The sequence below is a fragment of the Apium graveolens genome, chromosome 8 (genome assembly GCF_009905375.1).
Source record: "Apium graveolens cultivar Ventura chromosome 8, ASM990537v1, whole genome shotgun sequence".
Lineage (NCBI taxonomy): Eukaryota > Viridiplantae > Streptophyta > Magnoliopsida > Apiales > Apiaceae > Apium > Apium graveolens.
The window spans coordinates 195,734,948-195,807,036 of NC_133654.1; the positions used below are offsets into that span (position 1 = coordinate 195,734,948).

The window sequence follows — 72,089 nt, forward strand, 5'->3', positions numbered from 1 at the left end:
CTTCTAACTGATGGCTATTATCTTCGTCTAACACTTGACTGCACTCCTTGCTACTTGATTCTATAAACAAAAGGACTATCTTAATTGACAGAACTAAACTCAATCGACGTAACTATACGTCTTGACATCTACCCGACCGTTTATAACTAAGCATGGCATATTAAACTGTAACAGATAGCATGTATATCACGTAACACGTAATCATGGCATTTATATAACACGTACTCACATATTTCATGTAATACATAAGTCAAATCATTAAAAGATACGTCTCAGTGCGTTCAGAATGAAAATCAGTTCAATATTAGTATTTACCGATCAAATACCGACTTAAACTGATACACAAATCAAATGACATTGTAATACAAAGGAAATTAGGTCTCAAAAGTATTTTTATTAAAAGCGCAATATTTTTCTGAATCTGTACGCGTTCGTTTCGTATTAAACGGACAAACGGTTGATTTATTATGAATTTTTGAACATTTTTCGGAATAAAACGGGTCTCCGAATCATTTAATAATTAAATAATAAGGCTCGAACACTCGAAAATAATTTAAAATAATATTTTAAAGCTCGAAGCTATTTTTCGGAATTTTTAAATCAAAAATAAATAATTAAATCTATTTATTAAATCAATTTAAAATCAATTAATAATTAATTAAGTTAATTAATCAATTAATATTAAATTAATTGATTAATTAAAATAATTAAAAACTAACTAAAATTAATTAATAAAATAAATCAGATTTATTTTTGAATTAAAAATGAATTTTGGAATTAAAATAATAATTTTAGGAATTAAAAATGAATTTAGAGATTAAATAATGGATTTTTGAATTATTAATAAAAAGTAAAACCCAAAAACATGTTACAGGTTTTGTTTTAGGGAAGAATAGGATCAAACCCGGGTTTTTTAAACCGGGTTACGAAGAACACGGCCGGGTCCGGGTTGAACACCGGCCGGTTTCTGGAATAATCCCAGATTCCGGCGGCGTTTGGCCGGACTCCGGCGAGCTTTATTTGAGCCGCAAACACCACGGCTTCTATCAGGATCAATTCCTTATCGTTCTGGCAGCCCAGATATCAACCTAATAGCAGCAGTCAACACCAGATTCAAGAACTCCGATCAAACACCATTAAAACCGATGAGACCTTGAAGTTTTCCGACGAATAATTCGATCCTACTCAATTCTCAACAAAACTCAACGTTTTATGGCTCAAATTAAACCTCTAAACATCTACAATCCATCCATGTCATCACAAACAATCAAAAACCACTAAATCATAAACCCCCAAAATTCGAATATTACCCTTAAAAATCGATTTTACAAATTATTAATCCTCTGATAATTTTGTTGAGCAATTAGGAAAGAGGATGTTGAGAGCTTCAAAACGGATATTCATACTTGTGATTTGGTGTTCAATAACACCTTCAAAATTGGCTTTGATTTTCAGAATTCTCCAAGAACACCAAGAACACATATTCAAGAAATTTTCAAAAATTAAAACCTTAATTTCTATATGATATCGAACTCTATTTTTGAAGTATAATATACCAAATTGACCAGAAAAACATGCTCTACAACATGGAAGCATCAAATCACATCAACAACATCAAGAACAAAAATTCATAATTTAATTATCAAATAATTCGAATATAAATAATTAAATAAGAAAATTACTGTGATTTCTGGGTAGAAACTGATGATTGATTCAGAAAGAAGATTTCGAGAGCTTCGTTTTAATATGCTGCACGCCCGAATCGGAGTTCGATAACGCCTTCGTTCGTGTGTTTGATTCTCGGGAACGTTTCGGTTTTCTCGGGTTTTTCTCTGTATTTACGGTGTTTTAACTGGTTGCAAATGAAAAACGGAATAAACGAAATAAGAAATAGGCTATTTATATTTATGGAATATTGGATCGTTCTGGATCGTTTTGGATCATTTTGGATCATTAAATTAGTTGCTTAGCCGCTAAGTAACTGCAATAACGATCCGATTCAATACCAAAATTGGATAATTATCAAAACCGGGCTTTTTATAAAACACCATATACGAACATAACGTAAAAATATCCCGTCTTTCGAGATTACGGGTTTTATTGATTACCGAAATAACTATCGTATCGAAAATATTGCGCCGGGCCGCGCACGGGTCAAACCGTAATCCGGATCGAAAAAGTCAAAACACGGAAAATGTCCGGAATTACCAGATTAGGTTAGGAAGGAGTTTTCGGAAGAGTTTCGGGTTGTAAAAACGCAAAACGGTTGAAGTTTGGAAGATTCCCGGCTTTATAAAATAATTTTATAATTATTCTGAAAATAATTAATAATTCATAAATCATTATAAAATCATATAACACTCCAAAAATTACCAGAAAAATACCACAATTATCTATATTTTATTCTGGACATATAAAAATTCAAATATTCAAATAATGTCACATATAACATTCAGATATCTTTTCTACTTTTCAGATAATTCACCAAAAATTTACATAAAATCACATAAACAATTCCAAATAATAATAATAATATTTGAAAATATATGGGATATTACAATCTACCCCCCTTAACAGGATTCTGTCCTCAGAATCAGCCTAGGAAAACAAATGAGGATACTTGGATTGCATTTCGCTTTCCAACTCCCAAGTCGACTCTTCAACCTTGGGATTCCTCCACAAGACTCGCACTAAAGATACAGACTTATTCCTAAGTACTCTTTCTTTCTTATCTAAAATCTGCACTGGTTGCTTAACAAAAGATAAATCTGGTTGGATCTCGATTGGCTCGTATTCTATTACATGGTTCGAATCAGGCAAATAATGCTTCAACATTGACACGTGGAACACGTTGTGAATATGTTGCATGTGAGGGGGTAACGCTAATTCGTAAGCAACCTTTCCCACACGCTTCAAAATCTCAAAAGGGCCAACATAACGCGGACTCAGCTTTCCTTTCTTTCCAAATCTTGATAAACTTTTCCAAGGTGAAACTTTTAATAACACTGCCTCTCCAACTTCAAATTCCATATCTTTTCTGGTAGGATCAGCATATTTGCGTTGACGATCTTGAGCTGCTGTTAATCTTTTCCGAATGAGTTCTATTTTCTCCTTCGTCTGTTGGATCAATTCTGGACCCAAAATCTTTCTTTCACCAACTTCTTCCCAACATATTGGAGATCTGCATCTTCTACCGTACAAAGCTTCGTAAGGTGGCATTCCAATACTGGCATGATAGCTGTTATTGTAGGAGAATTCAATTAATGGCAAATGCTCGTCCCAACTACCTTCAAAATCTAGTGCACATACCCTTAGCATATCTTCAATAGTCTGAATCGTTCTTTCACTTTGACCGTCTGTCTGCGGATGATACGCGGTACTCATGTTCAGCTTCGTTCCGAGACAATCTTGAAAACTTCTCCAAAATCTTGAGTTAAATCGAGGATCTCGGTCTGAAACTATGGATACTGGAACTCCGTGTCTTGTCACAATTTCTTTAAGATATAACCGTACCAATTTATCCATTGAGAATCTCTCGTTGATAGGAAGAAAATGCGCCGACTTCGTCAATCTGTCGATAATAACCCAAATAGCATCATGATTCGCCCTGGTCCTTGGTAATCCAACTACGAAATCCATCGCTATATGCTCCCATTTCCATTCTGGAATGTCCAATGGTTGTATCAGTCCACTGGGCCTTTGATGTTCCGCTTTGACTCGCTGGCAAGTATAACACTTACTTACCCATTCTGCAATTTCCTTCTTCATGCTTGGCCACCAAAAGTTTTCTCTTAAGTCTCTATACATCTTCGTACTCCCGGGATGAATTGAGTATCTGGAGTTGTGAGCGTCTCGAAGAATTTCATCTTTCAACTCGGCTACATTGGGTATCCATATTCTGGAAGAAAATCTTAATATCCCTTTATCATCCTTTTGACTCCCTATTTCTTCTCCTGTCAAACTGTCTCGTTCATGGCTCATTACTTCTTCCTGACCTCTTCTTATTTTCTCTAATAATTCTGGTTGAAAAGACATTGCACACAATACCTCTGTAGATATACTTGGAATACTAACCTCTATTTCCAGCTTCTCAAATTCCCTGATTAATTCCTCGGATGAAGTTATCATGTTCAATCTTTCTTTTCTGCTTAGCGCGTCGGCCACCACATTTGCTTTGCCTGGATGATAGTTAATAGTACAGTCGTAATCCTTGATTAGTTCTAGCCATCTCCTCTGTCTCATGTTCAATTCCTTCTGGGTAAAGATATACTTCAAACTCTTGTGGTCCGTGTAGATCTCGCACTTTTCCCCATAAAGATAATGCCTCCAAATCTTCAATGCAAATACTATAGCTGCCAATTCCAGATCATGCGTTGGATACTTCTCTTCATGTGGTTTCAACTGTCTTGAAGCGTAGGCTATCACCTTGTCATGCTGCATCAAAACACATCCCAATCCTTTGTACGACGCATCACTGTAAATCACAAAATTTCCTTGTTCATCTGGCAAGACTAGCACTGGAGAAGATACTAATCTATTCTTTAATTCCTGGAAACTTTCTTCGCATTTCTCATCCCATTCAAATTTCTGATTCTTCCTGGTGAGCTTTGTCAATGGCGTAGCTATCTTCGCAAAATCTTGCACGAATCTTCTATAGTAACCTGCCAGTCCCATGAAACTTCTTACTTCCGTTGGTGTTTTTGGCCTCTCCCAGTTGATTACGGCTTCAATCTTTGTTGGATCCACTTCCACTCCTTTATTGCTAATCACGTGCCCAAGAAATCGTACTTCTTTTAACCAAAATTCACACTTGGAAAACTTTGCGTATAACTTCTCATGTCGCAGTATCTCCAGAACTATCCTCAAATGCTCTACATGCTCCTCTTCTGTTTTAGAATAGATCAAGATGTCGTCTATAAACACGATCACGAATTTATCCAAATACTTCTTAAATACTCGATTCATTAGATCCATGAAAGCTGCTGGTGCGTTGGTTAATCCAAATGCCATCACTAGAAACTCATAATGCCCATATATGGTTCTAAATGCAGTCTTCGGAATGTCTTCAGGCTTGATCTTTAGTTGATGATATCCGGATCTTAAATCAATCTTAGAAAACCATACAGCACCTCTCAATTGGTCAAACAAATCATCGATCCTTGGTAACGGATACTTGTTCTTAATGGTTAGCTTATTCAGTTCTCGATAGTCGATACACAGTCGCATACTCCCATCCTTCTTTTTGACAAACAGTACTGGTGCGCCCCATGGGGATACACTGGGTCTTATAACTCCTTTCTCCAAAAGATCTTGCAGCTGAGATGCCAATTCTTTCATTTCCACTGGTGCCATCCGGTACGGGGCTTTAGAAACTGGTTCTGTTCCGGGTGCTAGATCAATCGCAAATTCAATTTCTCTGTCGGGAGGTAATCCTGGTAGATCATCTGGAAAGACATCTGAAAATTCGTTGACAATTGGAATCGCTTCTAATGTTGGAACTTCCTTGCTGGTGTCTATCACATGGGCCAAATATGCTTCGCAATTCTGACGCAATAACTTCTTCACTTGAGCGATCGTTAAGAACTTCTTCTCTTGCTTATTTCCTCGGAATATCACCTTCTTCTTATTATCCAAGGTCTGAAGTCTCACTTCCCTATTCTTACAATCAATTTGGGCGTTATTTTCTGACAACCAATCCATTCCTAAAATAACATCAAATTCTCCCAACTTAAAAGGTATTAAGTCAGCATAGAAATGATGTCCTCCTATCTCAACATCGCACCTCGGGCACACTCGATCGACAAAAACTTGGTCCTTATTAGCTAACTCTATCGTTAACGCTGGTTCTAACAATTTAACTTCACAATGCAGTTTATCGACAAAACTTTGAGAAATAAATGACCTCGTAGCTCCAGAATCAAATAGAACTTTAACATCGACGGAGTTTACTGGAAGCGTACCTGCAACCACGTCTGAACTCTGAACAGCATCCTTCATAGTCATGTTAAATGTCCTGGCTTTTGGTTGGTCCTTTGCTGGTGGTCCTTCAATTCTTGGCATATTCTGAGATGGAGCACCTGTAAGCCTTGGGGTGTTGCTCGTCATACCTTGTGTTGGGCAATTCCTGGAAATATGCCCTGGCTTTCCACACTTATAACATCCAGTTCCCACATTCAGACCTTGAGTCGGATTCTGACACACATTAGCAAAGTGTCCCTTCCTGCCGCACTTGAAACACGTCACATTAGCATTACAATTCCCAAAGTGCTTCCTACCACAAAACTGACAATCTGGTATTGGTGGACGATTGGGCCTCTGCTGATTGGAATTCTGAAAACGGTTACCTTGTCCTCCATTTCCTGATTGTGGTCTTCTGAATCCCATATTCCTATTACCCTGAAAATCTGGCCTTTTGTTGAAACGGCCCTGAACATTACTTGACTGCTGACCTCCCTCTGAGGTTTCCATTTTCCTTTTCTTCCCATCCTTTCCTTTCTGAGACATATCACTCCTACTCTCAATCACCATTGCCTTCTGAACCACTGCCACATATGAAGTCAACTCAAACATGGCCACTCTGTTCTGAATCCAAAATTTCAATCCCTGTTCAAACCTTCTGGCTTTCTTTTCATCCGTATCAACCTGGTCTGGCACGAACCTTGCTAACTCAGTAAACTTAGCCTCGTACTCAGCCACGGTAAGATCACCCTGGGTCAGATTCAAGAATTTAATCTCCATTTGATTCTTCATATACCTCGGGAAATACTTCTCCAGGAACAACTCTGTGAATCTCTCCCAAGTTATAAACTCACCTCCTTCCAATGCTCGCGTGGATTCCCACCAATAGTTCGCCTCGCCCTTCAAAAAGTAGCTTGCAAACTTGGTCTTCTGCTCAGTTCCTGCTCCGACTAATTCAAAAGCCTTTTCCATTTCCTTGAGCCATGCATTGGCTTCTACAGGATCAACACTTCCCTTGAACTCAGGTGGCTTCACAGCTTGAAACTGCTTAAAAGTCACTGCTGGTGGTGCTACTGCTTGCTGCTGCTGTTGCTGTTGTAGTTGCTGCTGCGTAAGATGTAACATCTGTTGCTGCATCAGTCCCAGCATCTGGATAATCGCTGGATCTGTACGGCTCTCGGTACTACCCTCTCCTGAATTATTCCTTCTCTTTGGAGCCATTATTCTGGTAAGAAACAAGCAATATATATAATAATCTGTCAAGCATTGTGTCAAATATGTAGCAATTCCTTAGCATATTAAAATTCGCAAACACTATCTCTTCTCAAAATATCATAAACTTGCTACCATATTAACACAAGCGACATGATTATCACATAATCCTGCTTATTATCTCGAGAATAATAACATAAAGAAAATTTACTCCGAATTATCCAAACCTTTTAAATCCTTGCTCGAAATCTTAACTAACCCAACAAAATAGAAGGGCAATGACACAAGGCCTAAAACTAAACGCAAAACAGGAAACCTAAACAACTTAACTATAACCCAGCCCAATATCCTAAATTTAATCCTATAAATGCTAAACTACACGCGCCTATCTTATGTGATCTTCCTATGACTCATCTATGACAATCCTACGCCTGTTTCAGTGACCATAACCTGTAGCTCTGATACCAACCTGTGACGCCCTCCAAACCCGGGGTCTAGATTTGGGGGTCACTCGCCAATAAACTAAAATAAAATAATCACAGCGGAATAATAAAATAAATACGACCCCTTTTACCTGCACTGGATCGATCACAGGTTATAGTATGGAACAGGCACTACTACAAATCAAGTGTTATTACAACCCATAAGTCTAATTAGTTTTACAGATTATTCAAATTTTATTACAAACCTCTAGACTATCCAAGCGTCCCAAAACAGTCTACCTGGAGTACACACCACTATTTACAAACATTCGACTTCTGACCAAACCTGGATCTCAAGCTTGCTCTGGCTTAGCTGAAAGATTAGATTGATAAACAAGTATGAGCGAAAGAAATGCTCAGCAAGCAATATAAAATGCACTTGTAATGATAAACCACATTCCAATAATAACTGAACAAAAGAATAAAAGCAGTAATATTTGATCATTAATAAAAGCTTCACAAACTATCAACAATAAACGATAACTTTTAGATTGGAATCTAACTCCGACGGACGTACTATCACATGCTGATCAGCCCGTGTGATAGCACAAGGTCATGATTCATAGAAACATATCCCCAAAATACGAGTACTCAATTAAAAAGGCAATATACCTGCCTGTGGCAAAAATGGTGTCATAGTATTTCATACAACACATAGAAATAGCCCTCCGCTGGACCGTCCGTCCCGGTCACTTACGCATTCATCCAATCCATAAAACATTTTGATCAAAGGAGCCGAATCAAAGGACATCCTTAACCATATAACTCCCCATTTCTCATGGTCCAGAGTTATCTCAACAATCGATGGCGAAATAACTAGAACAATTAGTTATTCGCTAATCTCAATTCAATGTTCCACTGTATAGAGTGATTTATAGCGAAATATATAAAACGTTTAACTATTCTGAACTTAGAATAGTATGGAAATCGAAAGAATAAAGTTCAGAGTCAATATCAATTGAATGATAAACGAAGATAGAGGTACTTGCATAATATAATTCAAAATAAACGTCACTTGAACAATAAGTGAAGTTAGGGGTACTTGCCTGGTATGCTCAATAATCTCTTACTTTAACTCTGCTTCTAACTGATGGCTATTATCTTCGTCTAACACTTGACTGCACTCCTTGCTACTTGATTCTATAAACAAAAGGACTATCTTAATTGACAGAACTAAACTCAATCGACGTAACTATACGTCTTGACATCTACCCGACCGTTTATAACTAAGCATGGCATATTAAACTGTAACAGATAGCATGTATATCACGTAACACGTAATCATGGCATTTATATAACACGTACTCACATATTTCATGTAATACATAAGTCAAATCATTAAAAGATACGTCTCAGTGCGTTCAGAATGAAAATCAGTTCAATATTAGTATTTACCGATCAAATACCGACTTAAACTGATACACAAATCAAATGACATTGTAATACAAAGGAAATTAGGTCTCAAAAGTATTTTTATTAAAAGCGCAATATTTTTCTGAATCTGTACGCGTTCGTTTCGTATTAAACGGACAAACGGTTGATTTATTATGAATTTTTGAACATTTTTCGGAATAAAACGGGTCTCCGAATCATTTAATAATTAAATAATAAGGCTCGAACACTCGAAAATAATTTAAAATAATATTTTAAAGCTCGAAGCTATTTTTCGGAATTTTTAAATCAAAAATAAATAATTAAATCTATTTATTAAATCAATTTAAAATCAATTAATAATTAATTAAGTTAATTAATCAATTAATATTAAATTAATTGATTAATTAAAATAATTAAAAACTAACTAAAATTAATTAATAAAATAAATCAGATTTATTTTTGAATTAAAAATGAATTTTGGAATTAAAATAATAATTTTAGGAATTAAAAATGAATTTAGAGATTAAATAATGGATTTTTGAATTATTAATAAAAAGTAAAACCCAAAAACATGTTACAGGTTTTGTTTTAGGGAAGAATAGGATCAAACCCGGGTTTTTTAAACCGGGTTACGAAGAACACGGCCGGGTCCGGGTTGAACACCGGCCGGTTTCTGGAATAATCCCAGATTCCGGCGGCGTTTGGCCGGACTCCGGCGAGCTTTATTTGAGCCGCAAACACCACGGCTTCTATCAGGATCAATTCCTTATCGTTCTGGCAGCCCAGATATCAACCTAATAGCAGCAGTCAACACCAGATTCAAGAACTCCGATCAAACACCATTAAAACCGATGAGACCTTGAAGTTTTCCGGCGAATAATTCGATCCTACTCAATTCTCAACAAAACTCAACGTTTTATGGCTCAAATTAAACCTCTAAACATCTACAATCCATCCATGTCATCACAAACAATCAAAAACCACTAAATCATAAACCCCCAAAATTCGAATATTACCCTTAAAAATCGATTTTACAAATTATTAATCCTCTGATAATTTTGTTGAGCAATTAGGAAAGAGGATGTTGAGAGCTTCAAAACGGATATTCATACTTGTGATTTGGTGTTCAATAACACCTTCAAAATTGGCTTTGATTTTCAGAATTCTCCAAGAACACCAAGAACACATATTCAAGAAATTTTCAGAAATTAAAACCTTAATTTCTATATGATATCGAACTCTATTTTTGAAGTATAATATACCAAATTGACCAGAAAAACATGCTCTACAACATGGAAGCATCAAATCACATCAACAACATCAAGAACAAAAATTCATAATTTAATTATCAAATAATTCGAATATAAATAATTAAATAAGAAAATTACTGTGATTTCTGGGCAGAAACTGATGATTGATTCAGAAAGAAGATTTCGAGAGCTTCGTTTTGATATGCTGCACGCCCGAATCGGAGTTCGATAACGCCTTCGTTCGTGTGTTTGATTCTCGGGAACGTTTCGGTTTTCTCGGGTTTTTCTCTGTATTTACGGTGTTTTAACTGGTTGCAAATGAAAAACGGAATAAACGAAATAAGAAATAGGCTATTTATATTTATGGAATATTGGATCGTTCTGGATCGTTTTGGATCATTTTGGATCATTAAATTAGTTGCTTAGCCGCTAAGTAACTGCAATAACGATCCGATTCAATACCAAAATTGGATAATTATCAAAACCGGGCTTTTTATAAAACACCATATACGAACATAACGTAAAAATATCCCGTCTTTCGAGATTACGGGTTTTATTGATTACCGAAATAACTATCGTATCGAAAATATTGCGCCGGGCCGCGCACGGGTCAAACCGTAATCCGGATCGAAAAAGTCAAAACACGGAAAATGTCCGGAATTACCAGATTAGGTTAGGAAGGAGTTTTCGGAAGAGTTTCGGGTTGTAAAAACGCAAAACGGTTGAAGTTTGGAAGATTCCCGGCTTTATAAAATAATTTTATAATTATTCTGAAAATAATTAATAATTCATAAATCATTATAAAATCATATAACACTCCAAAAATTACCAGAAAAATACCACAATTATCTATATTTTATTCTGGACATATAAAAATTCAAATATTCAAATAATGTCACATATAACATTCAGATATCTTTTCTACTTTTCAGATAATTCACCAAAAATTTACATAAAATCACATAAACAATTCCAAATAATAATAATAATATTTGAAAATATATGGGATATTACAATGTACGTGAGCTACCGGGTGTTCAACTGAGATTCTTACTGATATACAATAATCATTAAAAGCTACAGATGTAAATTCAACAGCATTATCTAGTCAGATTGATTTAATGGGATGGTCAGGAAATTGAGCTCGGAGTTTAATTATTTGGGCAAGTAATTTGGCAAAGGATGTATTTCGGGTTGTAAGTAGACATACATAAGACCATCGAGTTGACGCATCAATTAAAACCATAAAGTACCTAAATGGGCTAGAAGATGGATGAATAGAACCACAAATGTCACCTTGAATTCTTTCTAAGAATTTCGGGGACTCAGTTTGAAGCTTAACTGGGGATGGTCGAACAATCAGTTTTCCTAAGGAACATGCTGAACAATGAAGTTCATCTTGGGATATTATCTTTTGAGTTTTAAGAGGATGTCCCACAGAATTTTCAACGATACAACGCATCATAGATACTCCTGGATGACCGAGTCTTTTGTACCAAAGGGAAAGTAGTTTTGGGTCTATGACTTTAGGGATGTTGACACTATGAGATTCATGAACCCGTATACTCGTAACATATAATTCTGAAGAAACCGATTGGAATTTTTCTAAGACCCTTTTATTGTCAATGGTGTTTGAGGTGATGAGAAGGTATTCTTTTTCATTCTCATTAGTAGTTTCAACGTGAAACCCATTAAGACGAATATCTTTAAAACTCAGTAGGTTTCTAGTTTACTTGCTAGAGTATAGAGCCTCTTGTATGTGTATGTGTCTTATTTGGTAGAAGAAAACTAGATTTTCCAAAACCTTCTATTATATTTGATGTACCTGATACCGTCCAGACATGTGAGTTGGTTTTAGTCAACTGTGAGAACTAATTCTGACTCTGTAAAATAGTGTGTGTGATAGCGCAGTCAACAATGCATATATTTTCCATCTCTATAGATATATAAACGAAAAACATCTTTATTAAAAACACACCGAATACATTGAAACAACAAAATGAAACAAGTACATAAAATGAGTATATAATGGAAATAAGTAAAACACAAAAGAAATAAGTAAAGCAAGACAATAAATATGAAGTCTAGTCGTCTAAACCATAATAAAGATTAGCACCAGTGTCTATTTCATTTGAGGCCTTATTGACTGGTTCATTAACTAGATTATAATTAGCGCAGTTGGTTTCTACTCTCTTTCCATTATTACTTTTGGATGACTCGTAGAGATCAACAAGATGTTTGGGTGTGCGACAAGTACATTGCCAGTGCCCCTCAGATCCGCACCTATGACAGATGCCTCGGTTCTCTCCTTCTTGGGGTGCCTTTCTTTTATTTGGCACTTCACGTTGCCATTTCTGGTGGCCAGAGTTATAACCATCACGTTGCCACTTCAGGTGGCCAGAATGATATTGATTGCGAAACCGACCACGGAAATTTCCACGTCCACGGTTTCGTCCATAACCCCGTCCTCCTCTATACCCTTTCCCACGTTCATTTTTCAGGAATGACGTGTTATATACTTTAGCTAACTGTGCAGAGCCTGTGGGACGTATCTGATGATGTTTCAGTAGCAACTCATTATTCTTTTCAGCCACAAGAAGGAGAGATATCAGCTCGCCATATTTCTGAAAACTCTGCTCCCTATATTGTTGAGCCAGGATCATACTGTTGGGGTGAAAGGTTGAGAGGGTCTTTTCAATCATTTCAGCATCAGTAATATTTTCACCACTTAAAATTAATTTTGAGCTTATCTTAAAAATATCAGAATTATATTCAGCTACAGATTTGAAATCCTGTAACCTCAAATTAATCCAGTCATATCGGACAGATGGCAAATGAACAAGTTCCTAGTGATCAAATCTATTCTTAAGATTATTCCAAAGGGTGAGTGGGTTTTTGATAGTGAGTTATTCAGATTTTAGATCTTCGTGGATGTGATGCCTAAGAAAGATAATTGATTCTGCATTTTGTTCAACAGTTGAGATTTTTTCCGGGTCAATAGTATCTTTTAGGCCATTAGCATTAAGGTGTAATTCCGCATCAAGTACCCATGATAAATAATAAGATATAATATGTCACATAATATTTAAACAGGAAAATTGAAATAATAACTTTATACAAAAGTTACGACGGCATAGCCGACCGGAAAACTTTTGATTATTACTTGACGGCAGCGCCATCTTTATAATAGTATTACTTGACGGCAGAGCCATCTTTATAGTATTATTTGACGGCATAGCCATCTTTATAGATTTCAATCAGTAATATAAATAAATATGTAAAAATAATTGGAATAAAATGAGTAAAAGAAATCGTACCTCTTTTTTGAAATAATTTTACTTGATAGAGACTCGTGGGTCAGAATAAGTCGTAGCTTTTTCGAGAATAAAGTTTCAGTTGGCAGAGACTCGTGGGTCAGAATAAGTCGTAGCTCTTTCAAGAATAAAGTTTCAGTTGGCAGAGACTCTTGCTGATAACGTGTTATAAACCTTGACTGAAAATATTATGTTTAATGTAGAGGAAATATAAGAGAATAGAAGATATGGAGAGAAAGTTGTATCTCATTTCATTAGCTAAATGAGCTATTTATATTAGTTGGTTTACAAGTCTTACTAAATAAGTTATTCAAATCTTCTTTATTAAGGATTACAAAACTTCCTCGATAAGTTTTACAAGTCTTCCCGATTAAGTTTCTTTCTTAAGAAGCTGTGCAAATCTTTCTCAGCAAGATTTGAGAGACTTCCTCGATACGCTTTGACAATTACTTTATATTTATTCTAATATTTTAACAAAAAAAGTTGACTTATAATGATTAGTAATAGCGTGTTCATGACTAATTGATTAATTGATCAAATCATTTGAATGAAACTTTAAACATTTCAGATTTTCGGGAATATAAAACTATAGACTTAAATATTAAGAAATTTTAATCCCTTAATGCTAAATGTGTCAAATTGAAATTTTTAATTACAAATAGAATATAATGAAATATTTTAAGTAGTGGGACTAAGTTGGTAAATTAAATGGCATTTATCAAGATCAACATTTTTTGAATTGGTATCAGCCGGTGATAGGCATTTCCCCGTCCGACCCCGATTCGAACGGGGCGGGGAATTTTATTGAAAAGTAATTGTATATTAATATTTTAATATTTAAATAGTTGTATTTTTCATTTCGTCCCCTCAAATATATATAAATTTTATGAAAATAGTTATAATATTTTATGATGTTTCCAATACTTTTAAATTTAAACATTTGAATCAAGAACTTTTTTTAAATTAAATAAGTTATAATACAAAATGTAAATGCGTCATGCAATATACGTACGGTGCTGGTTTGTGGGATTTGATTTAAAATATGATGATTCAAAATATTTTTTAAACGTCAAGTTCTTGAAATACAGGGAACTGGGCGGAAGGCTAAACTAAAACTTTTAGTGAAAAACTTTTATTAAGTCACGATTTTTAGTTAAATATTTATAGAAATTTTACTTTAATTTTCGATTATTCTCAAAAAAATAGCAATAAATAATTTTAATCCAGGATATTTTATGATTTTAATTTCGCCAATCACATGTAAATAGGGAAAAATTATATTTGCAGATGGGGCACTTTCTCGAAATGACAGAACTTCCTTATAAAAGGACAGAGCTAAGAGTTGGGCTAAAGCAGGGAACGAAGCGCATGACAATAAAGAAAGTATATGGGCTATAATGAAGCTTTAACGTCTCTGTAAACTTGGGCCTAAAAAGAACTTAAGTTCTGATTAGACTTATCCATTTTGGACAAGTTTAATCAGAACTTGGGCCTAAGATCAATGAAACAATAGTGTATTTTGGGGATATTTGGGCCTTTTTTCTCTAATTTTACCCTCTACTATATTTTTTAACATACTTCCAAAGCTTGTACTTTGTATCAGCGATGTCTTTTCTTTTTCTTTGACACAGGCACTACACCAAAAATATGAGGCCAACTCAACAAAATGTTAATGAACATAAAGATATATATAGTTCAAAGTTACCACTGGAACTGTATGTAAGGAATTTCAAAAGAGCTTACACTATATTTTAATAATTTGTACCATTTGCAACTGCTTACAATAGAACAATGAGCTAATTAACACAAGAAACTAAGGGACTAGAGGCTAAACTTTATCTCTGCCTTGCTAGTTGCTATATGTCATTCAAGCATTGCTTTTTTCCTTCCAACTATCTATAACCGAAAACTATGATTACAATCAGGGCACCCTGCATTCCCGATGAGGAGGTACAAATCTAGATAGCTAATGTGGGGATGAATTTACACATACTACTGGTAACACGTTGATATATTTATCGTTGCCAATGCCATTCTCAGGCCATAAATAAAAGAATGTGAAACCTTACTCCTTTAAAAACTGGAAAGCTTCTTTTTCTAGTAGTTCTGAAGGAGGTTTCACGTTATTAATATTCTTCACCTTCATCAGATCACTGATTTCATCAATCGAGACAGGAATGCTGGATTCATAATACATGTTAGTGAAAAGAAGATGGTATTTGAAAATTTAGATACAGTTCTTTTTTCATTAATATTACCTAGACAGATCATCCAACAAATAGGAGTTAAGATCAGTGGTATCAGCTTCCTCCGAGTCCTTCATTGTCATCACTTCATTCATACTAGCAATAACCTGTACAAAACAGTGGATCACACAACTAAAATTTAATTTACAAAATGTACAGATGCAAGTCCATTAAATATAGCTTATTCTTACTTCTGGGGATACACATGCAGTACCATCTTCTTTACCACTGTAGATAAATGTACATATTCTATGTAGTTGTTGAACACTCAAAGCCTGGAAGCAGAAGCACCGGTAAGGAAGATAAATGGTAAGATATGCATATTTCCAAGTGTTACAATATATATATATATATATATAGAGAGAGAGAGAGAGAGTTACAGGGCATATAGTATTTGTCAGTTCGTCATAAGTGATATTAGATTTCTCATGTATAGCCTGCACGGAAAAAAATTTGGATGAATGGACGTGCTTAGGTAGGCTGATACAGAACCAACTACATATTTCAATAGTTAATATGCACATAGAACTTTATAAAATAATAAGTCTAATAAGACCAAGTGCAGGAATATTCCAAGGTTTAAAAACCATAATAGTAAGTCATAGTGAAATTGTGCCTGCAATTATTTAGCGAAAAATAGTTGTGCCTGCAACCTGTTAACTTTTTCACGTATGTACTTTATTAGAGTTATCTTCTTTGTACTCTTTACTACAGAGAAAAGCTTAGCAATCCTGAAAAACTACAAATATTTCCAGGTCTCTCATAGCAGGTCCACTGGTATTCAAAAAGTTGACCATGCGATTTAAATTACAACGAAAATTTAAAGATCAAAGACCACTTAATATAATAACAAAATAAATGCATACCCCTCGGCGATGTTTTTAACCCTCAATTGTGAGGATGAAAATGTCACTGGGAATCCAAGTCAAAGACTACATGAGATAATATCACATGACATATCAACCGTCTGCAAGGGAAAAGCCAGTAGGACAACAGCCTCTATGTGTTATTATTATGCAAATTTATCTTTCATTACTGATCAAGGGCCTAATATGGAAGTTTAGATTTCAGGGCCCCATATTCGTTGAGACAGACCGAGATATTAATAAGTAAAACAGCAAAGAGCATCCTTATAATACTGCCTAACAAATAGCATCATGAAGATTATTTATATCACTGATTCAACTTCTAAATTCAAACAAGCACGTTGAGCCCACTACGTTGGGCAAGATCCTACTTTACCAGACTTGGATGGAAGAGTGCAACGTAGATGAGAGTTCAAGTATTTGACTTGGCAATATTATAACTATTATTTCATAATTTGGCCAAAAAGTAAATGCCATGTGTCTATACCCATGTCCAAGTGTCTGATGTAGATACTCAAGGTGAAATAAGTTGGGATAATTTAGGCAAGATCTGAAGTCATAAGCTTATTTCCTAGGTTTAATCTACCAGAACTATCTACTCTCAGAGCGACAAATGCGTACCAAAAATTCAACGGCCTGCCTTAAGTGCTTTAGTTCATCCCATGACGAGCCCGCATACTGTATCAAGAAAGATAAATTTTTATTTTTTATCATCTGGAGACTAGTACCATACGAAAATGAAATAAGGAGTTATCTATCAACACTAGTACCGCTTCTGTTGCGTGGCTACACCAAATCTCCAGTTCAGCTATACCAACCGTCACCAATTCCCCGTTGCTGAATGTGCAACTTTTATCATCGACAAGAAGACTGGAATGCATACAATGCAATAGAAATCATTAAACAGAACCTTTACCTGAATAGTGGACATATAGAAATATATAGGAGCTGTGAATATTGACTAACTACCTGTTAAAAAGCTGTACATTAATGTGAGTAAATGTCTGAGTGCACATTTTCTGTACAAGAACGGGATGCACCTGAAAAATGAAGAAAATTTGAGAAGTTTAAACATGTAAATTTTTAATTAAAACATTTGCCACAGCTGCATAGGCCATAGCACAGAGTTACTTACACAATTGTGCTGCAATGTACGGAGAAAACGGTTTAGGCAGTCAACTATCTCTTTCCAGGGATTAGGCTCAGTATCTATTTGCGTTTTTGGTTCCTGAATGATAAAGTAATAAAATTTACAATTTACACTACAAGGAAAAATATATAGCTGAATATAATAAGACAATATGACTTTAGCCATATTTATCAAAATCATTGATGTAGTCCCACAAATATTATTATATAGGTGGTACTCAATGTACAAATCTGTAATTAGAAATTTAAATTGCCGACCAAGAGATTAATTTAGGAAAAAGAAGAAAGTGGCAACGAATAAGTGAGAAGCCCCAGCAATACTTCATCCTCAAGACTGCTCTTATCATGGAAAATGTCATAATTTGTCAAGCAAATGTCTTTCCTTTTAAAATTTTCAATAATATTTGCTAATCCACTAAATTTTAGTTTAATATCACCTTAGATTTTTTCCATTTTGATGCAGAAATTGGAAACAGAAGCATCCTGAAGTAGAGATATCTTGAGCTTTACCCGTGATTTTAGATAATAACGGTGACAAATAGAATAAAATTTGAGGTATGAAGTGCAGAATCAATGTGTGCTTTGTAATCTGTTCTAAGTATTAGCTAACTATGATACTCGAGAAATTACTTTGTTGTCTTGAATACAAGCTGTACCTGAATACAACGAGAAAGAGGCGACGCCAATTCCTTCTTTAAATTGTCCCGAACTATTCCATATATCTTTTCAACATAAGCTGTCAGTTGCTGCTTAAAAAGCAAAGCTGGATACTTGGCGTCGATCGGTTGCATTACCTCTAAGTTGGCAGAAGAAGATCGAAAAGTCTGAAATATTGTTTTTGTTTAATAGTGAATACTACATGTTTGGGCATTATGCTGACATATGACAGTTCCAGGCAACTAGATGACAATTCAGTAACAATATTTACATATAATTTGAAATAGGTTTAAAAGACTTTAGGCTCTAGCAGTATAAAAGTAGGGTTAATTGCATTTCGCATAAAAGTAGGGTTAATTGCATTTCGCATCCCTGTGGTTGTTTCCATTGTCACTTCGGTACTACTAGTTTTACTAATTGCACTTTGCACCTAATAGAAGTTTTGGCACTGCAAAAAGCACCCTTTCCGTCAATTTCTCCATTACCATTAAATAAAGCAGGGGTAATAGAGTAATTTTCACATTGTTTTATTGCATTTTGACGCTTAAACTATAACACATTTTTCATCTAAACCATTGAACAAAAAATTCATATAATTATGACCATCAACTTTAAAAATCGTATAGTTTAACCCATTTATTAAAATTTTTTATGTTTTTTCAAAATCTCAAAATTTCAAAATATTTTAAATATATTTGAATCAAAATTATTACATAATATTTTATTATAATTTGAGTATGATGTAATCTCTCAAATTATAAAAAAAATTAAGAGATTCAAAAATTGCGAAAAGAGTTCGAATAATTTTCAAAAAGTTAGTATTCTTTAATAATCATGATAAATTAAACTCAATCATATTTCTGTTATTTTTAAATTTTTTCGATAAAAATTTAAAACATCTATAAAACACACATTTATATGTTTGATAAATAAAAATTCACTTAAAAAAATTTAAGTAAAATTGTACATTTATTATATGTTTTGATTTATTCTAAAAAATTAATATATATATATATCATTTCGGAAAGTTTGTTACATTATTTTCAACTTTATTTTTGGCAATTTTGCAAAAAATATCATTTAGAGGGTTAAAAAATTAAATAACGTATAATTATAAAAAAAAGGTTCAAGTGTACAATTTTATAGTTGAGAGAAAAAGTGTAAGAAAAAATTGTTCAAGGATTTTGATGAAAGATGTGTGAAACCTAAAGGGTCAAATTACACTTTAACATTGTCAATTTACTATATTACCCCTGACCTATTTAATGGTAACGGCAAAAATAGGCGGAAGGGGAAGGGGTGCAAAGTGCAGCGCCTAAATATATCCGGGAGGCAAAGTGCAATTATCCAAACTAGTGATACCGAAGTGACAATGGAAACAACCACGGGGATGCGAAATGCAATTAACCCTAGAAAAGTATAATCTCGTACCTGTGTCATCCTACCGAAGAAACTTGTAGGCTGGGGAGGCTTAGATGACTTTAAGCTCCGTTGAAGTAGAATCAATAATGTAGACGTGTTAGAAAGCCAATAAACCATATGGTCATTGTCAGCCTCATTCTGGGGAGTCAAAAAATATACCAACGTTCAGGTCTGATGATATAAATACTTAGAACCCAATTTGGACTGTCACAAACTATAGTAAAGATGTGTAGATACATATACGTGCGTGGGTGTGTGAGTAAGCATATAATTTTAACACATACTAATTATTAGTATTTCTTATCATGTATATAATGTTACAACAACTACGATTCGACAAAAAGAGATTTAAAAAAACCAAGATGTTTGGTTTATATCAAGCTAAATACCATCTTTGTTAGCTATAAGATCCATGATGGTAAACTGGAGATATGTGGTCTGGAATGAGGAAAGGGCAATCGAGGTACATCTAAACTTTCTACTTTAGAAAAAATAAAGACCAACTAAAAGGAGGCAAACCTAATGCATAAAGAAATGAAGCAGTAATTAATGGGGAGAGGTAAAGCTTATCCGACTTTTACTTTGACTCAATGAAATATTTCCTACCAACTATTTTTACAATTGTAGCTGCTGTGGTGAAGAACCTAATGCAAAGAAGACGGAAGACTTGAATTGGTGCAAAAATACTTCAAATAAATCTGGTCCTGGATTCACTCAAAATAACAAAGAGCAATATTTATTTGACAATATATAATAACTATAAATTACCTCTATTGCAGAACCAATCATCTGAATAAGTCGATCAAATACACTAGTTCTTTCTGATTCAAAAGATTTCCACTGCAAAAGGCATCTGAATATGATAACTGCTGCAATTGGTTTATCTTCACTAAACCCGATATTGTTCGCAACACATCTGATAAGAGTATCTGTGTTCTCCTGCAGGACAATTAATATAATTATACAAAAAGTTTTTTAGGTATCAGGCACAAGAAACCTGCATTACTCCGAAACAGACAGCAAATGAAGAGGAAAACAATTTGTGCTGATTTACTACGAAAAGTTGTTTATTCAACTCTACTGAGGAAAAAATACCAAACTAAAAATCAAGTGTATCTGTACCAAGCGCGATGCTCATGAAACGTGTTTAAAGATAAACACGCTTTAAACCTTCTATGAAGATTCATAAATTTCGCATATATCATACAGAATCATAAATGAACTAAGATTCTATAACAATATTTTTAATATGCCCAGAAGAAAGAAGTACACCATAAAAAATAGGGTTAAATCTCAAAGTAGTCACTAAACTGAAAACCATATATCAAAAAATTCACTCTAGTTATCGAGGTCTCACTTGTACCACTCTAGTTGAGAGTAATGACAATACCGTTAGTCAAGCTAGTTGACTGTTAGTCATAATTAGTTGACTTGACGGAAATTGTTTTATCATTGACACCATTTACAGCTGGATAGACGGGTAACACTTGGCTATCACGTGGAGTCAAAATAAACTAACCCAATATCTAGTTACTGCCCGAACTAATACATACATATATTTATAAATTGAGTTTTGAATGTATGTCTACATACAAACAACTCGAATATAAATACTAGCTTCTCATTGTGAGCCATGAGTACTTTTTTCTTTATCATCCATCACAGGGAACCTGCTTGTATCAAGGAACTTTTAGTTATCTAAACATTTCCAACTAGTTAAGTTTTATGCATGTGGAACAAATTACCAGCCAATCACAAACTTATCTTTTGAGTTTTGAGTTTCAATTTTGTATTTAATTTTCATTTTTAGATTGAAAAATGTACTTCTCATTTTTCTTAAATATTAATTTTATAAATATAAAGGAGCACAAAGATTTTCTAAATTAAATTTCAAATTTGAAATTTATGTCTCTAATATTCTTTTAATCATTTTGTTGTATCTTTGCAAGAAAATATAATTTTCACTTTAACTTAAAAAACTGACTACTTTTAAAATAAAATGTATACTTTTCTATAAATTTTAAAAGAAAGAAATATGTATTTAAAGGAAAGCTTTTAATTGAATATAAAATTTGAATATTTTTTTATATAAAAAAGTATATTTATTTTATAATGATTATGTATAACAAAATTTATGACTAAGAACGAAAGCTTTTGATTTGAAGATAAAGAAACTTATTTAAATATTGAAAACTGTTTTGTAGTACCAGACAACATAAAACCACCATCCACGTATTCTAGATTTTCCATCAAGTCAACCAAACTGATTAACGGGGCTGTCATTATTCTCAACTAAAGTGATGCATATGAGTCCCCGATAACTAGAGTGAGTTTTTTGATATATGACATTCACTTTGATGACCACTTTGAGATTTAACCCATAAAAAATGCACACTATGCCATGCAGTAGTAAACAACAGGTTTGAAATATCATATGATGTGCCAATATCATATGGTTTGAAATATCTTATGATGTGCCAGTTGGTGAACTGAATTCTAATATCAACCAAAGATTTTCCTATCACATCTTAAACAAGCAACTGGAAGAGGAAAAATAGGCAGAATTTTTAATGTGTATATATCTGTTTCAGTGGAGGGAACATACACGTTGTTTGTCCATAATTGATTTCCTCATCTCATCAGAGTCGGTGCCAAACTTCTTTATAGGTGGTGTACCTTGCTCCCTCTGTAAGTAAAGAGCAAGTACTTCAATAACAATTATAGAAACAAAAAAAAACACAAACACAGATAAGAAAAAAATGTGACTAGATAACTGGAAAAGATATCTAAAGTATTATGCCGGCTATACTTCAACCCTTGCAAGATGACCATTTTGGGAAAGATGCAAGCAATATGAAAATAGCAAGGGAAAATTTATGTAGTTCAGAGAAATAAGCTACTGACAGAATGTTAACCTGACTTGGCTGTTTCCGAAGCGATTGCTGTCGTAGAATTTGGTCCTCCGCCTCAATGTCAGACAGTTTTTCTACAAGTCTAACAATTGAAGTACATATTCAAGTAACCATAGAATAAGTCAACTATAAGTTATTCAGGATACAAAGTAATATGTGGAACAAAGGAGCCTGCTTTTACTCTAACCATATCTGTCAAATTAGATATCTTAAAATAGCATCCAGAATTTAATCGTAGATTCATAATAAATTTCTTCAGTACGACATGTATAACCATTAAGTAATTGAAAGGATAGGATTTTTGATGTAACAACCTTTGCTTGTCAGTCTTCAGCTGTATAATCATCGTTTCTGCTTCCATACATTGCTTTTCTAGTGAATTAACTCGAGACTGCAATATGCGGCAAGAGAAAACCCAACATAAATGGATGTGAATTATCCAGTAAATTACACACTTATATGTCAATAGCAGACAAAGCAATTTCACACAAAGCGTTATCAAGAACATTTGCACAAAGTTGTTCAGTTGGAAATTTAACCTTGAGTTCTGTGTTCTGACCCTTCAGCTTTTTGATTAATTCACAATTACTAAGTTCACTATCACTAAGTTCCTTATCATCGCCCGCGACATCTTCTGCACTATCACTAAGTGTCTTATCATCGCCAGCTACATCTTCTGATTTCACTTCCTCCTATAAAGATAGATTGGAGAAAATTAGAGAGACTGCTAATTTTCCATTAGTAAATATGTACTTTAATTTTTGGTATAATTAAAAATTGTAGAACAAACAACATCATGAAAATAATAAGAATATATTTGTCCCATATTTTACCAGATTGTAAACTGCATTTATAGGCTCATTTTTAATACAGTTAAACCTCGATGAAGTAATAATCGATAAAGTAATAACTTCGCTAAAATAATATTTTTCTCCGGTCCCAACATAATGGACACAGTGTATTTTTACTCCCGGTAAAGTAATAAACTCTCTAAAATAATATTTTTTCTTGGTCCCGACCCTATTACTTTAAAGAGGTTTAACTTATATAACTATAATAGGTTTGAAGTCAGCCAGAAAGCTCTATGTGGACTACACCAAGCTAAATGACATCAGAGGTACTTGAATTGATTAAATTACGGGAAGAATGATTAACTCAAATAAAACTTAATTTCTTGATGCCTCAAATCCTAAGTATAGAGTTTTCAAGTAGAGAAATATTCATGCTCAAAACTAACACTATATTACAAGAAAAACAAATAGTAAGAACAACCAGTTTATACAATTGGTATAGCTACACATGATGAAGTTAAACTGGCCATCAGATGATACATGTGATTAAAAAGAACAGATCAATGTATAATCGAGCTCATTTAAAGACATTTTGCCACTGCAAAAGTCGTGATTAACTTAATAACTACATCAAATATCTATTTTCTTGTTACATCCCTTGGAACATTGTATGACAAAAATAAAAATTAAAACTATAATATTCAGTGTAGAATCTGGAAACAGAGTAAAGCCTTCAATTAAAAAATTATCGGAAACCTTGTGATCATGATTCTTATTCGTCTTCTAAACAGAAAAATTTATCATGCAAAATCAACTAGTAGAAACTGCAGGCGTAAACAGATAAAAGATTTTTCCGTAACAAAATATGTCATGGATGATACATATCTAAAACATAAGTGTTTCAAGAAAGACTGTTCTAGTTAAAGTTGACCAAAGGAGTAGGTCTCCTTCATATTCAGAATTTAGGCTCTGTGTAAGCTCTCACATTTTATTCCTGCCCTGTGTAAGTTTTTTAAGACCTCCACTCCTCCATATATAGTTCATGTGAGCTCGCTTTTGAATGATTTTTAGGCACAAAACTGAGGAGGTATCTATTCAAATTAGGTCTAATCACATGCAATCATTTACAATTCAGTTGTGACTAAATATAATGATATAAAATAATTTTAGATTTAGAGTATAGAAATAAATTATAAAGAAATTCAAAAATTAAATTGAATTGTGAATAGATGTTATACTCCAATTTAATCATAAATAGATGTAACTATTCACAAGAGCAAAAGTAAAATAGAGAAGCGTATTTGGCAATCAAAGGAAAAGAAAACATTGCAGGTGGAGGGGACAGAGAAACAAAAAATTGATCTGGCTAAATAAGAAGTGGAGGGGATGCATTGATCCTTGCAGGTTCCTTCCTCCTTTCCTCATAGACAATGGTCAGGGGTTTAGATACTCACTTCTCCTCATCTCAATGTACTTAAAAATCTTAATACATTGGAACAAATGTAATTCGGCTCAAATTAAAAAAAAACATTAGTAGACAATTTGTTCATATCCTAGTTGCACGGCTTCTTACACTATTTCTCAAAGCCAAAGGTCAGAGGAAAATCTACCGCACTGAAATATATGTAATGACTTACCCTCGTGCGTTCCGCTTGCTGCATTCGCAACTTTGCTTCTTGAACTTCCTTTTCCAAATTATCTTTAGCAGCTTTAGCATTACCAGCTTCTTCAGCAGCCTGAAATCAGAAAACGCACCATTGTTCCCATTTACTGTATCCTATATATTGGAGCATAGGGCTCATAATTTGGATATATAACTCAAATTGAATAAAACCCAAAGCTTAAGTACTAGATGTTCTTTCATTACTGTGTGTAGAATAATCAGGAAGTCTCATGTCAATAACTGGTAATAGCAATGAGGTCAGTGAATTATGTTCGTTTAGAAGCCCAATTTTTTTCAAATCGTTCCAAAAGGGGTTAAATATCAAAGTGATCATCAACTGAAGACCATATATCATTTTTAGCATCAAACTTAACGGAGTATAATTTAAATCATTAAAGTCATAATAAATATTAAACATATACCTCAAAATACGTGCTCGAGAAGTAAACATTATGTTTATGGAGTTCTACATATTTTTATTGAATCCTACTACAACCAAATTAAAAGTTATGAATTCTAGTATTTTAGATAATATAGTGAGATTTTTACAAATTTATCTACTATTTATTTTAAAATTTTTAGTTAAGATTTTTGATTTAAATTAAAATATTTAGTAGATAAATTTATAAAATAATTCAATGAAAATGTATAGAGCTTCATAAAAATAATTTTTAGTTCTGAAGAACATATTTAGAGGTATCTGTTTAATATTTATTATGACTTTAGTGATTAAAATGATATCCCGTTAAGTTTGATGATTAAATTGAAATATATAACCTTTAGTTACATGACCACTTTGATATTTAACCCGTTCCAAAAGTAACAACTTTGTATAAGTCATCCATTAAATTGTGGCTTAATTATAATTTAGCCCTTAAAGTATAACACAATGTACACATAAACCCCTGAACAAAAAAATTGTATATTTTAACCCTTCAACTATGAGATTCGTACATTTTAACCCTTTTCTTAAATTTTTTACCCAAATCACCCTTGAGGGGTATAATGTTCACAATTGTATACTTCAAGGGTAATATTGTTAGTAAATCATTATTTTGTCCCTTTTTATTTAACCAAAAACATTTTTTTAAAAAAAATGAATTGTGTATTAAAAATTGATAAATGTCCACATATTAATTGTTATTATAAGGGTTTATTTAGTAATAAATTTTTATTTGATATACTACCTTCATTAACTTTATTTACAATTTTTCGATACTTTGAAAATTATTTCAATCTACACAATCTTTACTTAAATTATATATTACATACTATTATTTATTTATTAAATATTTATATTTTTGATTGTTAAGATATAAAGAGTTTCAAATCCAATCAACTATTTATTATTATATTATGATACAATTATTAAAGGGTTAAAGTGTACAAAACTAATAGTTAAGGGGCAACAATATACAAAACTCGTAGTTAAGGGGCAAAAATATACAATTGTGAGGGTAATATTGGAAAATATTTTAACAAAAGGGTTGAAGTGTACAAAACTTATAATTAAGGGGTTAAAATATAAAAAAAATTTCTTTAAGGGTTCATGTGTACAATGTGTTATACTTTAAGGGCAAGATTATAATTAAGCCTTAAATTTTCCAGCACGATGGCTTTCCCCAAACTTAGATATAAGTTATGCTGTTTTTTCCACATTTACAAAAAAGTACGACTCAAATAAAGTTGAGGGTTAGCATGAATTTAAGTTTGAATGAGAGCTGGCCACTTCTATAATAATTGTACCGTTTTGAGCTTTTTTAGTTCATTGCGTGCCATTCTTACTTTCCACGCACATTGAGTAGCTATCGCAGCTTTCTTCAGCATCATAAACTGTTTTCGGGCCTGGTGTTTCCGATGATGACTCTACAAATGACAGTGAAATTGATCAAAACGGCATGCAAAGTAGCAATAATGTAAATTTTAAGCACCCTTGGTTACAGAATTATCACTGTTTCACTATCAGATATTTCCGGCTTTCAATCCAGGGGAGACAGTCAGATTGATGACAGGGACATTTTAATAATAATAAAGTTAATTTTTAGAGTTTCACACTAAGTTTAACACCATATATTATTAGTTCATTACATTCTTGTATATAAAAATAAATATTAGTGAGAGAGAGAGAGAGAGACCGAAACAAGAAGGAAGTGGTAGTTACTCGTAGTAGCAGGTCCTTCTCCACAATATAAGAAGAGACCTCGTAAGGAGTAATGTCAGTGTGAAAGGTAGTCTCAAATTCGGGTTCTCCTCTTCAGCCTAATGGTTAAGCCAGCCTGACTCAGAGACCAACTGGTCAAACAGGGACGAAAGTCCGCCATAGTGATCCAGGAGGAGGAAGCCTTTAAAAGTGAAGGCCAATTTTCCTGCTTGAGTTCCCTCCCTCACACATGGCTGCTCTGTTTCTGAGGTGCCGCACCAGTTTCATGGACGGAACCAGAAAATGAGGTTTGAGAGGGAGAAAAATTTTCAACTATAAATTTACCAATGAGGTGAAATTATTTCAAGTTATATTTTTTATTAAAAAAATATTTTTTTAAAATATATATATATATATTTGTATTTTAGTCCATAATTTTTTCAAAGGGACCATCAATTTTATCAAAAAGTTAAATTTTTGTACATATATTAAATTTAAGGTTGGGGTAATTTCAGAATGATCAAGCTGGTTTTAAGATCATTATCGGATTTGAAAATATTAAATTGTTTTCGGCTCAGATCGGATTGTTTCGGATTCTGTTAAATTTCGGGAAATCTAATTTGGATATAAACTCGGATATCGGTTCCATGTATCTCGGTTCAGTTTTTTGTATCTGGACCCATTTTGCCATGTCAAAGCACTCTCTACTAAAGAAAATCCTTCCAAAGAATTTTACCAGGAATATTGCCATTGCTTTGAAATCATTTAAATTTCATAATTTCCACAATTCAGAATACATTATATCCCAGTGACTTAAATAGCCTCAATATTATCAATACTTGTAATATAGGTAACAACTAAAAAGTAAGGATTCAGCTTGAGATATTAAAAGAAAATTTATACAACCTACTATTCAAGCTGATTGCATGCTTCTTAATCACTGGGTGGTTAAAATGTGAGGCATGCATGTAATCTAGGAACCCATATCTACCAATAATTTTATACATGCAGTTACCTGTATACGTGTTGCTGCATTATGTTTCCTCTTGACATAAAAATCATGCCGAGCACACATCCCCCGCATTCCAGCTTGGATATGCATAGCTGATAGCTGCTTCTTTTTGTAAGATCTCCTAGAGAGGTTTGCTCGGATTTCTTTCTGTATCGTCACACATGCAACTTCTCTTTTCCTTCTCTCATACATCTGCTGTGCAAGTTGGACTGCAATCATCCCAGTAAAATAGTAAGTACATGATTACGTCATTTAAATTGTCAAAAAATTTGCACATTGCTTTATATAATGTACCTCTGCAATATGCTTGGATTTGTATTCCAGAAAAACGCAAGGTCAAATAAGTTTTACGAGCACAGTATGACCGATATTTGCTCTGGATAACAGTTGCAGATTTTCCTAAGAATTCTGTACGAAGAGCATCTAGTTCTGCCATCTGACCAGCTTTCAGAAACAGTTTTGTCTTGCCAATCTGAAAAATTGATTAGACCTAATGTGGTTAAATAATTATTAAGACAATACATCATATTTTGTAGCTAAGCTGATCTATCCTGGATAGATTTCTGCATATGCACAACTAGCCAGTTCATGCAAACAATATTTAATAGGGGAGCATGCTTCAAATATATTGAAAATGGAAATATTTTTGAGATGCTATGTATTGATTAGAACCTCAAACAAGATATTTTAAAAGGATTTGGTCAATTTAATATAATACAACCTTAAACAAGATATTTAAATGGATTAGGTCATATATTATAGATTATCTCCGATTATCTCATTACCACTTCTGTCAATTATACCCCCATTAGCAATTTTCAGAACATTGCATATAAGAATGAAATTGATCATCTAAAATGCATATAATAGCAATCCTTCTAACAAGAAACAAAATTTTTTGTCTACTAGACACTCGTAATAAGACATCCATAATTACTCTTAACATAAAATTTCAGATAAAAAATTGTAGAAACAATATGGACAGAAAAAAAATATCTATTTGCATGTGTTCTTTCTGAGTCAATGTTGTCCATCAACAAGCATAAATGTATTGAATTGCAACCAAATTAAAATTAATACCTGGTAACCTTTGAGGCCCATTTTCTGCAAGAGCTTCTCGGAAGCAGCAGCTTCATCATTGCTTCAGAATAAAAAACCACATCTAAAAATTTATTACTCTTTTTTAAAAAAGAATAAAATAGACCAAAACCACAAAAAGTACTCATTAATCAAGCTAGCAAAGTTCACAATGTAACCTTCCACTCAAAAGATTTGGTTCAAGTATTTTAAATCGTTCTACGAATTCATCGAATGGTTTCCGTGTGGGAAATCCAGCACAACTGATCCTGATTGCCTCCATAACTCCCTGAAAATTATTAAAATGGTGTTCACAGGGTTGCCTATGTAACAAGTAGTTAATAACACATTACAGGGACATTAAAAGGTGAACTAACCCCACATCGAAGCTGATTTAGTACATTATGATTCTCAAAGATACCGGGCTTCAGAAGATTGTTTGGCTTTACACAACGAACATAATGTGGCTCTGTAGCATTAAGTATCTCAAGCAAAGTTTGAAGTTGTTGCTAGTAGGACACATTCCACAAAAGAAAATGTAAAAAATAATTACAAAGCCATCCAAAATAAAATTAAAAATGTAGTTAGAAACAAACAAATATACTTTGAATCGAGTAGCTATTGACGAGAACTTTGATTTATTGGAAGATTCTTCAGGTAAAGGTGGGAACAGTCCTGACACAAAGGGGCACTTAGAATCACTCAAGAGTGATTGGTGCTCTCCTATAACATAGTCTTTATTTTTATCCAGAAAATAATCGGTTTGATAAGTGACCTGAAATCAAAATTAACATTAACTAAATTTAAGGAACAAAGCATTCAAATGTAGTTTCTATATTACTAATGGAGTTGCTATGAACAGAAGTACATACATCACCAGCATAATGGTATATCGTAAAATCCGTTTGTGATAACTTGGGCTTGCCGAAACGTTTATGGTTGCTGAATGTTTGGTACAGCTTTTGTGCAAAAGTTTCATTCGTTGATTTTGGGAACATGCTATAGTTAAAAATCAAGTTAGCTGAAATCAGTGTCTAGTTAATTAGTCCAATCATCTTGAAGAAACACTTGACAAGCTTAGCAAAACTGCAGCTCATAGCTAAATGCAAACATACCAAGCCTCATCCAGAAGTGCAATCACCCCTCCGGGTTTCTGAGATATTAACACACAACACATCATAAAAATAAATTCAACAGGAAAAATATATGTTTCCAGGAAGAGGATATTTAGCCAAACTTTTGAAATGCTGGACATATACAACATAGGTTTGTTGTATTATTTTAAAATCTACATTACATACTGTTTATATAGTTATAAGCATCATTTAATACTCATAAGTTGTGGACTGGAAATACATTCTAAGGATGGCTGCAAATTTGGTCCCTGTCTTGTGTTACAAAGCTACAACTTAGGCCCCCACCATGGTCAAAATTGATCACAGATAGTTTGGACAATTACGCTCAACAGTTATAATACCAAGTCATATGAAACCATTTTTTTGCTCGACATATTAGGTTTTGGCTGGGTTTGAATTGGAAAATATACTTCGGTTTCATGTGCTACGTGGGATAGGGTTTGAGTAGAATGTATCTCAGAAGAGTTTGAGTGAAAAACTGAAGCTTTAAGGAGCATTAGATCACAAGCTCTAGAGTGTAGGAAGTCTATACTTTTTCCATGATAGTCTAGATGTTGATGCAGAAGCAAAGAACCAAAGTGCATACTGTAGTCCGTGCGGAAAAAACAGGTTAAACTGATCTCCCACGTACCTATCTAATAAAATTCTATGTAACACTCTTTTACCAGTTTAAAGCGCATTTCTTTTCCTACGAGAAATAAACTTACTCAGTACGGGAGTATATCTTATTTACATTTCATTCTATATAAGCACACATTATCGATCTAGATTTCAATATCACATCTCACAGATTGTGTTTACTTGGATAGAATGAAATGATATTTATACTCTTACTTGAGGGGATTAAGGAGAAATGTTTATAATTTTTCATTCCTTTCCTTAATCCATGCAAAAGTTCTAAATGGAGAAAGGTTTATAATTCACTACGCAGATCAGATTTCATTAAGTTCACGTCGCAAATTCTTCTAGAATGAATGAATCTCGATGGAGAGGAAATTCATTCCCCTGGCAGGACTTGTAATTTATTTTGGGTTACAGTTGCAATCTCCTTGATCGAGTAAATTTACACTTAATCTTCCGATCCTGCTTTTGACCTTCAAGTTAATAATTTAACACGAACTCTGACAATTTAAATTGTTAATATATATTCTTATATGATATTGCTTACAAATTGCTTGTGCAGTTTGAACTTCTATAAGTTTAAACTTGTATCCATATATTCCTCCATGTAGACCATTTACCCTCCGGACCAAGTACTATATTATGGATTAACTTCATAAATTTTATTCTTTCATCCATTCTGACCCCCTCAATTCATCATACTATTCCATCTTTTATCATATCTTTCTTTTAAGTTTGGTTCACAATTTTTTATTAAAGGACATCCCCATTCCATTCTCTAACCAAACATTGGAAGTTTGTAGATACACCGTAAACAAGAAAAGAGGGGATGATGGTGTGGAGAGAGAGGCATTTTGTGCGTCTGTTTACCTTTTCGATGAGATCGAGAATATCTTGATTGTCGACAAACTCTATATAACTCCAGTCAATTTCTTCTTTTGTATACTCCTCTTGTTCCATCTTAAAAACATGCTGCCAAAGAAAAACATGACATTTTCCACTAGCTTAGCATAGTTCCTTTAAAACTTTTCCAGGAAAAAGAAGACATAGTTTAGACATTAACCTGATTGAAATGTTGTTGAAGTTTTTCATTGGTTAAATTGATACAAAATTGCTCAAAGCTGCATAAAACCAAATGTTAATTATTTAACCATATAAGCAATTGTACAATCAATATACATCCAGAAAGTAGGCAGTCATATCAGCAAGCTATTTAGTAATGCCCACACACTACCATGTCTGACACTACCATGTGTGACTCAATTAAGATCATTTCTTGATCAAACCACCTTACAGATACACAACTCAAAGAAAATATTCCAAGTATTTTTCAATCGTGTATTCAAATGCATGGTTGTCATTGCGTTACTTATAAATGTTTAAAACAAAAGCGTACCGGTTAAGCACCTGTTTGTCTTGAAACTTTCAAAGCCATAGATATCCAGAACCCCGATCAGATATTTTGATTCAGGATCTTGACCAATAGAATTATTAATCTTGTTTACAATCCTGTGACCCATGTAATCAAGTTGTTCAGTTCATAAAAATCTGATCCACAAGTCACTTCACAAATCATGGTATGCTACACGGATTATACTTACCAATCAAATAATCTTGAGTAAACAATTTTTGCCAAAGCATCTCTACTGACTGCAGCAGCATCTGGGTCAAGGAATTTCGTAATGGTATCGTCTCGAGTTACCATCACACGTTTGCACAAAGAATCTTCAAGAGCTTGCTCATCACACCTGTAAAAGAGTAGCACTTAGAAGCATTCATATATATTACTGACTAAAGTGCGCCATGAAATACCACTAACCTAAGTAGCTCAGCCGTTGTTTTTAAGTGAAAACGAGAGTCGTCATCCTTAGGTTCAGAAGAATCTGCGTCAGAACCCTTTTTGAAATTAATATTGCCCAGGTGGAGAATAGCTGCAATCACTCGGAAAATAGCCTCCTGCAAATGGAATATTAGCAAGAATCTATCATAACGTTCAAATAAATGCAATTTGAATAGACATTAACCTGGTCATCCGATTCAATTCCCACAACATTCATGGCCCTTCGTGTTTCAAGATACCCTTTAGAATCATCCATTGCTTCCAGCTCAATACATTTTGATTGGTTAAGATAGTGGTATTTTCGTGGATTGCTTAATTTATACTTTTCAGCATCCTGAAAGCCAGCATGAGGGGGGTAAATATATATACATGCATAGATAAATGTATATATGTATTTAATATTTAAAACTATGAAGAGCTTTTCTAGTTAATTTAACCGGCTATAATTGGTTCTTGTTTTTCTAGTATTTTTATGCATGTTCTAGTTTTAGAGCTGTAGTTTGTCTGTCTTTTTTAGTGTTGGTTGTATCTGTGCTTCATGTAGTGTCTGTACTTCATGTACTCTTCCCTCCTACTATAATTTGTCCTCTCATTTTGTTAACACATTGGTATTTCAAAAAAAAAAATCGACTGTTATAGAAGTGAAACTTGAAACAATACATGTGAAGGTAAGTATACCATAGTAGATCTTGTAATAGCGGACGTAGGAAAAGGAAGATGAATCAAATATTTAGAGAAGTACATTTGGAACATAGAAACTAAAGGGAATTAGTCTAGGAGTTGATCAATGCATTTCCTTCGATCAAGGTCCTGATGGTTTTTTAGGTTAGTTCAAGCTTTTCGGAAGTAAGCTGGTTCAGTTTCATTTTCCAGGCATCCGGATATTTGTCAGTTAAAAATCATGATACAGAAAACTTTAGAGAAACTTAGAAGAAGGAAAAAACAACAGGGCATTATAGTTATCGAGTTTATTGGACCAGGAAAGGGATATGCATTTATGCACAACAAGGTGTTAGCTACTTGTAAGGTTTTAGAAAATGTAAAGAATATATAACCATAATTAAAATATATAACATTAGAAGTGCCGGAGAAAAATTATAGTCGAAAGTCATACTAAATTCATATAAACCCGTCCTAAAACTGCACGCATTAAAACTGCCAACCTCTAGTGATGGAACAGCCAACTGGCTAGGTTCTCGTGATATGGAGTTCTAAATAAATGCAGAAAAAAATTAAATTGTGTTGTTATTTCATGTATTACTCTATTTATTCTTGAAGCCTACAGAAAAGAATAAAGCGATATAATGTGTTTGACGTAACCTTACTGGCAACTCCTTCAAAGTGTTCTTCTTAAAAGGTCATATTTAATCTAATTAATATCTACTAAATTTTATTGTCATGTGGAATTTCAAATTACGATATATCTCTATAAAAAAACAAGCCACTGATTTGGAGAAGTATAATTAAGAGAAGTAGTGAGGTCACCCTGATACAAAGATGCTTTTTCAGAATAAACATATTTCTTATTGTACTTGACTCCTAGTAACTTCCATCTCGATTCTGCATACCATCAGACTCTTATAAAACAAGGGGAATTTTATAATTTGTCGCAAGAATTTTCTCTCTCATTAAATCATAGAAGAAATTACACAAAGGTCTACAACTCATTGTGACTACCTTCACGGTCCCGACATTTTCTTTTGAGACATTTAATGTAAAAATTATATCATCTAATCTGATAGTGCTACCTTCGGTGACACTAAACGAATAAACAGCCAACTCCATGCTAAGATGCACAAAATTGACATGTAGAAGGAACATCATTGTGAATTTTTCCAAATCAACAGGTGCGGATAAAGAAGCTCAGGGGGCTTGAGCCCGCCTCTGCTCTCTATAACATTTTTATATACCCTATAAATTTAATACAGTTTATATTTCAAACCACTCTATTAAAACTTCAGGTAGCCTATATTTGAGGATTACGAGACGCTTACAGTTCTTTTGCCTAAAGATATTTCCCCCCTCTTACTAAATTTCTGGATCGGCAATAGCAAACCAGGAATGACTTCGAATCCAGGTGGCAACTAAGAGAGGTACTCTGTCAACTATTTTACTACGTAAAGTCAGTTGTAATACATCATAAATCAGGCAAGCTGCCGCTGCATTATCAAATTTCATGCTGCATAGATATAAGATGTATTTCATCACTTTCTAATAAACCGCGTGCACAATGCAGCTCACACGGACACAAGTCTCCTGATCTTTATGTCATTCAAATAACAAAGGGGGATACTAATTTTTTAGCAGCTATCAGGAACAGGTATTTCCTTGATATTTCTTAATTAATAAAAAGGTATTCAAATTTACGCATACAGTAGCACTAAGCTACTATATATTCAATTAACTATCAGCTCTAAATTCATGAAGGAGTATTATGGAAACAAGAATGAGATTTACCTCTGGGGGTGCAGCACAAAGCATATAGAAGCAGTGATAATTTCGTTCAGGATCCGACACCTGACAAACACGGGACCTTTCCAACAAATAAGTTCTGATAGCAGCTCCTGAAATCCTTCCTCGTGAATTAAATTGAAGCTCCACAAACTTACCAAAACGGCTGCAATGTATCACATTTGAATAAAAAGAGTTTTAAATAGTCAAAAACCAAAAAAAAATATTGATTACAAAATTAAGAAGGTAAAAAGAGGGTTTTCAAGAACAAACTATGACACCTTGAGTTATTGTTCCTCACAGTCTTTGCATTACCAAATGCTTCAAGAACAGGATTAGACTGCCAAATTAAAAAATTCAAATAAGATTACTTTGCATATATAAAAGAAAGTAAAAAACTTAAACCAAATAATATACAAATATCATACACCAAACTTGATAAAAAAAGAATAATAACACAGAATTTCAAGTGATCTACATACTTCTAGGACTTGCTGCTCTACACTTCGTTCTTCCGTTCCAGATCTTCCTCCCATGAATGCAAGATACTGCATAAGCATTTTTGTGCATTCTGTTTTTCCAGCACCACTTTCTCCACTAACCAGAATTGACTGGCTTACCGCCTCATTGATCATATGCCTGTGCTTAAAGTTCCGTTTAATTGTAAGGCTATGTATTAGCAAAATCGCAATTTGATGAGTATAGAGACAGTAAAGTAGGAAGTTTACCTATATGCGGTATCTGCAATAGCAAATGGGTGTGGGCTTAGCTCATGTAAAGCAGCCCCTCTGTACTTTTTCATCACATCTTTATCATATAAATGTGGTAGATTTTGGAATGGATTCACAGCAATTAATATACTACCTGTATAAGTCTACAAGCAAGACGAAATCTTAATTGTGTCATGACGAAAACTATTATAAATGATACAGAAAAATTAAGTGCATCCTATATTGAGGAATTGTAAACAATTAAACAGAGGAATAATTAGAAGTTTCAGGTCAGATGTCAGATAAATATACTGCTAAGAATAAAGTACGTAGATATATGTGTGCTGCAGCCCAACTATAGCAAATGTCACAGCACAGAAGTTGCCAGAACAAAAACTTAATAACTAAATAGAAAAAATATTAGTACAAAAAAGGATAAATGCTTACATATATTTCATTGAGATCGTATCGGCAACTTATATTCTGCAAAACACCGGGCTCGTGCAGATAAGTTAGCTTTGTCATATCATCTACACCAGTCTCAGGGAACTCTGGATCTTGTGGATGTACATTGGATATTTTACATTTAACCTAAAAATATAAAACGTGAAGGTGCCATGATGAAAAATTTATATCTCCAGTTTATAACACTGTCACTAAACACGACTAATAAACAAAGTTGTACAAGAACTACATAATTTACAGGAAAATCTTGGTGATGCCAGTACACAACCCAAAGCGGCTATAAACAAATAGAATTTGTTATAGAAGCCACTTAACCAGGGTATCGGACTTGAGATTCTTACATGTTAACGGTCCTAATTTCTTAATATATATCCTTGAAACTTGCACACCTCTAATCAGAAAGCTACAATTCCAGATCCAATGGTTGATGGCATTGTGAGTTTTTTTTCATGACAGATGTCTAAATATCATGAGCTACTTTTTACTTCTATGTAATAAATGATCATTTTTTCGTTCCAAATTCTTAATGAAGTCTTTGTATCTTAATGCACGTATTTATTAGAGCGGGATCCAGTTAGGCATTGATTAATCTTTTACTAACCGTATCTCCTGATGTGCATTTTACTGTAATCTCCTTGTCCTTGACTGCCTCAACCTCCCCAGCTTTCCAAGCTATTTCAGAATCCTCCACCCAAACATGAGATCCAACTACTACAGTTTTTGAGGCAGACTGCAAAAGAGAGTCACATGCATCAGAAGTTGATACCATTATGGAGTGTATATTTGATCTGCAACCACCCGATACCAATGTCGTGCATTTATTTGTTGAAATGATCAAAAAAATTGATGACAGTGAGGTAAAATATCTGAACGTTCATGATGTAATTCGATTGAAAATTTACAAACATCAATTACATATTTGTCCTACTCTAGCATTTACTGAATCAAGTCAGCCAATAGAAAAAATATAAAAAGAAAATTGTAACAATTCTTTAAGTAGCTTAAATCTAAATAAAACACTCTTTGGTCCAAAAGCCAGAGATGGTCACCATTACTTAAATTACATGAGATGAGAAAAGTGAATTTCGATTTCCAGTGTAAAACCAGACAATGTAAATATTATTTAGGGAGGTTGATATCTCTATAAATGCATTAAGGATTTCGAAAAGGAAAAAAAGCAAGATGCTCAAATAAATTACAGTAAGATGTTGGAAAAATGTCTCACATTCATGATCATAGTTTTGACTTAATTACACAAATTACAAATTCGTCCAAAAAAAACAGCACAAAGAATCAAGAATAAAGTCATAAATCAAGCTATAGAATATTACAAAATCTAGCTTCACCGCGAGATATCACAATAGATTACATACCATTTATGAGGAATTGAGGAGCAATAGAACCTTAATTTATCTTCGAAAATGTGACAAGGCCACAATAAACCATTGGTTGTTCACATAATACATGGACAATGTACGTATATAAATTACATAATGACAGCCCTGATTGTTGCATGTCTCTGTTTCTCAACTCTCATTGATCATCATCTCACTCTCTAGCTCTGCATATATATATATATATATATATGATTTTGTATAGAATGAAGGCCAATGAAATGATATAAAGAAATGTTGCAGAGGCTGACAATGGCCGATGGGACCTTAAATCTGGTTTTGTTTCGATCAAATCCCCTCTGCAACGCTTTTGGTACGTTGATTTTTTTATTTTGTTCTTAAAAAATTTCTCAGTGCATGTCTCTTATTTGCATCAGGAAGGGAAAACAAAAGAAAGCTTAAAACACACAGGCGTTGGAGATTGTAGAGGATAGAGGGGAAGTCATATATTTTGGTTCCGCTGCTGCCCCTACTTCTTGCTATTTTTTACAATTTAAGTTGTAACAAATTTTGTTGCCTTGTTATCTTTTACATTTACATGGCAACGAATACTTAACCAAATTATTTAGAAAATAAGGGGTTTTCTTCATCCTAATTCCTTATCTCGAATTTCATTTCTATAATTATTATATTTCTCAAAATTGACCCTAAATTCGTTTTTAAATACTTATACATCAATTTTTTAATAATTAAATTCACGCATACGCCACATTGATTTCATTTTCATGGACATGTTTCGGGTATCAGGTATGGGTTTTGATTCTGAAATTTAATCATCCAAACCCATACCTCAAATTAGACCTGGCAAATCGAATAATCGGATCAATTTCGGATCGTTTCCACATTCGGATTATGATATAATTGGAAACCAATTAGATCGGATCAGATATAATTCGATTCGGGTCTTCTTCAGATTTAAAGCGGATGAAATTCGGATAAAAATTAGACAAATTCGGTTCGGATTAAATTAGGTTCGGATATTTTCGGATCATAACTTATTCATTTTTTTAATTTATGAGACTTAAAAAATATTTTTTTTATTAAATATAGTACTTTTAATATAATATATTGTACTTTTACAAAATATAATGATTAAATAATAATATTATCATAAATATAAAATACTTTTAAATATCAATTTTACTTATTTCGGATCACATTCGATTCGGATAAAATATGACTTGGTTTTATTCGGTTCCAATTTATAATTGAATTTAATATTTCGGATCATATTCGATTAATTTTTTAGTTCGGAAAATTTTCGAATCAGTTTAATTTGATTTTCGGATAATTATCGGATTATATTTTCTTGAAATAAGTCAATGTAAATAAACACCTTATTCTGTAACGCGTAATTTGTAATTGTATAAAACAAAAATAAACACTTTCTTTAACAGGTTAAGTGGCTCTGTTCGTACTAAGTACTGAGTTCATATCAAAGTAGAGCATAGAGGCACAGTGGTCACCAACTGATAGTATGTGATATTGTAAGTTTGCTTTGCAAAACTTTTATCAGGTCGTTCATCTATTTTGGCCTGCTTTTCGAGTTCTTTTCTAATTTATTATTTGAACTCTTTTGATTTTACGCGAAATCTGCTTTTCTAGTTTTTTACTAATATATAATTTTAACCCTTGTGATTTTACAAGAGGTGCGAAATGAAAATAGGAATTCATAATCATCTGTCACTAGGTTATTAACGAATTCATATTGCATTCATTATACTGGTTAAAACTTCAATCGACATAATTAAAAAACACCAATGATTTCATAATGTCATGTCTGGCTCCAAATATGCAGATCCTGAATTTCAAGATTCCAAATAATCTTGTCCTTTTTTACAATTTGGGGCAGAAAATGGCATTGTCATCATGTCATGTCACTGAAAAACATTGGAGGACCCCATCCTAATTGCCTATTGCTACTAGGCTTTCCATGTTCCTCCGGGACATAAAATGACAATGCTAATGTAGGTTACTCTAATTTCAACAATATATTTGACTTGAATGAAAAAAGCATATGCTCACGAGTAATTTAAAACTTGTTTGAATGATGCGAGCCTAGGACATTAGGCAAATAGTAGTAGCGTTGAAATTAATGGCTTAATTTCATTTTGTCTCCTTTCATCTATTAATCATGAATGGAGGCTTTGTCAAGAATTTACTCCCTCCACTTCTCTTACATCTAGTTTCTATATACAGACAAACAGTTGCATGCACATACCCACATTTGTGTGAAGTTGGCTGAAAAAGTAGGGGGATCATGGGAAGTTCTCAAGCTAAGGGAGAGGGGGATGTTAAGACTTTGAGGGCAAAGGTGAAGCTTCAGAAGGAGGAGATGAAAGAAATTATTAGCACGAGGGAAATCGAGAGGCAAACATATGAGCGACAACTTATGGTTTTCGCGCTAAAGGAAGCAGAGTGGAAGAGAGAAAGGAAGCGGCTAAGGAATGAGGTAAGGATAATGGAAGTGAAAGAAGGGAAAATACAAGGATTTATGGAATATGAGGTGTCTGTGGGAGATAAAGATCTGAATGACTGGAAAATGTTGGAAAATAGTTATGTCATGGAATACATTAGAGAGGAGAGATTGCGACGAGACAAGGCTGTTGATAAGTGGAAAAGGTTGTATTTAGCAATCAAGACCGAGCTAGATCATCTCATTAAGATGACACATCAAGGTATAATACAGTTTTAAACTTTTTAGTTTTCTTTTAATACCATCATCGTCATTGTCAAAGTTTTTCCTAGCATTATAGTAGCATTATAGCCTCCTCAGCATGTTGGCGCGAGTTCTATGATGAGGACTCTGCAAACACCTGCTTGTCTTGAGAAATAAGAGTACCCCTTTCGAGTTTTATATTAGAGCCTTTTTCGATTTTGTTTTGTTCTGTTTTGCAGACGAACGGATGGCCTGGAGACTTGAGGAAACAAATTTGATGAATGAGTTGCACAGAGAGCTGCAGGTTAAAGAAGATACCATTGAACAGCTATGGGAACAGTTCGCATCCAAGGAGAAAGAAAATTGGAGGTTGGAGAGAGAAGTTGACATACTCAAGCAGAGTTCACGGATTATGGCTCACCGGAAGGGGAAAAAGATGTCCAAGTGTCTGAAGAAGCTGCAGGCAAAACAAAATGAGATTTTACGATCTTACTGCACTCAACTCTGATGCCACTCAGGAGATGCTATGAATATATATGTGGAATAATTATAACAGCAAAAGCACATAACTCCCCTCATTATTAAATCAAGTACATTAGTCAGTAATGTATAATGCTTTTGATCCTGTTTTGGTGTGTTTAATTCTCTTTCTCTTTCTTATATTTTATACTAACATCGGTTTTGTATATCCTGATCATGTAAGGCTTATCATTTTCTAGTTGATAGCAAGTAGAAGATTGACATTGCTTTTGCGCACCAGACACAACCTTCTTAATATTTGCATAATTGTAGGACTGTTAGCTGTGCCCGTTAACATATATAATAATATTATATATATATTAACATTCCCTCACAAATTTACGATGATGAATCGAGAGTTTTATATTAACAGTGCCAAATTGCAAATAGAAAGCTACAGCAGTAGATTACTCAATGTGCTTGGATGGAGATGCACCAATTAAGTAGATTAAATTTATTGTATACATACTGATTCAGATTCCGTAGCAATGACTGAATACATCAGATTAGCACCTTGCCCCTGAACTGATTGTGTTGACGGAGGAATCTGGTAACAACAAAGATTGAGATTTCTCGCCGGAACTAAGATCTGTGACGGTGGTTCTTTGCCGGAAACTTAAGCGGTGTGTGATTGATTGTGGTTGTTTTAGGCTGAGATTGGTCAGAGTAAGTGGTGACTCTCTTATCAGCTCTCAACTTCTTACCCTCTCAATGTGCCTACGTACCCTTTATATAGGGATCAAGCCTGACGTAGTTCTCGTAGAACAGGAAGTCTAATGGACTTAGACTTCTTATTCCTAGGTCCAGTAGAAGCCCATCCAAAGTCCGTCTTCCGCTAGCTTTAGGAATGTTCAACTATGAGGCCCAACCGCGAAGGCCCAAGGCTCGTCCGTAATCGCAGGACTTCACGTATAGTGCATCTCCCTGCGCAAGGATAATACTCCGCTACAGCTATCTCCCTTGATTCACGAACGCAGGTATAACCACGGTTCACCCCAAGTGTCAGACGCGTCCCTGTCCCCCGAATGAGGATAACCCACCAGATAGCAGGACATGTGATCCCAAGCTCTTGGGTGCAAAGTGCAGGATGACTCCAAAGTTCTCCAACGAGGACACCCGTTGAATACAAGAACAGAGTTCCCAAAGCACACACCAAAGTTAACCCCGCATCCCCAACGAGGACACCCGTTGAATACAGGAGGAGACCTTCAATCATCAGGCATACCCCTGGAGGCCTTCAAGCTTTTCACGGACATCCCCCTCCTTGACCGTCTCAAGGAGGGAATTCTTCAAAGAGTACCTGCAACAAATACATTAGTAAAAATAACCTCCATTGCTCCTCTCCAGGCAAGCTTTGTCCTTAAGTCACCATTAAGAACACATAGAACAAATACAGGACGCGTCCTAGAACTTAGGGCGCGTCCTCACCCTCATTAGACTTGCACCATCTCCTCAAAACCATCATACACAGCATTTTACTTCCTATGACGCGTCATGGTTAAAGTAGGCGCGTCCTACAGCGTCCATTGCCACAAGATCTCATTTGTCAAGCACTTTCATAACATTGACGCGTCCATGTAGCCTGGGCGCGTCCTTCCTTGACCATGCACTCTTTTCGCTTCGTAACACATCCCTTCTCAAACAGGCGCGTCCTCTGTCGCTGGACGCGTCCTAGTCCTTTACAATGTAACACCGAGTTTGACTATAATTAGCCCGCGTTTGAACCGAGTCAATCCTATGCCAAATTTTGGGTATAACAACTACCCCCCAAATTCCATTTGCAGTTGAAAACAAAATTGAAATTTCTTTCCATAAAACCAAAAAAGCGAAATTTGGCTCACAGGACGCGTCATTGGCAGAGGACGCGCCTTGCGTTCACTCCATATCCGTGGTGTACAGCTGTCGCCCACGTAAGCCGACTATCCTTTATAAATATCTTCTTCCAACCCACAATTGCACCTTACTCCTTTTCTCTCCGGAAACCACCATTGCCGCCGTTCTCAAGCTTTTGGTTCAAATTCCCGACGATTTAACCGCCCATTACTTGATTTCTTTTGCTCAATCAACTCCTCAACTCAAAAGGTACACAAATCTCCTCTTATTTCTTTATTCGGCCAAGTATATTGATTTTAATGAGCAAGAAACCGTTAGTATGCTTCATGTTCATATCAACTACTCTTCATGTTCTTTTGTATGTATATGCGTATGTATATGCAAATATACCATATATAGCTTCCCTGATTTCCCAACTACATGTTTCTAGGATTTTATTACATTTCCCCCAAATTGCTAACAGTCGATTAACATTCCACCGCATTGTAACCACGTAGGACGCGTCCACCTGTCAAGGCGCGCCTTATTTTCCTTTGTTTTATGGCACATGTTTAAGCCGTTTTAACTAAAGGTCACATAGGAGCAACACTTTACCAGGACGCGTCTACGTAGTGCATTTCGCACGTTAGGTTCTTAGGACGCGTCCTATAATGTCTCTAGTATTTCCTTCATCATAATTCATTTATTTTTCCTTTTTTTTTGTGGACGCGTCCTCAAATGTTTATTCCTTCTTTTGCAGCTGGAGGACGCGTCATCTTCTTCCCCTTTCCATCCATTCAAAGTTCTCAATAAACGCCTTGGTATCTACTCCCCACACTTAATCACTTTCAAACCCGACTTTCCCGAAATTCACAGGACGAGTGCCTTCCTTAGAGCAGAAAGACGCGTCTTTGGTTCCCTTAAATCAAGAAGCTCTATAATGTTTGATTCCAGTTCTGATTTCATGGACCATGTTCCCATAAGCTCAAGAATGAAAAAGAAGGGAGTCAAAAGGCAAAGAACTTCAGTTCTCCATACTAGGGCCGCCATCGAAGATTGGACGGACGATGAAATTATTCCTACCACAGGCCAAAAGCCCCGAGGAACAGCTGTTTCAGACGAGGACGCGTCCCGTTCCCAGGACGCGTCAGATTCCCAAGGCGCAGCTCCTTCTCAGGACGCGTCCCCTCTTAGTGTAAGCGAATTTGAAAAGAGGGTTCCCGACCCCGAGACATATCCTGTGTCCCCCCAAAAATCTGATTCTCCCCTGGAACATTGGGAATCTTCAGAAGTTGAAATAGATTGTGACTGGGCCAGGCTTGGTGCCCTAACTGAAGCAGAGAAAAATGCCAGAAGGAAGAAAGAAGGTAAGCTAGCTTGCGTAGCCCTTGACTCGACTGCAACCGACTGGAAAATCCAATGGCACATGAAGTACTATGATATGGAGGGCATCTGGGCGCGCCCTCTTCGAACCATGAGGCCACACATTTTCAACATTGGGAACCAAAGGTTCCCAAGAATGGTGCTTACACCAAAGTTAATTTCCCTAGGTGTGGGCGCGCCCTTGCATCCATACATTAAGAGAATGTTGAAATGGTACGACGTGGCCCTAGTCCAACTATCACCAGATTCATACAAGCTAGCCTGGGCTTTGTATATTATGTACCATAACTTGAGATTGGGCGCGCCCTCAATGAAAGAATTCAGCTTCTTTTACAGCATCAGGAAATCAATTCCCGGGTACCATTTCCTGGTTGTCAACAAATGGTTGAACAACAAGGGATTTAATGAAGGTAAAATCAGCCACGAGCGAGACTGGAAGGAGCCATTTTTCTATATTTATGATGTCAAGAGGACGCGCGTTCGCTTCAACTTGGAACCAAGTAAGTTCAATATTTCGGACGCATCGTGTGTATCAGGACGCGTCTTACCCTTTATTACCCTCTTTCTCCTCTTTTTGTAACCTATTCTCCCTTCTCTAGATAAAAGAACTCAGAAAGAGCTAACAGGAAGGAAGAAGAAGAGGGCAGAGAAGGTATTACAGTATGCTGAAAAATATTTCAATCTCAAGGACATGATTACTGAAGAAAATTTGAAGAAAATAGGAGCTTTGTCTCCACGAGTGGGTTCTCTCTGCAAATTCCGAGACTTCCATAATGGGAAACCCATTCTCACTGCTTTCGAAAAATCCAAAGGGCTCCAAGCCACGGAAATCATTCAGCCAGACACCAATAAAAAGGTGGACTTAGAGCAAGGTAAGGAATTCTTAAACACAGGACGCGTCATGGCTTTAGGACGCGTCTCTTTGTGCTCACCTTTCCTTAATTCTAACCCGACTTATAAACGCTATTTTATATCTGCGATGTTACCATGGGCGCGGCCTACCCCCCGGGCGCGTCTTTTTTGTAAAATTCTGTGGTTTTGCTATTGATGTTATTTATGCTTTTCCATATATACGAAGCGCGTCCTAGGTAAGACGCGTCACTTTTCTAGGAGGCACATGTATCTGTACATTTTTGCATTCGTCTATATCTGTCAAGCATATAGAATTTCATACCATAATATGGGCGCGTCTTGTTCCCATGACGCGTCTTCATGTACTTACCTAATACTTTTTTTTCTTGGTTATACCACAGATATGGCCTCTCTTCCCAAAGGATTCATAATTGGGGCCTCCAAAAAGCTAAGGGCCAGGAAACAGGCCCCTACAAAGGTTGATCCGAAGGCAAAAACCCCTCCTCCTGTTGTAACTCCTTCTCCTCCACCAAAGATAATTGACACTACTGTGTTAGACATTCCCGAAAATTTGGAGGACGCGCCCTCTAAACGCCAAAAGGTAGTGCCAGATGATCAATCCTTCGTGCTTCAATATCTGGGCGCGTCCTCAACTGGGGATTTCACAGAGGATGAAGTCAGAGGCTGGACCTTCAGAACAGAGCAGCAAACAGAAGAGGCCATGGTGAGGGCTGCAGCTGAGCTCCACTTGCATGCTAGGCAAAATGCTAATATGGCTGTAAGGCTTAGGGCGCGTCTTGCTGCTACCGACACTGCAAGGAGCCAGGCCGAAGACAAGGTTAAATCCCTGGAGAGATACATTACTCTGCTTGTCCAAGAGAAAGATGCTGAGATCAAACGCCTGGAGGGGGAGAGGACGCGCCTAGAGTCGGAAAAAGCTGTGTTGGAAGGTAATGTCTCCTCAATGGAGAAGCAAATGGACAGTGTCATCGCGCTAAATTCTACCATGCAGCTGGAGCTTGACACCCTGAATGATGACAGGCTGCATGGATGGACAGAGGAGAAAAAGCTAGTTTACCAGCACGACTTCCAGGCTGGGTTTGAGGAATGATGCTCTGGGTTCATTGCCAATGACCCAAGGTATACATTTTCAAAGTTTGATGCAGACACCCAGATATGGATCAATGATTTCAGGGTCAGGGCCGCAGATTCTATCAAGAACAAAAGGATTTTTCTGGACTTAGAGGAAGAGGACGCGTCCCCCGATCCTGCTCCGCTTCAGACTCAGCCTCCCCCTACGGAAGACCAAGACAAGCCACAGGACGCGCCTCTTGCTTAGGACGCGTCTCTTTGTGCTATTTTTTTGTACTTGAACTATTTTAAGGGTGCGGGCCCTGTTGGATTTTAATCGCAGCGGAGGCATGGTAAAACACTTTTACACACATAAAATCCAAATAAAAGCATATAAATCGTGGTAAAACGTAGGGATCGATTACTAACCTTTAATAGCGATCCACAAGCAACGATCGGAGATGCTTAGCAGCTGCTCCTCAAACGTGAAGCAATCCACCGATATCCACCAAGAAAACGACGTTAAGGAGGAGGAGGTGGAGAGAATTAGGTTTTATAAAATTTTGGGGTTTTGGGTTGGAATAAAAAATAGGGTTTATAATAGTATATTTATAGGCAAAATTTTCAGCTGAAATTTTCCCATAAATATTATTATTATTATCCCATTTATTATTCTCATTAATAATTAAAACACCTTTTAATTATTAATCCTTTTTCTAAACACTTTAGAAATAATTCTCTCTCTTGATTTAATTTCCAAAAATTAAATCCTTTAATTAATAATATTAAGAACTTTTCTTAATTAATTTATAATCAATTAAATCTCATTTAATCAATTATTAAATTTGCCAATTAATTATTTATTTCATAAATAAATAATTATTAGCCATTATTAATTAATTCCTCCACCATTAAATCATTCTCTTTTTATGGTGTGACCCTGTAGGTTCAATATTAAGCCGGTAGTAGAAATAAATAATAATAAAACTATTTTATCATTATTTATATAAATTCTCTAATTTATTAAATATGATTAATTAATTAATCACATTTATTCTACATCGTGAGGGATACTTCTCAGCATATCGTGACTATCCGGATAATATGAATTCACTGCTTAGAATATCAAGAACCTATTCAGTGAATAGTTACCGTACAATAAACTCCTTCTACCCTACAATGTCCCAATTAAATATAAGGCATGGATCTCGTGTCAATCCTATCTAATTTAATCACTTGCTTACCATTTACTATGCTTAGTTCTATGCAAATCAGAAACTCCTTTCTAATTTCATTCACTCTGGCCAGAGATTCCTGAACTAGCATAAGTGGATCAGCCTTGAACATTCGCTTCCTTCACTGGAAGGGGTAGATCCTTTATTGATCATACACTATCTTCGTGTACAAATTCCTATACCTAGTAGAGCCCTAATAATTGTCCCTGGAGACTAAGAACTAAACCAAAGCATAGTTCAGTGTACACAAGATGACTATGATGACCTCAAGTCTAAGGATACTTGTACAACTATCACTATGTGAACAACTGCTGACACGTGAGTGAACTTCATCAGTCGTTCAGCTGGGCGAGTCATGTTCAGTGAACTTATTCTATAATAAGCACCTACATACTAGCTATAGTGTCACCACACAAATGTCTATGAGAACAGACATCCTTCATAATGAAGCAAGCATAGTATGTACCGATCTCTGCGGATTATTAATTACCAGTTAGTAATCATACGACCAGGAACTATTTAAGTTTAGAGTTATCATCTTTTAGGTCTCACTATTATGATCTCATCATAATCCGTAAAAGCTTTACTCTAAACTATGCTATATCTTATTTAAACACTTAAATAGATAAGGCCCGTAATAAAAACAAAACTAGTCTTTTATTAATATCAATGAAATCAAAACAGATTACACAGGAAGTTATTCCTAAATCCTAATACATGATTGGACTTAGGACATATTCCTTTCAGGCCCCTTGAAGCCTTGCAAGTTGTAGTATTCATTTTTGAACTTCATTCACTTACACTTTTTTATAAAACTTCTTTGCCTTATCCATGTATATTTTTACTTAAGTATTCTATTTTTCCATTCATATGGGCGCGTCTTATTCTTAGGACGCGTCTATTTTGACTATCACAAGTCGAGCAAATACATGTCTTGGGCGCGTCCTCCTTGATTGGACGCGTCCTTTAATTAATTAATGAATATTTTTGTTTTCAAAAAATATATGAGCATGGCACCATGTTGTACCTGCGTATTTAATCAAGGCACAAAACACAATTGGGCGCGTCTTAAGGTTTTGACGCGCCTCACCTTCGATGTAAAAACACATCATCCTTCAGGCAGGATGCGTCCTTAGCAAGGACTTACTTTTCCTTTTTAAACATGTTTTGTCAAAGTTACAGTAACATTCAGTCTAAAAGAGCATCAACCAAGATAACTTGGGCGCGGCCTTGGAAATAATACACTTCCTAGTTCTATTTTTACTTGAGTTTTATTGATCCTTTTGATAACCATTAATTCAGTTAGCATTCGCATAGAACTATCAATCAGGGCGCGCCCTATGGCTAGGACGCATCATGCAACCAAGCAAACAAAGCAAATAACTTTTTGGGAAAAATTTCAAAGATTTTATTTATAATGCGCTCTGGTGTCAAAAGTGCACCAGTCCCACGGCTACTATGCTCTTTGGGGAAATAAATTTGAAAAAATGACCCTTCAACTAGTTCCAAGGTAAGTAGTACATGCACTACCCCCCTAGGCTAGGGGGAATTTATTTAATTCTAGCCTATAATCCGGGCATAACCCTAAATATATAATAAAAGAGGTACGTAAGGGGCCAAAGCCGCGCCTTACTGGTAATACTTTCGGAGATGTTCCGCATTCCAAGCTCGCGGAACCAACTTCCCTTCCATATCTTCAAGGTGATAAGTCCCCTTCCACAGGATGAACTTTATTCTGTACGGTCCTTCCCAATTAGCTCCAAACACTCCATGTTGGGGGTTCTTTGTGTTGGGAATCACTTTCCTAAGTACCAAATCTCCCACCTTCAGCAATTATCCCTTTACCTTCTTGTTATAATACCTTGCGCCGCGTTACTGATACGCTGCTAGCCTTAGCTGAGAATTTTCCCTCGTCTCTTCTAAGAGATCTAAATGAATCCTTTGAGTAACCTCAGCATCTTTTTTCCTGTAACAATCTCTGCGAAGCGATCCCGATCCAACTTCTACGGGGACCATAACTTCATAGCCGTAAGTCAGCATGAACGTCGTTTCTCCCGTAGTAGATCGTGGCGTAGTGTTGTATGACCACATCACCTTCGGGAGTTCTTCAGGCCAATTTCCTTTGCGTTCCTCCAGTTTGGTTTTGAGGGTATGCTTTATTATTTTGTGAACAGCTTCTGTCTGTCCATTGCTTTGAGGATGATAGACCGCTGCAAACTCCTTCTTAATTTTCAACTCCTCACATAGTTGTCGCAACTCCTTGCTATCAAACTGCTTTCCATTGTCGGAGACAAGCTTGTAAGGGATTCCAAACCTGCATACGATGGAGTTGAAAACAAAATCCCTGATTTTCTTTACGGTGATAGTAGCCAGTGGCATAGCTTCCGCCCATTTAGTAAAGTAGTCGACCGCAACCACTACATACTTGACGTCCCCTTTAGCTTAGGTAATTCTCCGATAAGATCGATTCCCCACATGGAGAATGGCCATGGGCTTACCATAGACGTCAAGAGCGTTACCGGCATAGACGAGTAATTTGCAAAACGTTGACAGCGATCACACGCCCTGACAAAATTTGCAGCATCCTCTTTCATTGTAGGCCAATAATATCCTTGGCGCAAAACTTTCATTGCCAACGAGCTACCCCCCGAGTGATTACCACAGATTCCTTCATGTACTTCTCTTAGGATGTAATTTCCTTCTTCTTCTTCAACACATCTAAGCAGAGGTTGATTGAACCCTCTCTTGTATAGAACTTCATCGTATATCACATACCTTGCAGCCTGATAGCGGAGTCGGTGAGCCTTAAACTTATCCTCGGGGAGTGTTCCCTCGCGAATATAAGCCAGAATGGGCGTCATCCATGTTTCCTTGGGAGCCTCATCCACTTGCATAGTTTCTATTTCTGGGATACTAGGAATCTCCTGGATTTCAAGAGGGATGGATCCTAAGAACACAGCCTCTTGTTGCGACCCCATTTTTGCCAGAGCATCCGCATTACTGTTCTTCTCCCGTGGAACACATTCCAATCTAACTTCTTTGAACATTCCAATCAGGTGCTGTGTACATCTCAAGTATAATTCTGTTCGCGGGCCTCACGCTTGAAATCCCTCGTTCACCTGATTCACCACCAGCTCTGAGTCACTTCTTGCAATTAGGTTTCGCACCCCCATCTCCAAAGCAATCTTCAGGCCATTGATCAGTGCTTCATACTCCGCATCATTATTCGTTGCATAAAACTTGAAATGAATTACGCTCATCAGATGATGACCTTCGGGAGACACAAGCACTACCCCCGCGCCTGCTCCCCCATTGTTAACTGCCCCATCCACATGCAAGATCCACCAGGGATGTGGAAATTCTTCCAACGACTTCTCAGCATGAGGTGGATGTAGCGTTACCAAGGCTTTGTCGTCAACTTCGGAATCAAATTCCAACAAGAAATCGGCTAAGGCTTGCCCTTTGATCGCTGTCCGGGGCACATATTCCAAATCAAACTGTCCCAACTCCACAGCCCATTTCAGTATTCTTCCCGATGACTCTGGTTTATGAAGGACCTGCCGTAACAGGTACGCCGTGCGGACTTCAATCCTATGGGCTTGAAAATACGGCCGCAACTTTCTTGATGCAAGAATCAGGGCGTAAACCAGTTTCTCCATGCTTGTGTAGCGAGTTTCAACGTCGTGCAACCGCTTCTCACGTAGTACACCGGTGACTGCTGCCCATCTTCCTCTCTTACCAGAACTGCACTGATCGAATATTCAGACACTGCGAGGTACAATATTAGAGATTCCCCATCCAGCGGCTTTGACAACATGGGAGGGTTTCCCAGTTTCTCCTTGATTCTTTTGAAAGCCTCTTTGCATTCTGACGTCCATACAAAGTCTTTCCCTGCTAATTTAATTGCCTTGAAAAATTCCTTGCATCTATCGGATGACTTGGAAACAAATCGATTTAACGTGGTAATTCTTCCAGTCAAACTCTGCACCTGTTTCACATTGGTGGGTGACTTCATATCTAACAATGCCTTGATCTTCGCGGGGTTGGCCTCAATTCCCCTGTGGTTGACAATGAACCCGAGAAACTTGCCCGACTCCACGCCGAACACACACTTTTGCGGATTTAATTTCATACGAAACCTCCTTAGAATGTTAAACATCTCCATCAGGTGCTTGATATGGTTACTCGCCACCTCGGACTTTACCAGCATATCATCCACATACACTTCCATAGTTCTCCCGATTTGATCCTTGAACATCATGTTTACCAACCGCTGGTAGGTTGCGCCAGCATTAATCAAACTAAACGGCATTCCTATGTAACAGTATAATCCCCTGTCAGTAATGAAGGATGTATGTTCTTGATCAGGGCCATACATCGGAATTTGATTGTAACCGGAGTATGCATCCATAAAACTCAGCAATGCATGCCCCGCTGTCGCGTCAACTAACTGATCGATTCTTGGCAGCGGGAAGCTATCCTTTGGACAGGCCTTATTGAGATCTGTGAAATCCACACATGTCCTCCACTTCCCATTCTGCTTCTTCACTAGCACTGGATTTGCAAGCCATTCGGGGTAGAATGATTCTTTGATTAGCCCCACCTCCAACAACCGGTCTACTTCTTCTTTTAATGCTATCGCCCTTTCCCCACTTACTGGGCGGCGTTTTTGATGTATGCCCTTGCGATTCGGGAAGATATTCAAACAGTGACACATTACTTCTGGGTCGATTCCTATCATATCTGAATGACTCCACGCGAAGACATCAAGATTTGCAATTAGGAAGCGGGTAAGACTTCCTCTCATTTCATCATCTAACTGGGATCCCACTTTCAAAACCTTGCTCGGGTCATTTTTATCAACCGGGATAGATATTGTGTCTTCGGCCGGTCCTGTCTTTTCGGCGGGCATAGGGATCCTGGGATCCAAATCGAAATCAAAGTCTCGGGGGTCTTCGACTTCCACTTTTGCATCTGAGGGCGCGTCCTCATGAGTGGGAGCATCCACCTCAAGACAGGGCATAGCTTTATGCAACGCAGATGAAGAGGGCGCGTCCTCATTTGGAGGAGCATCAACCTCAATTCCATTTTCATGCCTCACGGGCGCGTCCTTCTTTTGAGGAGTATCCACCTTGAAGTTATTTCTGAGACCTTACAAAATCTCACTTCTTCCTTCCAATTTTTCCCCGTCAACCTCCTTCTGTATGATCTCCTCTGCGTGATTCACCACCACTTCTTCCACGCTACGGATCTTCGAAACATGCCCCAGCGCCCAAAAAGAGTTCCCAGAGACATAGGTTTCTTCCTCTTCGGGGCCTTCTACGAAATAGTGGGCATGAACCTCTCTGCTTGGTTTTGTATGAATATCTTCTACATCCTCAAATGGGACACCTTTTCCTTCATACCTTCTCCTGCGGAATTCTTTAACAGCCTTATGATAGCAGTCGCGTGACTCATACTGCGACCCTCTCAGACTGCCCACCCCGTTTGGCGTTGGGAACTTTATCATTAAGTGATGTATCAAGGTTATCACCCTGAATGCTCGCAACCAAGGTCTGCCGACCAACACATTGTGCACGGAATCCTGATTCAGTACTTTGAAGTCTATCATTTGAGTGACTGACAAAGCCCCTTCCCCGAGCGTGACGGGAAGCCTGACCGAACCCATAACTCTCACTGCTTCCCCAGTAAAGCCATAGACGTGCACATCTTCAAAATACATATCGCTATCCGGGAAACCCAGCTTTTTGTAAGTGCTGTAGTACAAGATGTTCGTAGAACTCCCATTGTCCAAGAAGACTCGATGTACATTCATTGCCCCAATAAGCATGGTAATCACCAGCGCATTGTTGTGAGGATGATGCACCCACCTTGATTCTTTTTCCTTGAACGTAGTATCAGCGGACTCTCTCTTAAAGACCTTCGGAGGTCTGTCTTCCAAGCTGTGGATGTTGGTGAGCGGTGGATGTCGCGCTTCTCTCGCGTTTCTTTCCAGTGCTCGATTACTTTCACCAACAAAAGGGTGTCCTCCAAAAATTGCCCTGATGCTGCCAGCCCTCTGAAACTTGACTTCTGCTATTTTTTCAACATCTTGCGCCCGCGGGGGCTGTCTTTCATCCTTACCCTTGTCATCAATTCCCCTGCGTCGCTTCACCTTGTCAATCAATTCTCCTAGGTATCCAGCCTTGATCAATTCCTCAATTTCATCCCGCAGGTGACGACACTCATGGGTGTCATGGCCAGTAGACTCATGGTAGTCACAATACTTCTTTTTGTCTCTGCTCTGCCATGAAGTTAGACGGTCGGGCTTCTTGAAGATTCCTCTATCCTTATTTACCTCAAAGATATGATCAATGGACGCCGCCAGTGGCGTATAATTGCTGACCCTTCTCTCATAGTTCGACGGTGGGCTCCATTCTCTCCGCGAGCTCACGGTATTCACCCTGTTAGGGCTTCTGACATTTCGCCGATAATCTGGGCTCAAGGATCTGTCCCTTCTCTTGGATCGCCCCTTGGAGTTATGGGTACTGTCATTCTTTTTTTGTTTCTGCAAGCGACTGTTCAATTGCTTTGAACGACTCCGCCTGCGCAAGCACGTCAGCTAGTGACACAGGGTCCTTCCCTTGCAGGTGCTTCCAGAAATCCGTTCCCACACGCAACCCAGCTATAAGCAGTATTTTCAGTGTCTCATCAGTTGCACCCCTCACCAAAGTGGATTCTGCATTAAACCTCTTGAAATACGAAGTCAAACTTTCTCCTTCCTTTTGTTTCACATTAGCCAGTGTGGTAACAGGTGGTGTGTACTTCACTACGGCTTGGAATTGTGTCAAAAACAAAGTTTTCATCTGTTCCCAAGATGTGATCACACCTGGACCAAGTTTTTGGAACCACTGCTGAGCGCCTTCCCTAAAAGTGGCTGTCAGGAGACGGCATCGAGCCAAATCAGGTACTTGATATACGTCCATTTCAATGTTAAAACGCCCCAGGAATTCCACAGGATCAGAGTTCCCATGAAAACGCAAGTCATTGGTTGTGTTCCTGTATCCTGCGGGCAATTGCGCTTCCTTCACAGCAGCAGCAAAAGGAGATGGAGCTTGCGCAGTCACCGTTACTCTTCCTCCTTCAAGATGGTTGAGCAACCTCTTGAGGTTGTTCACATTAAACGTCCCTATCCCAAAAATGGTTTGAATATTAGGCTGGTGGGGTTGTTCTGCGACTTGCTGTAATTCCCCTTGATTACCCCCCGGGTGTGGCGGTGGATCTCGCCACCCCCCGCCCTGAAGCTGCGGCTGTGCATTATAACCATCTCGGTTTTGAATATTTTCCCGCACACGAGGTTCCTCTTGACCGCGTTGTGGAATTTCATCATTGTTTTGCATTCTTACTTGAATTCGACCGTCGTCCTGATCATGAGGACACGTCCCAGACCCATTACCAGTAGCACTATGGGAAGCTACGGGAATAACGGCAGGGGCTTCTCCACCGGAGGGTGCTCCACCTCTCCTACCATTGTAGGGTGCTCTTCCGTATTGATATCACATTCTTCCTCGTCCATTCCTCTGATATCCCCGGTAGTAATTCTCGGGCCTTCCTCACGGAGGGGCACGCTCGTGCTCGCGGTGCCGCGCCCTGTCATCCCTTTGGAATGCAGGGGGCACACGCGTTGTGTCACGGGGCCTCGCTTCTCCGGCGTTTCCTTCCTTTTGCCATTCTACCAGCAACATCCTCAAATCGTCATCTTCCAACCTGATGCCAAGTCTTCTTTTCAAGGCTGAAAGATCCCTTCCTTCCTCATCTTGATTTTGAGGGTTCTCCGCACGACGATGCTCGTCCATCGTACGCCCAGACCTATGTGGGTGTGGCACAACCTGGTTACCAAGGCGAGGCCTTTCCCTACCATCGGTGTCCTCATCAACAAGCTCCACAATAGGCTCTACATCATCAGAATATTCCAAGCACCGCGGAGTGATTCGCGGGTTTTCCCCGCTGCCCTGGGTGCCTCCTTCAACTATAGGGGCTTTCCCCAAGGCATGACCGTGATGGGGGAAACGGCGACCTCTCCTCGTCCTTCAACGCTCCACCGTGTTCAGTCTTGAGTGAAAATTGTTAAGAGTATCCCCCATGCGATACAACTACTCTAAGATATCAGCATTGCTGATGAGAACTGAAGGTGTCCCCCCCACATCAGGAGCTCTTGGTGGATCCGCCATGTTTCTGGGAACGTAGGGTTCATGGCGGGTGTAGCCTCCCCCGCTTTCTCCTTCAGATCCGCTGTCACTTCCATCATAAGAACTTCCATCACGATTATAAGACATCTTTTCCTCCTAAGATTACGACCTTAATTAGCACCCCTCCTTCTAGCGCCAATTTATTGACGGAGGAATCTGGTAACAACAAAGATTGAGGTTTCTCGCCGGAACTAAGATCTGTGACGGTGGTTCTTTGCCGGAAACTTAAGCGGTGTGTGGTTGATTGTGGTTATTTTAGGCTGAGATTGATCAGAGTAAGTGGTGGCTCTTTTATCAGCTCTCAACTTCTTACCCTCTCAATGTGCCTACGTACCCTTTATATAGTGATCAAGCCTGACGTAGTTCTCGTAGAACAGGAAGTCTAATGGACTTAGACTTCTTATTCCTAGGTCCAGTAGAAGCCCATCCAAAGTCCGCCTTCCGCTATCTTTAGGAATGTCCAACTATGAGGCCCAACCGGGAAGGCCCAAGGCTCGTCCGTAATCGCAGGACTTCACGGATAGTGCATCTCCCTGCGCAAGAATAACACTCCGCTACAGCTATCTCCCTTGATTCACGAACGCAGGTATAGCCACGGTTCACCCCAAGTGCCAGACGCGTCCCTGTCCCCCGAATGAGGATAACCCACCAGATAGCAGGACAGGTGATCCCAAGCTCTTGGGTGCAAAGTGCAGGATAACTCCAAAGTTCTCCAACGAGGACACCCGTTGAATACAAGAACAGAGTTCCCAAAGCACACACCAAAGTTAACCCCGCATCCCCAACGAGGACACCCGTTGAATACAGGAGGAGGCCTTCAATCATCAGGCATACCCCTGGAGGCCTTCAAGCTTTTCACGGACATCCCCCTACTTGACCGTCTCAAGGAGGGAATTCTTCAAAGAGTACCTGCAACAAATACATTAGTAAAAATAACCTCCATTGCTCCTCTCCAGGCAAGCTTTGTCCTTAAGTCACCATTAAGAACACATAGAACAAATACATGACGCGTCCTAGAACTTAGGGCGCGTCCTCACCCTCATTAGACTTGCACCATCTCTTCAAAACCATCATACACAACATTTTACTTCCTATGACGCGTCATGGTTAAAGTAGGCGCGTCCTACAGCGTCCATCGCCACAAGATCTCATTTGTCAAGCACTTTCATAACATTGACGCGTCCATGTAGCTTGGGCGCGTCCTTCTTTGACCATGCACTCTTTTCGCTTCGTAACACATCCCTTCTCAAATAGGCGCGTCCTCTATCGCTGGACGCGTCCTAGTCCTTTACAATGTAATACCGAGTAATTAGCCCGCGTTTGAACCGAGTCAATCCTACGCCAAATTTTGGGTATAACAGATTATATGGTTTTTGGTTCTGATAAAGGAGTTTTCAGCGGTTACCTGACTGAGATCAGTATTTCGAGTGAGCTTCATTTTCAAAACACATGTACATTTCAATGACTGAGAATGTGGATTTAAAAGCAGTTTGATTGTAGATGCAGACTACATGATATATAAATCAGTTTGTCTAGCCAACTAAGTTTGATCTTTAGCATGGCTTGAGAGAAGTTATGGAATACTTCCAACCAAAAAAAAAGTATAGTTCAAATTTTATCTCAAGTTCGTGAAGCAATATCTAGCAAAATATTACGGAGTGGCGTATAAGAAAGGGGAGTATCAAAGGAAGATCATCATCACATATTGTTCAATCCTATAATCATATCTGATTAATTACTCCCTGTTAATTGGGTGGCCCTAAATATTAATTTGAGGTAAAAAAATGGTCCAAAATGATCCTCAATTTTACCTCAAAACACTAAACCCCAAAAATCTACACAATTTAGCAATTTAGCTTTTGCTTATTATTAATGCACGGTATAATTAGAGTTTTTTTTGTATATATTTTTTTTGAATATTTATTATTTATTTAACTAATTTTTAATAAAATAATTTTATTCCCTAGATAAATGTTATGTTCTTCATTAATAATGTATTTTTCTAAAAAATTATATTTTTTGTTCTTATATATTTAATTATTATTGTAACATTATATGTGACATTGATAACCTAACTATAACATTTATGTTATAATTTATTTTATTTATTTTATTATTTGAATTTTTTCATATTATAAATTTGTAAATATAATATTTTAATCATATCATATAATATGTTTACGTAATTATTTTTTTATTTTTATATATGTTTTTCTTAATCTTGTGGACTTTGACCAAAAATTAGAAAGTTGTTTGGATTTGCCTCTTGCGATGTTTATAATAATATTTATAATTTTTTGGTTCTAATAATGATTTTCAAAAAAAAAATACTTTACACTTAATTGTCACAGTACTTTTAAATATATTTTATTAGATTCGTATTTCAATTTTGAATTTTAATAAAAAAAATTATTATTATTATATTTCTTCCTAATTTTTATGTTTTATATGATTCATGTGTTCTAAATTTTTTAAAAGACAAACTGTAATTTCCCTTAATTTTGTAAGATACATCTGCTCTAAATATTTTAAAAGACAAACAGTATTTTTCCTTGTTACACAACAAAACAAATCACATGTAATAGTTATACCCAAATATAATTTAAATTTGTTTCTTATTTTATAAAATAAAAATAAAAATTATCAGTTCATAAATATTTTAAATCAAATTATTTCTTGTATTATATATATAATATAATACTTTTAATATTATTTTATATCACTTAAGAAAATATAATTGTAGTTCACACAATATGTTTATGTAGTTATTTTTATTTTATTAATATATCTTCTTTTCTTAATATTGTGGAATTTGTTCAAAAATTTTGTATCTTGCCAATATTTCATCATTTTTCGGTTCTAGTAGTCATTTTGAAAAAAAACTTTACCTTTTTTTGTGATAGTACTTTTGAATTTATTTTATTAGTCTGATTTTCAATTTTAAATTATAATAATGTTTTATGATTATTATTATATTTCTTCCTCGTTTATAAATGTGTAATTATAGTTTAATTTCTCAATTAATTATCTATGTATAAAGATTATTAAGTATTTTAATGGAATATTACAATAGTTGAAATACATATAGTAATAATATATTTTATTGGATTTTTATTTCAATTTTAATTTATGATAGTTTTATTATTATTATTATTATTATTATTATTATTATTATTATTATTATTATTATTATTATTATTATTATTATTATTATACCTACACTTTCACCCGTGCAACCCCACCTTATTTTTTTCTATTCTATTAATGATTTTGAAAAACAATACTTTACATTTAATTTTCATGGTCCTTAAAATATATTTCATTATATTTGTATTTCAATTTTAAATTGTAATAATGTATTATTATTATTATTATTATTATTATATTTCAAACTTACTCATTCCAATTTTTTTAAGAAAATGATGAAATTACACCTAGAGGGGGGTGAATAGGTGATTATGGCTAACTAGGATTACTTTTAAATTTTACCCGATAATAGCTTACTGAGATTTTACCAACTGAACTATAATCTGACAATGATAGTAAGCTGAGATGACTAAATGCAATGCAGAAAATAATGTGCAGGAAAGTAAATAGAACACACAAGAATTTTAGCCAGGTTCGACCCCTAAGCCCCTATGGTCTACGTCCTGGTCCCTTACCAACTTGGTAAGAGAATATATTATTGATCAATGAAGGTTACAACTACAAGATACAACAATATATCTCCCTTTATCCCAGCTGCTGATAATGGCTTGCTGAAACCCTGTTTAAGAACCTGCTCTCTAAGTACTATACTACCCCGTAGTACAAACTCCTCTAGCAAGTACCACTAAACCCTTGTTTCCCTAGCCAACTTATCCAGCAACTAATCAATACAATTGAACAATACAAATCAGTGATAAAGTTTACAACTCAAACTATAAACTCTCTCTAAGATGAAACACGTGTATATATTTAGAGCTCGAGAGTATTTTGAAATCAATAAAGATCAGGAGTTGTATGTGTTCTTGCTTGCAAATTCGTCCTTCATAAAACTGCAAGAAAACCTCTTATATAACCACACATTAACATTTGAAAACAGCCTCAACAAATTACAACGGCTAGAATCCAATTCTACCGTGTAAGATCGTTAGGATGGTTTCCAACGTTCATGTGTACGTTAGATAGAAGAGAAAGAAAGATGTTCAACGTACAGAAAATATCTCTTCTATTTAGTAGAGGATAAAACGTTTTAATCAGTAGATAGAAGATAGAGTTTGAAAGAAAAACAAACTCCTATTCTTTAGGAAATCAATTTGAATGATTAAAAACGATTTATAATTGAGCTCTATATATATAATACACGTATATTTATTAGAGAAGTCCTTACAACTGATATATATGAAGATCCTATAAAATCTCCATGAAATTCGACTTCCTTGTTGAATCTGGACTGTGCATCTTGGCTTGCTGTTATTCTGACAATCGTGATCATAACTTGCTGAAATAGATTACTGTCTTATGATAGCTTGCTGTCATGATACTTAAACAGCAATGACATTAAGCTGTTATATCCTGCAAACATTCTCAAATAACAACATGATGGCTTACTGTGTTGTGATCATCAAAACTAAGGATTTACAATCTCCCCCTTTTTGATGATTACACACATTTAGGAGAATTATAAAAACTCCCCCTAAATCTATGCATATCTCAAAATAAAACTAAAGATATCACAATTAGCATAATAAACTTCTAAATAAAAAAACAATTAAACATATTTCAAATATTAGAAGCATCAGCATAACCAAGTCTTAAACCAAAACATCCATCAACAAGTTTTACCACACCAAATAAACAGATCAAATCAAGTACCAGATGCAACAAGTCTTTAACAGATCAAATCAAGTACCAGATGCAACAAGTCTTAAAACCAACAGATACTTCAACAAAAACTAAATCAAGTTCTTCAGAGACTAAGTACTTAAAAACTAAATCAAGTTCTTCAGAGACTAAGTACTTAAAAGAAATTAACTTAAAAGAAATTAAATTCTCCTAAGTTCTCCCCCTTATATCATCAAAAACAGATTAGTCTTCCTGAGCAGAATTGACAGCTGCAGTCTCTTTTGGTGAAAGAAACTCATCTTGCTTCTCCTGTTGTTCCAAGTCTTCAGCAGCATCCACAAGATCATCCAAGCCAGTGTCTAAATCTATATTTGACTGAGAAGCTGAAGGTTTTGCAGCAGACATGAAGTTAAGCATAATATCTTTCAATCCCTTAATCTCAGTCTTCAGCTGATTCACTTGCTCTGTAGTAGCATCCATATGTCCAAAAAGCAGAATATTGTCCTCTTGAATACCCTTAAGCAGGTGCATCATCTCAGCAGTTGGAGAAAAAGATGAAGGCTCAGCTACAGCAGGAGACTCAGGAACAATGGTAGGCAAAATCCTAACTAATTCTCCATTTTCAATTTGTAAATTTGACTGAGCTAACACTTTAGCATCCAAAACTTCTTTAACACTCACCTTAACAGCACTCTTAAGTTCAATCTTAAAGAATTCAAATACCTTGGTAAGCATTAAACCATAAGGAAGTCCAATCTTTTTTTGATTAACAGCAGCAATCATATTTTTTAAAACCAGATTTGATAGATCAAAAGCCCTGCCAGCTAGAAGCATAGAAACCAGAGTAACATCTTGACAACTAAAGGTTGATTTATTCCCACCCCTAGGACAAACATTAGCCCTACAGATTTTAAACAACAAATGTGCCATAGGAGATACTTGAGTAGTGGAAGGGGGCTGAGGGTTTTCTTCAATATCATTAACAGATCCTAATAACAACTTAAACTGATCCATCACAGAGAAATCAGGGAATGACACATATCCTTTTCCAGTAAAAATATCAATCTCAGAGGGATTCTCAAACTTGATAATAGAACTTAAAATGGGAGGATTAAGCCTAATTTTCTTGTCATGCACAGTGGTAATACAGTTTCCATACTTATCTTCAATCAAATTTGCATAAAATTCACGAATTAAATTAGGATAGTAGACCTTAGGCATTTCGATGATAAAAGAATCCATACCCAAATTCTGAAACAAAAGTAAGGCTCCGGAGTTTTGAAAAAGCTTACCAACAATCGGGATACCAGGGATAATAGAACGAACATCCAAAGCATTTTCAGTGAATCGTTGTTGGAGATCAGGAGAATCAAATGCCAAAGATTGCTTGAGTTTCTTTGAATCAGGGGTGTGAGAGACTTCTTCATCACTTTCGTGACCCAAATCAACCACGGTGTTATCTTGTTTAGAGACAGAATGATTTGCGAGAAGATTTGATTTCCTTGTTGCTCGAACCATGATGAGATCAAATTGATGATGTTGGAGAGAAGACGGTAAGTAGAAATATGACTGAGTGGCGGTGAAATAGGAAGTGAAAACCCTAACCCGTGTTTTGATAGCCTTTTTAGGGGAGAAATTAGGATAAGATTTAAAAACAAATAATAATTATCCTAATTCTAACACTTATCAAAATAACATCTTAAATATATCTAAAACACCACAATTAGTACTATAATCATTTAACAATTAAATCAGCAAATCATTCAAATATTTAAACATAATTAAACAGAGAATGACATATCAATTAAAAATAACATAACACAAAAAAATGTCATTTAAATAACCAATCATAGTAAGCTAACATGAAAAATGATAGTAAGCTAACATTACCAAATTTCCAAAGATAGCTTGCCATTATACACTGCACATGCCAAGTTCCCTTCGAATGGTAGAAAATCTTGCTTCGCCAAGGGGTTTTGTAAAGATATCTGCCAATTGATATTCAGTAGGTACAAAAACTAATTCAATCTTACCTTTGGCAGCATTATCTCTCAAGAAATGGTGACGAACATCAATATGCTTTGTTCTTGAGTGATTAACCGGATTCTTTGATATGTTGATGGTGCTAGTGTTGTCACAATAGATTGGAACTTTGCCACACTTGATTCCAAAATCTCGTAGAGTCTGAATCATCCACAAAATTTGAGAGCAACAGCTACCAGCTGCCAAATACTCACCTTCTGCTGTGGATAATGCAACTGAAGTTTGTTTCTTACTTTGCCAAGATACGAGACTTTGTCCTAAATATGTACAAACACCACTTGTACTCTTTCTATCAGTTTGACAACCTGCATAGTCAGCATCACTATACCCCACAAGATCAAATGTGCTTGTAATAGGATAAAATAACCCAAGATTAATAGTCCCACTTAAATATCTAAATATTCTTTTAACTGCATTTAAGTGTGATTCCTTAGGCTTAGCTTGAAAACGAGCACATACACAAACACTATACATAATATCTGGCCGAGAAGCAGTAAGATATAAAAGACTACCAATCATACCTCTATACTTCTTGATATCAACATCTTTACCTTTTTCATCCGATGTCAGCTTGCTATTTTGATTCATTGGAGTAGATTTCGGCTTGACATTGTCAAAACCAAATCTGGTCAGCAAATTCTTGACATATTTTGATTGATGCACATAAATTCCATCTTTAGATTGTTTAATTTAGAGCCCCAAGAAATAATTGAGCTCACCCATCATGCTCATGTCAAATTCACTGCTCATACACTTAGAAAACCACTCACACATAGAATCATTAGTGGATCCAAAGATTATATCATCTACATATATCTGGACAATCAAAATATCATTACCATTTTGCTTAGTAAATAAAGTAGGATCAGTTTTACCTCGAATGAAGCCATTTTTGATCAAAAACTTACTAAGTGTTAGGTCCCAATTTGTTTGTAGAAGGGGGGTTGAATACAAACGTTACCAAATAATCGAATAAAATGCGGAATAAAAAATGTGAAACAAAATTCAAGTTAAATAAAAATATTATTAAACTTGAAATGTGTTACAACAACTGTATCGATTACAAGGTATTAATCTCAAATCAATTATCACAAATCTAGAATAAATTCGACATGAACTTTTTCTATTTTTGCAATAATTAGAATCAAATGCTAAACGCGATTTGAGATTAAGTTCTAGGGATTTTAATCCGCTAGATTGATACACAAGAACAAGATAAAGATTTCTAGTGGATTAGATTTAACATTACAATCTAGAAATTATGATCTTGAATAAAGCAGATGAAGAATAATATGTTTCAGAGGCGGCTGCACTTTTGTTCTTGTATTTTGATTGAGATTAAAAATGATATGCTGCTTCTCTGCTTCTATTTTATCAATCAGCTGAATCAATTGAATTGGAATGACAATCCTTTAAGCTTGCAAGACTTTCGGTAGGACAATTGAATGAACTAGCAAGACAATCTGAATGAACTAGCAAGACAATCTGAATGAACTAGCATGACAATCAGAATGAACTAGCAAGACAATCATCCTCCTGATGTAACTTTCGGTGTAACAATTGAATATGGCCTAGCATGACAATCGGTATGACAATCCTGATTGTCATGCTAGTTCATTTTCAATTGTCTTGCTGATTTAATGCTTGAATTTAATCCAATTAAACTTCTGAAAATTCCTAAAATTCCTAGAATTAAATCAGAATTAATTAATCAATTAATTCAATTAATAAATAAATTATTCTTCGCAGATATAATTTATTTTCTTAATTAAATTAGATGAATTAATTAATTAATAGAGAATTAATTCTAGTCTTGAGCAGCAACCATTCTTCTGCAAACCTTCTGAAAATCACTGAAAATTATGAATCAATTCCACCACTTCAACGTTGACACTCGATGTACTGTCTGGTTCATGAGTGACTAACTTCCGTGACGTTTCTTCATGTCTTGACTCTGACACTTTGATTTTCTTCAGATTAAATCCTTGTAATTAATGATACCTTGACGAGATCTCTGTCACTTGATTAAATCCACAATCTTGACTTATATCACTGAGGCATGATCAATTTCTTGAACTTCTTCCAGTGAATTAACTCCTCAAGTCTGTAGATGAACATTGTCTCTGAATCCTTTGACAGATATTACTTTGCGAGATCTCTCTGACGGTAGATCCACTATTTACTTATTACATTCTTATTTGAGTTGAGTTGAATCCTCGAATATACAAATAGGTCTATGACATATGACTTACAATCTCCCCCTATTTGTTTGTTAGACAATAACACACAAATACCTAGAGGATAACTCAACTAACAAATAAGAAAAAGATATAAACATACATGCAAAGTAAATAGCAGAAAAGTTCTGGATGAGATTTAACATTTTCCAGATTCCAAGTAGATGTTCCTCTAGACTGAACATATCTTCAAGTAGTTCCATCTTCATTTGTACAACCACATTTCCTGTTGAGAAGCCCATATCTCTTGCTTCTCCCCCTATGAGAATCAACTGATTAAAGAAGATCACCTTCGTTTTACCACCTCTCCCGTACAATAGGATCCGCAGATAAAAACCAATGGTACTCCCCTAACAGCTTCTTCCCTTACTAGGAAATCACCTTGTGTTTACCACCTCTCCCGTACAATAGGATCCGTAGTTACAAACAACAATGGTGTGGTGTAGTGTACATGTAGGATCTTTTTCTTACTCCCTGCTATTTCTCCCCCTTAGTTGAGGAATCCTCCAAACTATTACTTAAGCTTTTATCTCCCCCTTAAAGAAGGAATGTATGCCGTCGTCTGAAGGAGTTCTCATATTTCACTTGGTTGGAAAAGAAATAACAAGTAGTTTCTCTTTCTTCCTCACTGTGAGTGTGTGATCCTGTTTTAGTGTACCTCACATGTGTTTCACTCTTCTCTCCACTCGTGTTTACACTCATTCTCACGAGTGTATCACTCTTCTCTCATAGCTCCATAATCCAGCTGTACCTGCAAGGAAAATCACCTTAGCCATCCTTAAGGAGGTCACAGGTGGTGCAATGGGAGTTCACAAATCCCCATCCTTGTTAAACTCGTCAGATAAATCTGAGTCATAATCTACAAGTTGCTAGTTTCCCTTTTAGGGTTCCAGATTTGAATTCTGGGAAGGTAAACAATGATCCAAAGAATTTAGCATAAAGATCAAAGTTCCCTTCTAATGTCTGTGAAGACATTTCCTTGTGACTTATCAGGTAATATCTGAATCATTGTCAACAAGTTGCCGATCTGCACCTATGTCAGATCCACTATCCGCAGATGCATCCAGGGGATTTAAGCCTGGGGAGGTAGACACTGACCACTGACATATGGCTTTTGGATCAGTATCCTCTCCTAACACCTGTAAAGGCAATTGGTCCACTAACGAACCTTGAACAATCGAATCTGACCTTAAAATGGTCGAAACTCTTGTTTCCGTCAACTCATCCTTTGTGTGTGTAACCTCTCCTTGTGCATCAAGAATTGATTATGTTTGAAGTGGTGACACTACATCGGATACCTTGGCCGACAGGCAAAATTCAATAGATGCACCCTGTTGAGAGAATGAATCTAGTAACTGATTTTGTGCCTTTTCAACCATTACATCTTTTTGAGAAGATGTATGGGGGTTAGCAGTTGTCTCGGTTTAAATACTACTCATCTATGTAGGAGACAGAGCTACTGGGTTGACTACAGAACCTTCCTTATGTGGTGCACTAAGGCACTATCTCCCTCACGCTCATTCATATTACATTTAGTGGTAAGAGAGTGTTGGTTGGTTCTGTTTTTGTGTTTGTCTTTACAGTCTGGGATAGACGTTGTGGGTTTTCAACCTCATGACTGTCAATGAAAGAAAGTCATTGGAGACTGAACCTGTAACACAGAACATATGGTAATAGAGAGAAAATGATTTACAATAGTGATTTCAAAAGATTTTACATGAAATAAGAAATCACTAATGTAGAAAGAAGTTTAATTTTGTTTTTCAATATGAATGAGTTTTTGATAAAATATTGATCACTTAGGGTAAAGTCTAAGTAATTCTCATTCATGTCAAAAGCTTACAAATATCTGCAACATAATGTTAACAACATATCATTGACCGATACTTGTCAAGTACTTTAGATACTAATTGTTATGTTGCATTATCAATATACCACTGCACATGTAAAACAATATGATTGTGCTTAGTGATAAGATAGTTATTAATATGACGACTCTACTAGTTCATATAAAATTACAACTTCTGTTAGAGTGCCATACCATGTTCTTGACGATTGCTTGAGCAGTATACTAGTTCATACCAACCTGAAGTGAGATTGTGAAGAAGAGATTGCATAGTCCAATAGATCTGCAGCTGCAAAGTCCATGAACTGTGGTGCACTGACTTCCTCTTTTAACTCACCAACCAGGAGTACACTTGTACACATCTTACTAGAGTACAATTCCAAGTGTAATGTGCAGCAAGTGCCTGATATGTCGTAATATTCTCAAGTCTCGTCACTGGTGCTATTTGTTAGATACTGCTTCCTGATAATAACCTAGCACAATATACAAAATTACAATGATAACATTCCCAGCTTGCAAACAGCCATATCCCTCGGATAAACCTTTGCTGTTATCTCCAAAGGTAACCAGGGGGCCAGCTTTCTCAACCACATTTGATAGCAGGGCTCTATCTCCGGTCATATGTTTTGATGATCCACTGTCAAGAATCCACACTACCGGTTACACCTGTATACTGCCCTGCACTTCAAATGGATTAGACCTTCTTCGGAACCCAAACTTGGTTGGGCCCGACATACTTGTAGAACTGACCTTTGTCAGACAAAACAACATTTTTAATTTTAATGGTCTCAACATTCTCAATGACTGAACATTTGACCTTGTAAACAGCCTTAACAAATTTCTGTTTAAGCTTAGGCACAAATGTCTCCTTTCTAGCCTTAGAAGGACTAGCAGTCTTACACCTATCATGTTTCTTGTTATTCACATGCTGACGAGGAGTAGTCTTATCATTAGACACATGCTTACCATTAAAATAAGCATACATCATATTAAAAGCACAAGACATACAATTAGAAACACTACATGCTTTATGAGAGTGATTAACAGCAGGTAATTTATGCATGGTAGACATGGCATTATTGTTATCCAACTCATGTGTGTCTGAGTTAGTCTCAGTTGCTTTCACAACTTTGACTGGAACTTTCGACTCACTTGACTTGGAAACAATCTTCTCATTAGCATGATCTTCAGCACGTATTTCTTCTTGAATAACAGAAGAGGTCGCATCAAATGGTTCAGCAATTGATGCTTTATAGAGGGGTTCATCAACACCCTTAAGCACATGTGGTACTTCCCTCCCTTTAGCACAGACATGAGGAGGGGAGTTTATGCCTAATTCTCCAATAGCAGCATTGTAATCATAACCTATTCCAGATGTTTGATTAACAGCTTGCTTACTGTAGAACTCTTTAGCCTTCGAACAAGAATTGAAGTAGGCTCTAACCTTAGTCTCAAGACCGGTGATCTTGTCTTTGAGAATAGTTTCGAGTTTTCTATAACAGTCAACTCTATTCTCTAGAAAAGATACCTGTTCTTTTAATTTGTCTTGATTAATGTGCACAAGTCTTAATTCATTGACCTCTTTCTCAAGGTCTGTGATCTGTAAACTTAACAGTTTATTATCACGACGTGCACAATCTAAGTTACCTCTTAGATGATAAACCATTTCAGCATCAGAAAGTTTTACCTCTATTCTTGACGATGAAGCTTTTCCATCAATAGCCATAAGAGCAAGATTTCCTTCATCTTCATCTTCACTGTCAGTATCATCCCAGCTTCTTCCCTTTGCCAGATAAGCCCTTTCAGAGTTCTTTCTTACTTGCTTTGGCTTCCTACATTCTGTGGCAAAGTGTCCCAACTCATTACAGTTATAGCATCTAATGGTGCTCCGATCAACCATCCCTGTTTTGTATCCACCACTGCTGGTGTTAGAGGATGAAGATCCACCTTTCTGGAATTTGTTGTAGTTGGACTTGTACTTCAGCTTGGGATTCCTCTTGAATCTGATATGGGAGAATCTCTTGACAATTTGGGCCATTGACTCATCCTCCAATTGCTCCAGCTCTTCCAAGGAATAAAAATCATCACTTGATTGATTTGTAGTAGGAGGATCATATTCTGCTACTAACTCATTTTCCTCAGCCTTGGAAAACTGTACCATTCTCTCCAATTGTTGAGATTGCTGTTGTTGTTGACCTTCAGCTACAAGTGCAGTAGATGTGCTGACCATTCTATCCTTCCCGTAGACTTCCTTCTGTTGAATCTGCTCCAACTCATAGGTTTTTAACACTCCATAGAGCCTGTCCAAAGAAATCTCACTCAGATCTCTAGCTTCTCTAATGGCAGTGATTCTATGTTCAAGATGAGCTGGTAGTGTTAAAAGGAACTTTTTGTTGACCTCCCTGATTGAATAATACTTTCCATTGATGTTCAGGTTGTTGATCAACGCATTGTACCTCTCAAACACTTCAGTAATTCCTTCTCCTGGATTTGATTTGAAATGTTCATATTCAGAGGTTAGGATTTCCAACTTGTTCTCCCTAACTTCCTCTGTGCCTTCATTAATCACCTCAATAGTTTCCCACATGTGTTTGGAATTTTTACAGTTCATCACATGTCTGTTCATCAAGGGATCAAGGGAATCAATTAATATTAATTGAAGGCTGGCATCCAAGGAGGCTTCTTCCTTCTCAGCAGAAGTAAAATCTTCAGGCTCTTTTGGATAGGTTCTAGCTTCAGTAGTCACCACACCATCTATTATTACCTCCGGTTCAATAACCATCGGAGTTTTTATACCCTTCTTTAACAAGTTTGAATATTTGGGATTTGCAACTTGTAAAAATAATAGCATCTTCTTCTTCCACATGATATAATTCTCTTTATCAAATTGTGGAATTTTAACGGTTCCAACTTTATGTGAAGTCATTATGAATTTTTGAATAAATAAAAATTCAAGGAGTTGAAAAATCACAAAAGTCTAGGATCTTGATTTGTTCGTTAATCAGAAGGCTCTGATACCAATTGTTAGGTCCCAATTTGTTTGTAGAAGGAGGGTTGAATACAAACGTTACCAAATAATCGAATAAAATGCGGAATAAAAAATGTGAAACAAAATTCAAGTTAAATAAAAATATTATTAAACTTGAAATGTGTTACAACAACTGTATCGATTACAAGGTATTAATCTCAAATCAATTATCACAAATCTAGAATAAATTCGACATGAACTTTTTCTATTTTTGCAATAATTAGAATCAAATGCTAAACGCGATTTGAGATTAAGTTCTAGGGATTTTAATCCGCTAGATTGATACACAAGAACAAGATAAAGATTTCTAGTGGATTAGATTTAACATTACAATCTAGAAATTATGATCTTGAATAAAGCAGATGAAGAATAATATGTTTCAGAGGCGGCTGCACTTTTGTTCTTGTATTTTGATTGAGATTAAAAATGATATGCTGCTTCTCTGCTTCTATTTTATCAATCAGCTGAATCAATTGAATTGGAATGACAATCCTTTAAGCTTGCAAGACTTTCGGTAGGACAATTGAATGAACTAGCAAGACAATCTGAATGAACTAGCAAGACAATCTGAATGAACTAGCATGACAATCAGAATGAACTAGCAAGACAATCATCCTCCTGATGTAACTTTCGGTGTAACAATTGAATATGGCCTAGCATGACAATCGGTATGACAATCCTGATTGTCATGCTAGTTCATTTTCAATTGTCTTGCTGATTTAATGCTTGAATTTAATCCAATTAAACTTCTGAAAATTCCTAAAATTCCTAGAATTAAATCAGAATTAATTAATCAATTAATTCAATTAATAAATAAATTATTCTTCGCAGATATAATTTATTTTCTTAATTAAATTAGATGAATTAATTAATTAATAGAGAATTAATTCTAGTCTTGAGCAGCAACCATTCTTCTGCAAACCTTCTGAAAATCACTGAAAATTATGAATCAATTCCACCACTTCAACGTTGACACTCGATGTACTGTCTGGTTCATGAGTGACTAACTTCCGTGACGTTTCTTCATGTCTTGACTCTGACACTTTGATTTTCTTCAGATTAAATCCTTGTAATTAATGATACCTTGACGAGATCTCTGTCACTTGATTAAATCCACAATCTTGACTTATATCACTGAGGCATGATCAATTTCTTGAACTTCTTCCAGTGAATTAACTCCTCAAGTCTGTAGATGAACATTGTCTCTGAATCCTTTGACAGATATTACTTTGCGAGATCTCTCTGACGGTAGATCCACTATTTACTTATTACATTCTTATTTGAGTTGAGTTGAATCCTCGAATATACAAATAGGTCTATGACATATGACTTACACTAAGCCTCTTGTACCAAGCCCTTGGTGCTTGCTTTAAGCCATATAATGCCTTCTTGAGCTTGTAAACATAGTCCGGATGTTGTTCATGTTCAAAACCAGGGGGTTGCTTGACATAAACTTCCTCTTCCAGAAATCCATTAAGAAAAGCACTTTTGACGTCCATTTGATGTAGCTTGATCTTCTTGTAGCATGCATAAGCAAGAAGCATCCTAATTGATTCCAATCTAGCTACTGGAGCATAAGTTTGATCAAAGTCAATGCCTTCTTGTTGGTTGTACCCTTGTGCTACGAGCCTTGCTTTATTTCGAGTAACAGTACCAAATTCATCCACTTTATTCTTGAAAATCCATTTTGTACCAATGATTGAAGCATCCTTTGGTGGCTTGACCAGTTCCCAAACATCACATCATTCGAATTGATTGAGTTCTTCTTGCATAGCCGTGATCCAATTTTCATCTTCAAGTGCTTCTTTGACATTCTTGGGTTCCTCTTGAGCTAAAAATGCAGCATAAGCACAAAAATTTGCAGTGCCTTTTCTTGTCTTGAGACCATCAGAAATATTACCAATAACCTATTCTGGAGGGTGATTCTTCACTGTTCGTGTAGCTTTTGGCAATGAATGCTTTGCAATATCTTCATGTGAAGTCTTCCTTATCTTAGATGGAGGAGCTAAGTCTTCACCATCATAGATTGGCATTTTATCCTTTGCTCTATTTCCTCTAGGACCATCAAGAGTCATCTTTGCCATCTTTACAATTGCATCATCAACTGGAGTAGAAGGTTCTGCTTGCTGATTTCCTGAGGCAGTTTCAATTTCAGCTTGCTGTTTTCCAGAATCAGTCTCTGTTTCAGCTTGCTGTTTTGGAGTAGC

At 36.1% G+C, this 72,089-nt stretch overlaps 3 protein-coding genes across 3 annotated transcripts; 1 reads left to right on the plus strand and 2 right to left on the minus strand.

Moving 5' to 3' along the window:
• Positions 1–15,310: 15,310 nt before the first annotated feature.
• Positions 15,311–38,532, minus strand: LOC141678869 (myosin-6-like). The gene is made up of 38 exons (XM_074485292.1): positions 38,122–38,532; positions 37,350–37,478; positions 36,731–36,874; positions 36,302–36,447; positions 36,056–36,212; positions 35,855–35,913; positions 35,580–35,739; positions 33,307–33,456; positions 33,102–33,238; positions 32,884–33,030; positions 32,690–32,791; positions 32,346–32,403; positions 32,153–32,254; positions 30,641–30,678; positions 30,398–30,524; positions 30,130–30,300; positions 29,903–30,034; positions 29,705–29,814; positions 29,529–29,589; positions 28,743–28,920; positions 28,452–28,657; positions 27,043–27,162; positions 25,271–25,369; positions 23,382–23,534; positions 23,157–23,233; positions 22,846–22,924; positions 22,536–22,616; positions 20,699–20,869; positions 19,940–20,068; positions 18,508–18,675; positions 17,838–17,930; positions 17,672–17,742; positions 17,473–17,572; positions 17,324–17,380; positions 16,217–16,273; positions 16,028–16,111; positions 15,849–15,943; positions 15,311–15,770 (listed from the first exon to the last, which is right to left on the minus strand). The coding sequence occupies exons 1-38, from the start codon at positions 38,122–38,124 to the stop codon at positions 15,656–15,658; spliced, it is 4,266 nt and encodes a 1,421-aa protein (XP_074341393.1). The 5' UTR covers positions 38,125–38,532; the 3' UTR covers positions 15,311–15,655.
• Positions 38,533–40,216: 1,684 nt separating this feature from the next.
• LOC141678363 (uncharacterized) lies at positions 40,217–41,552 on the plus strand. The gene is made up of 2 exons (XM_074484663.1): positions 40,217–40,820; positions 41,041–41,552. The coding sequence occupies exons 1-2, from the start codon at positions 40,403–40,405 to the stop codon at positions 41,307–41,309; spliced, it is 687 nt and encodes a 228-aa protein (XP_074340764.1). The 5' UTR covers positions 40,217–40,402; the 3' UTR covers positions 41,310–41,552.
• An 8,538-nt stretch (positions 41,553–50,090) lies between these two features.
• On the minus strand, positions 50,091–50,720 carry LOC141680235 (uncharacterized). The gene is made up of 2 exons (XM_074486519.1): positions 50,449–50,720; positions 50,091–50,313 (listed from the first exon to the last, which is right to left on the minus strand). The coding sequence occupies exons 1-2, from the start codon at positions 50,718–50,720 to the stop codon at positions 50,091–50,093; spliced, it is 495 nt and encodes a 164-aa protein (XP_074342620.1).
• Positions 50,721–72,089: the final 21,369 nt, after the last annotated feature.

What these genes read in the sequence shown, in the direction of transcription:
- LOC141678869 (XM_074485292.1), bottom strand. An exon ending in TTCTCGATCTCATCGAAAAG is followed by an intron (nt 30,679 to 32,152) that starts GTAAACAGACGC and finishes TTAATATCTCAG; the next exon opens with AAACCCGGAGGGGTGATTGC. An exon ending in AGCAAGCGGAACGCACGAGG is followed by an intron (nt 23,535 to 25,270) that starts GTAAGTCATTAC and finishes CTATCTTTATAG; the next exon opens with GAGGAAGTGAAATCAGAAGA.
- LOC141678363 (XM_074484663.1), top strand. Translation starts at nt 40,403, where the DNA reads ATGGGAAGTTCTCAAGCTAAGGGAGAGGGGGATGTTAAGACTTTGAGG. An exon ending in CATTAAGATGACACATCAAG is followed by an intron (nt 40,821 to 41,040) that starts GTATAATACAGT and finishes TCTGTTTTGCAG; the next exon opens with ACGAACGGATGGCCTGGAGA.
- LOC141680235 (XM_074486519.1), bottom strand. Translation starts at nt 50,720, where the DNA reads ATGTTCAAAGAAGTTAGATTGGAATGTGTTCCACGGGAGAAGAACAGT. An exon ending in CTCCGCTATCAGGCTGCAAG is followed by an intron (nt 50,314 to 50,448) that starts GTATGTGATATA and finishes CTCGGGGGGTAG; the next exon opens with CTCGTTGGCAATGAAAGTTT.